This window comes from Helianthus annuus, chromosome 9 (genome assembly GCF_002127325.2).
Source record: "Helianthus annuus cultivar XRQ/B chromosome 9, HanXRQr2.0-SUNRISE, whole genome shotgun sequence".
Taxonomy (NCBI): Eukaryota; Viridiplantae; Streptophyta; class Magnoliopsida; order Asterales; family Asteraceae; genus Helianthus; species Helianthus annuus.
Window position 1 is genome coordinate 21,476,510 of NC_035441.2, and position 72,089 is coordinate 21,548,598.

Consider the following 72,089-nt stretch of genomic DNA (forward strand, 5'->3'; position numbering starts at 1 on the left):
CAAACCGATTTCATCAGGATCACCAAGAATGATCAACTCAGTCAACTGGTAGAAATAAAAATGTTGAAGTCCACTGTTGAACAACAACAAACTGTGATAGGACGCCAACAAGCCGAGATCGATCAACTTAAAGCTGAAAATGAAAAACTAAAAGCATCTTTGGATAATGATCTCGAAATCGTCAGAAATCGTGTTGCTGTTTTGTGGGATGAACGATGCAAGCAACAGGAAGTGTTGAAGAAGCATGATCATGATTCTGAAGATCAAGGGAATCCAGATCCCTCAGCTGCAGCTCAACATCCTCTAGCCTCTACATCTACACTGATTGTAGCTTACCAGCCTCCACAAGTCAAATCTGCTCAAGGAACATCGAGTAGTACACAAGCTGAAATGCAAATGTTCGAAAGCACTTCCTACGTGGAAAGTGATATGGCTGGTACTTCTAATGTTATTAGCTCTTCTGATATTGCCTCACAGGTTGTACAACCTGTATCTGGACAACTTTTAGAAGAAGGGGAGTTGGTGGAAGACTTATCATATGAACAGAAACTAGCTTTGGAATAAATGAAAACAGTTGATGATGCTATGATTGATCAAATGGCAATTGAACCAGAAACAGATGACACTGAGAATCTGGAAGAAAAAGTTTTTGAAGGCGAATCGAGTAAATCAACTTATGTTCGGGCTGACGGAACGGAGTTTGATCCGTTCGATGAAGAATGGCTTAAAAAGAATCTTGAAGACATCAACGAGCAATTTAATAAACGTGATTCTTCAGACGATCCGACAGACGCATTTCAAGAATGGAGAAAAAGCTTTTTGTCGAAGATCGAGAAACCAACTCCTCCGGAAGTGCAAGTTAATTACATGCATTATATAAAAGAAAAGCCGCATGGAAAGATACTCAGTTGGATGTTCATGCAGGATATTCACTGTATGGCCATCAAGCGCGAACACGACATCCGGTATTTTAATTTGTTGCTGAGTATTACATCTCTGCCATTCTATGACGTTACTGCCTTAACAAAGTTGAAACTGGTCAATCGCTCAAACTATGATGGAGCAACGTTGTTCGAAAAGAGATTGAGGTTTAATCATCAAAATGGGTGGAAGGATGAACTATACAAACCGCCGTTTCTGATCTATCAGCAGATCAAGTATACGTTAGATCCAGAGACAAACACGGGCCGATACAAGCTATTCTATTAGCCGCCGAAAGTCATGGATAAAATTCCGCTGATGCCGATGAAACAGAATTTCTTGGAGAATATGCGGCTATGGTGTTACGATTCGGATGCGCATGTAGCACTGATTGTCTTTAAAGATCAGGAAAACTTCCGCATGCTAGATCCGATGTGGATTTTCAACATGTCTGCGACCGACATCAACAAACTATTTCGGTATGATATCTTCTATGAAGACGAGTCCGCAAAACACTGAAGATTGAATACTCAAGAACGAAAACCAAGCAACAGACAAGGGGAAGTTTGTTAATGCAGCTTTGTGTCTGTAACTTGTCTTATTTTGTTGTATGTTAAACAGTCTTTTGTTATCGAGTCTGTACATTCCGTCGTGTCTACCTAGTCGGATATCCTCCTATCCTACTTGGTATGACGTCTTGTCTTTGTATTTGTATCTTAATCTAATGCTAGTGTGCATTAGGTTTAAAGGTTATGTAATCTTGCTTTACTGTCCATGTCTTAGTAGAATCTGTCCTTGTTTTGGTTTTGACGAAAAGACATGTGTTTTCATCAGAGATCATGTTGGCGAAATCACTTTGGTTTTCATGGATACATCTGTGGCGAAATCCCTGATTTCGTCACTCATGATTTCGTCCAAAGGGCTTTCGTTCAAGGGTCAATATATATACTAAGCATGTTTCACAGTTAGGTTCATGAGAGCATAGTGAAACCAGAGAGTTTATTGTCAAACATTGTGTGTATATGTTTGATATTGTTCTCGTCCTTTTAATCCAAGTGAATCTTTGATTATCTATTGTGTTACTCGCGTTACAGTGTTTGGTTTGCACCGTCTCGAGGATTCCACACCCACGATCGTGTTTGTGATAAAAAGGGAATAGGTTTTCGTATCGGATCCTCTGAGAAAAACGGACCTACAAAATCAATTTTCATAAATGTTTTCAAAAGAGTCAGTTAATTGTATTTATCAGTGTAAACTGACGTATTTTTCAAAAAGGCTAAGTGGCAGGTACTACGCGAAATTGGCTGGAAGCTTCTGAGCATTAGTTAATGAATCTTGCAAGTTCTTAGTGCTTAAAGTCTGTCGAACAATATTTTACATTATGTTTTAGATCCGCTTGTGGATCCTTATACAACCTTCAGTATAATATTTTTCTCATACTTTACATTTCGGTTTTTATTAATATTTTCCTCCAAGACTTCCGCTGTGCTACAAACAGTGTGTTTATGACTATGATGATATCAACTACGTCACGATACTCCCCGCCGGGCCCACCGGTAATATGTGAAAATATCGGGGTGTGACAACGTGCAAGTCTGTATATATATTCTACTTGTTATATATTATGTGATAATCTGTATATATATTATTCTACTCGTTAGGCATATTTAATCCAAACAATATATTCTTGTTGTGAACAATATGTTATTGCTATGAAACAAAAACGAATCGATAAAGGTCTTATCCGGGTCTTCGTTGAAACAATATATATCATTGCTATGAAACAAAAACGAAAGAATCAATCCTACCTGACGAATCGTGAATCCGATCATCAAAGGTTGAAGGTCGGTCGTTGTCTTTGCCGTTGTTCATGTCGTCTACGGTTTTGGGAGGAATGAACCAGTCGTAGGTTTTAATGTATTTTTATTTTATAAATTCCGCCTAATTTAAATAATATCCACATAAGCATTAAAAAGAATAAAAAAATAAAAGAAAAACATGGTAATCTGATGACCTGGTAATTACACAGTATTAGAACACAAAATTAAAGTTTAGTGACTTTAGAGAGGCAAAAAAAGCTTGGATGACTTAATTGAGACACTTGACAAACTTAGTTCCATTTTAGTGGCCTTTTCCCTTAGGTAAATTGGTCAAATAGATTGTTTGATGCGGCCTGATTAGGTTGTTTTTTTATTAGTTTATAAATTGATTAGGTGTTATATAAATTTAAAACCCAAAAAAAATCTTTAGAAGGCTCCAGATTCTTTCTTCACTTAGGGCCTCCAAAATGTTGGTGCACCTTTTTGTGTCTGTAACTAGTCTTGTTTCTCGTTGTATTTTGTACGGTCTTTTGATGTTTATCGTGTATGTATTTGTCGTCGACCAAGTCGGATATCCTCCTATCGGCTTGGGTCCGACTTATTTGTCTCTATTTTGGTATGTAATGATATACGAACAATGCATGTTGCATATAAGGGTAAATCTGTCTTTATGTTTGTGTTTGTATGAAGTTTGCTGCAACTGTCTGTTTGCAGCAAACAGTTCAGCTTTTGCAGCCTTCGACGAAACACCTTCTGTTTCGTCGAACACATAACGACGAAACGGATAATGACCAATTTATCTTGTTTCGTCGTGATCAGCGACGAAACAGACTTGTTTCATCAACTGTTGGGCTTCTTCAGGCCCAATGTCTGGCCCAATGTTGTTTCGTCGAGCCATCTTTTGGTTTCGTCGATGTCTAGGCCCAGGCTGCTATATAAACACATTCTGGTTTCACTTTGAAACTAGATGAGAGCATACCCTGAGAGTTATTCTGTAAAACTGTGTGTGTATCAGTTGATCTTGGTTCTCATCCCGTTTAATCAATAGATTGCGTTTCATTGGTTATACCGTGCGTGTTATTTACTGTGATTTATTTGGCATAGTTACGGGGATTCCGCACTCGTAACATTGTTTGTTATAAACAAGGGTTTGGTTTTCGTTATCGATCCTCAGCTTTCAGGACCTACAAGTGGTATCAGAGCACTGGCTCTTATCCGTATTTAAAATAAAACATAGTTTGGTTTTCATCAAGTATTTGTGGTTGTGTTTCTGAAAAGTGTTCTTGAAAAACTCATATTTTCTGGAAAAAGTGCTTATAATCTGCTTGAATATTGTTGTTTGCCAAAGTTTTATCAAAAACCCTTGTTATATTGCATGTTCACGTGATAAAACCGGGTTGTTTTTCATATCTTCAAAGAACCTTCAAAAAGTTCTTGAGTATTGTTAGAATTTACAATTAAAAGAGAAATTGAAAAAGGATTAAAATCAATTAAAATATACGTGACCATGCTTGGGTTGGTGAGTTAGACATGTTGTGAGTTGCACTGTGTTAGTAAAAGATAAGATTTGTGTTTGAAAAATCTCACCAACTATTTCACCAACTGTCTGAGATCTTATCCTCGACGAAATGAACAAGCGACGAAACACAGGTGTTTCGCCAAAAGCATCTTCGACGAAACACAAAGCGTTTCGTCATAACTCATTTTGACGAAACAGAGTGTGTTTCGTGGGAAGTGTTTCATCTAGATTGTTGTCAATTTTAAACAGAAGGTTTGTAAAAGTGTGATAACATTGTGTTTTCAAGTATTTGATCAGGTATTCTACTTCATACATCATGTATAAGCTGCACAAGTCCGTGGGATTGGAGTACGGACCCACGACCAGGTCAAAATCAGAATCCGACTTCGATGGCCACATATTTAGTGAACTCCATACCTCAACAACAACAATCAATAAGTGCAAGTCAATGGGCGTTGGTGTCGAATCCAAATCAAAGCATTGAGAATCATTTGCTTAGCGAGAGCGAAACGGGCAACAACAACCGACCACCCAAGTTGAATCACATGAATGACTTTCCATCATGGAAAGGTCGTTTCCACACATACGTTCAAGGGCAAAGCACCGAACTTTGGATGTGTTTCATTAATGCATGCAACACTGCCCTCGAAGTAGCAGCATCAACTTCAGCGGGTTTTGCTAATATGCTTGAAGATGACAAGAAAGCCTATGACTTAGAGAAAAAGGCGTTTGCTATTCTTACACAAGCACTTCACAAAGAAATCTATCATCAATTCGGATATTGTAAGACCACAAAAAATTTATGGGATGCATTGGTAGCGAGAGGAGAAGGAAATGCAGCTACTAGAAAGATACGCCATGATTTATTGAAGAAAGAGTTTAAATCATTTCAATTCTTGGAAAATGAAACCCTAAATGATATGACTTCTCATTTTTATCATTTGATTAGTGAAATGAGTTCTTATAATGTTAATGCAACTCATCAGGATATGATTGCACGGTTTGCTGATGCTCTACCTCCTAAGTGGAGTCCATTCATTGAGCTTCTAAAGCATACGGGCGCTCTGGATGCAGCCAATGTCAGTCTCTATGAATTCATTCAGAAGTTGGAGCATAAGAACGAAGAGGAAATTCGGAAAGCTAAAAGGATTGCAATTGCACCTCCTCAAAACACAGTAATGTATTTGCCTGGTTTTGGTCCTTCGGCTAGTTCTAGTTACGCTCAGCAACCAAAGCTTCAAACAGCGTTTGTATCCAATAAAAGCTCACCTCCATTTCAACACTTCGATCAAAGTGCTTATCTGTCACAATCCATACCTCCACCTCAAGTTACCACTACTTAACCACAGTTCGATCAAAGTGCGTATCTTTCACAATCCATTCCCCAACCTCAAGCCCAACCACAACAACAACAAGCATAATATACCAACAATTCCTCACCCCAAAACACCAACAATGTCAGAGTTGATACTTCGAACCTCTCAAATGTTAACATTAAAGTAGCAAAGGAGCATATGGAACTCATTAATACAATGATCAGGGCTTACTGCGGTTTGGTTGTAGGTCAAATTGGAAACATCAATATGACCAATGAAGATTATCAACAAATCGACCGTGATGAAATGGAGTTGATGGATATAAAGTGGGCATTTGCAAGTGCTGTTAGAAGGGCAAAGGATTTCATGACTCGAACGGGAAGAACTTCGTTGGAAATTAAGAAGGATACGAAGTACGGGTTTAATAAAGATGCGATTACATATTTCAATTGTGGTGAAAAGGGTCACTTTAAACGTGAGTGCACCCGACCAACCAAACAAGGCAATCAGAATCCGTTCAGAAATCAGACGAGTACTTCTAATGCAAATCAAGACAATCGTGAACGAAGGATAGTAGCGGTGAACAACAATCTGAATCAGAACCAGAACCAGTCTGGACCTTCAAACACCAACAGAGCATTAGTTGTTCAATGATCATGAAGGGTGTAATTGGTCTGTACAATTTGGGGAAGGTGATCAAGAAGGAGGAGGAACAGCGTGTTATGCAAAGATCATCAATCACATCACGCACGTTCACAAGGAAGAATTTTCTGAAAGTGACGACAGTTCGGGTTATACCGGGAGTTCTGATGAAGAAAGTTCTATTTCGGGCGATTATCATTCTGAATCTGATGTGAAGGAAGAAACAAGTTCTGATGTTGATGACTTATTAAATGAAGCAGAGGAGTTGAAATGTCAGAAATCAGTTCTGATCAAGAAGGCTGCTGTAGCATCTAAAGAAATGGAGAAGTTCTTCTCTGAAGACGGATCTTTTTCTTTTCAAACTGCTTTATGGCAAATGTCTCAGCCTCAACGAGTCAGGTAAATTCTGAAACTCCTGCTCCTATTGTTTGTAATTCTTGTGCAGATTTGAAGCTTGAATCTGAAACGCTTCATAGTCATAGTCAAAGTTTGGTTATTGAAATGTCTAAGTGCAAAGAGGCAAATATGGCTCTGGTTAGAAACGAAAAGGAATTTAAATCTGTAATTGAAACCTTATAGAAAAGTGTTTCCGAAGTGAACAAAGTTGTTTATCGTAAACAAGTTAGTATTAACAATTACATTAACATCGTTGAGGAAACCAAAAAGGAACTAGCCATTGCCAAATGCGAGCATGATGCACTCAAGCTCAAGTTGGAGAGTTATTCTAACTCCCGATTTATGCTCGATCACATCATTGACATTCAACAACTGAAAGGAAACAAGAAAGGCGTAGGGTATACGAAGTGTCCGGCCCCTTTGAGACACAATTATACTCGAATGCCTGATGAAGAGGATATGCCTCGGTATGAACCCAGTGTGCCTCTTGATTATGAGGAAGTTACTACTGGCCTAGGGTTCAAACCGGATAGTTCTTCAAGAACATCATCTAAGCAACCAGAAACTTCAAAATCTACAAAACAAAGTCCTCCAATCGTTGAGGACTATGAGTCATCTGATGATGAATCAGAATCAGATATAAGTGATCAGGATAAATCACTTGACAAGATGAAAGGAGTAGAAATTCCAATTGAGAATCATATTCTTTGTGATCCTCCTACTCCTGCTGTTCAACCAGTTGTTAAACAAGTGATAGATCCTGTCAAGAATGACAAGAAATATGTGTCTACTATTAAGAGTAATAATGTGTTGTACACTTTGGTTGGTGATTCTAAAATCTATTCAGATCATGATTTTCCAATTAAAAATGTCAATCCATCTTCGATTGATAAAGTTTTTGAAGATAATACAAACAAGTTTTTGGGAAAGACAATTCCAGGAGTTATTGTAACTCAATGTGACCCAATTCCAAAAGCTGAAATCAGGAAACAATTTGGAAATCAAAAATCACCAACAAAGCAACAACCTATTGCTTCTAAGGGTAAACAACCAGAAAAACGAGCTCAAAAGCCTAACGTTTCTCAATAAAAATTTGAAACAAAAGGAGCTCGTTATCAGAAGAAAACCAGTAATATCAGATTTGTAGCATCAAAGGGTACGAAAAAAATTGAGACTTTTGAAAACAAATCAAACACCGATTTTGTACAACAAGTCAAGATTTTAAAACGTAACAGTCAAAACAATTACACTCAACATACAAACGGGTGTGATGAGAAAGCAAGTACCTCAGGTTCTACGGGTTCGACATCTGTTGGTCGATCAGATTCTCCTAAGTTTGTGGAAAAGAGAACATGTTTTAAATGTGGGGAGTTTGGGCATATCATTAAGAACTGCTCAAACACTCCAAAAGATAAATTTGTTGAGAAAGCACCACCTGAAAAAGGTTCACCCTCAACGTCGTCCCGTTTCACCTAAACATGATAAAAGAACTGTTAAGGAACAAGAAATGAAACAACGACGTCAAAACATCAAAGCTGTTGAAAAGGCTTTAAAATCTGAAGTCAAAACGGTCAAAAAGGAACCAAGTTCTGCACAACCATTAAAACTAGAAGTTTTAAAATCTGTTTACAAAACTCAATTTGGTAAACAAAAACAAACTTGAAACCTAGGACGGGTGAAAGTTCAGGGAGAGCTGCAGTTTTCGAAAATCATCAAGAAATCGAGATCACTTTTCGTGATGCTCAGGGACGACCCAAGACCACTAAGGCTTGGGTCCCCATCCTCAACTGATCATTGGATGATGTGTGTAGGATGTTCCAGGAGGAACTATTAATAGTCATTGGATTGTTGATAGTGGAGCATCTAGGCACATGACCGGCGACTTACAGCTTATATATGATGTGAGAAATATTAGAGGAGGCTATGTCGCATTCGCTGGAGACAAAGGCGGATACATCACTGGAGAGGGAATGATCTCCAATGGTGTTGTATGTTTTGATAAGATCAATTATGTTCGTCAAATTGATCATAATCTTCTCAGTGTGTCGCAAATCTGCGATAAAAAGTTCACCGTGCATTTCGATGATGTCGGTTGTTATGTGCTTAAACCTGGTTTCAAAATTCCACAAGAATGGATTCTCTTATCGGCTCCAAGAGTTAATGATCTTTATATTCTTGATATAAGCCAAGCAATTACGACATCTGCGCGAGTCACATGTTTTGTCTCAAAAGCCACAGAGAAGGAGTCTATATCTTGGCACAGAAGAATGGGCACATTCACTTGAGGAAAATGAACCATTTGGTGAAAAACAATCTTGTGAATGGTGTGCCTGTGAGAAGTTTTTATCTACAATCTGTGTTCCGTGCCAGAAAGGGAAGCAAACGAAGAAGTCTCACCCTTTGAAGAAAATCAACACTGTTAGCATGCCCCTCGAACGTCTTCATATGGACCTTTTTGGACCTATGAAACACAAGACAACATTCGGGGATGCTTACTGTCTGGTGGTTACTGATGATTATTCTAGATTTTCTTGGGTATCTTTTATGGCACACAAGAGTGATACTCCTGGCATCCTCAAGGATCTTCTTACAATGTTGGAAAATCTCTACTCGTTGAAAGTTAAGAGGATCAGAAGCGACAATGGAACTGATTTCAAGAATCGTGTGATGGATGAGTTGTGTACTTCTAAAGGCATTCTTCATGAATACAATTCTCGCTACAATCCACAACAAAACGGTGTCGTGGAAAAGAAGAATCGGACGATAATTGAAACTGCAAGAACGATGTTGGTAGAGTCGGAGCTTCCTGTTCAATTCTGGGGAGGCCGTGTCGACTGCTTGCTATACGTTAAACCGAGTTCTTACAGTTAAGAGGCATGGCAAAACTTGTTTCGAACATCTACAGAAAAGGAAACCGGATCTTCCTTATTTAGAACCTTTTAGCAGTCCATGTACTATGATTGAGCCGGATGGAAAGTTTGGCACGAAAGCTATAGATGGTTTCTTCCTTGGATATGCAACTCCAAATTTTCGCGTATGGAATCTGGCAACCAAAAAGATTGAACTATGGGGTGAAGTAAGGGTTCAAAGGGACACAAATCCTGTTAGAGCTCTAGATGATCCTTGGATGTTCGATTACGATGGGCTATTTGACTCCTTTAATCTGCCAATCTTTGACGAAGAAACTGCAGCTGCTAGAATGTTATTCGATAGTGACAACGCTGCTGGCTCGCCATTGGTTAGACCTATTATCGTTAACCCCCAAGGTTCTAATTCGGTTAAAAATACGGTACAAAATGAGGTATTTGAAGATGCTACAGATTACAATGAGTCATTGGAAGATGATGAATATCATGATACGGCAGAAGGATCTTCAGCTCCAGTTGCTCCTGTTCAAGGTGCTTCTTTAGAAACTCCTCATGTGCAGAATGTAGGTACTGCTGAAGGGAATGCATCCACTTCTACATATATACCCGGTGTGGAGTTGGTTGTTGATCTTAATATTAAAAATTTGGGTATCAATGCTTGTGTTCCTAAAAATCCTAAAATGAGGATTCACGATACCCATCCACAGCAGAATATTATCGGAGATGTCCAACGCGGTGGGCAGACGCGTAATCAGCTGAGAAATAACCAGAATGCTGGTTTATATTCAGCTATTAGAGAATCTGGTCTTCAAAATGATTGGTCCTTTGCGTGTTACGTTTCACAAGAAGAACCGAAATCTTGGAAGGAAGCATTAAAAGATAATTCTTGGGTTGAAGCCATGCAGGACGAACTGCAGCAATTTCAAAAGCTATGTGTTTGGAAGCTTGTTGAAAAGCCGTAGAATTACAAGAAAATTGGCACACGCTGGGTCTATAAATGCAAGAAGGATGAGCGTAGAGTAGTTATTCGTAACAAGGCGAGATTGGTTGTTCAAGGATTTTGCCAGATTGAAGGCATTGACAACAATGAAGTTTATGCACATGTTGCACGTCTGGAAGCTATTCGGATCTTTCTAGCTTATGCTTCTTTCAAAGGATTCAAAGTCTACCAGATGGACGTCAAAAGTGCTTTACTTCACGGTATAGTTCAAGAAGAGGTGTACGTCGAACAACCTCCAGGTTTTGAAGATCCTATTCACCCCGATCGGGTCTGGTTGCTCAACAAAGCTCTTTATGGTTTACATCAAGCACCTAGGGCTTGGTATGCAACTTTATCCAGTTATCTTCTTGAAACTGGATTTCGACGTGGTCTTATTGATTGCACACTCTTTATCAAGAAACAAGATGGAGATCTTCTGCTGGTGTAGGTATACGTTGACGATATAATTTTTGGTTCAACTAATGATTCTATGTGCAGGCAATTCTATGGGCCTACAAGTTCAACAAATAGAGTCTAGGATATTCATCCATCAGACTATATATGTTGGTGACATTTTGAGCCGATTCCAGATGTCAGATGCAACGCCCATTGGTACCCCATTTCCGCAGAATCACTGGATTACTCCGGATATGAAGGGTGAAAGCATCAACTCATCATACTATCGCGCTATGATCGGATCTCTCATTTATCTCACTGCTTCGAGGCCTGACATCATGTATCCAGCGTGCCTGCTTGCAAGATATCATGCCAACCCGAAGGCCTCTCATCTGTCAGCTGTTAAAAGGATTTTTCGCTATTTGAAGGGTTTCCCTGACACCGGGCTTTGGTACCCTAGGGATGATAGTTTTGACTTGATTGCATACAGTGATAGTGATTCTGATTTTGGTGGTTGCAAAATAGATGGCAAATCAAAAACAGCAGGATGCCAATTCTTAGGAAATCGCCTGGTTACGTGGCAGTGCAAGAAGCAAACGTGTGTTGCTACATCAACTTGTGAAGTAGAATACATTGCTGCCTACAGTTGTTGCTCCCAAGTCTTGTGGATACAACAACAAATGCGCGACTACGGTTTTGAATTCCTATCTACTCCTATTTTTGCTGATAACAATGTTGTCTTATAGATCACTAGAAATCCTTTGCAGCATTCTAAGACCAAACACATCGAAGTTAAATATCACTTCATACGTGATTGTTTTGACAAAAGATTAATCGATGTCGTTTATGTCCCCACCGATCACCAATGTGCCGACCTGTTTACAAGAGCTTTTGACAAATCACGTTTTGATTATCTACTTTTGGTAAATGGCATTAAGGTGATACCCGAGTAAACTTCTTTGGCTAATCGTTTTTGTAAATATTTTCTTTAAAAACTCTAAAAATTCAAAAGGATTTTCGTTTTCGTAACCTTTTAGCATTTTAGGGGGAGTAAATTCAAGAAAATACAAAAACATTTGAAAAACCAAAAATCCAAAAAGAAGTCTTTACTTTCTATCTTTTCATTTCAAAATTAAAAAAATAGAAAATCAAAAATAAGTTTCTTGGATAAAGGAAGATGATGATACTCACTGGTGTGGTCGGTCAACGTGTTCAAAAATGTAAAACAAAAAAAATGATGGGAAATGACAAGTATCTCTACTAACAATGTATCGGTAGGCTCACAATCAAACTAAAATGTGCAGGATGATACAAACCTAACAGACTTCAAGTCAGGTGGGAACCACTCATTGGCATATGGTCTTAGTACCGAAATTTCGTTTGAGAGATTGCTGAGGTTCTGAGATATTCGGTCTTTATGCTGCTTATCATCTGGGTATCATGGTTGTATCTTTTACTGAAAATTAACGGAGACAAAGTCTAGATCTTTCATGATACCATACATACGTGTACATATTGCATTCGACCTCAATAAGTGATCAACAATCACATGTCCCTCAAATAAGTGATAATATATCACATTTAGCCGGGAGTCAAGTTCGTCTCTCTGCTGTACGAAAGTACTGACCTGTTCACGGACTTGCTCTTGTGCCCTCATGCTTCGAAAATCAAGTTCCTCATCAATAAGTGTTTTCAATCCAAAATAAGTGAGTTTCTCACATTTTTATACGGTCAAACAGATGATAATCGGTATACTCACCGGTAAGATGAACTCTTGTGCATACCTTGATACGGGAATGTGTCGTGAGTGGATTCACATCGACTTGTAAGTATAATCCTTACCATAAATCGTATCTCCTAATTGTGATTACGTTTGATCAGTTTGAGTTTATGTGGACAACAATACCGATAATCGAGGTACTATACTTATCCAGAGCTTTAAACAGAAATCAAAATCATGTTGACTAAGACCGTAAGCTGGTATGATTCCTTATCCTTGAAACTCGCAAAAAGTTTGCACTTGTACCGTTTGTTTATTGCTTTAATTAGCTTTTTGTTTAGTTTACCGCGCTTTAATTCATTTTTAGTGTAATTTGTAAAGTTCGTTTTTGATTAAGCCGAAGTTGTTGCTTGGTGTTTTCTGTCGGAAGCCTGAAACCTACTTCATAAAACGTCCTTGCATTTGAAAACTCAAACAAAATGGAAAAGTTTTCAATTAATAAAAATCTGTTCAGTGTGCAAAATTTTCATGCCTTAGTGTTTTTGAAAAATGATGTCGATGAAACACAAGGTATGGTCGACGAAAGAAATTAGTATCGACGAAACCAAAGCTGGTCAAAGTCAAAGGTTTCAACTTGGTCAAAACTATTTTGGTAGTCGACGAAACACCTCGTTTCGTCAAGGTTACAACGAAACGCAATGGCCCAGTTTTGTTTCGTCGTGGGCAAAATTTTAAGGCCTAAGTCCAGCCCAACTTATCCGTTTCGTCGAGCCCACAAGTCGTTTCGTCGAGATGTTTGTTTCGCCGAAGTAAGGCGGTGTTTAAAAGGGGTCCCAGGTCAATTATTATTCACTTTTTCAAACTTTAACCTGTTCATCATCTCCAAACACTCCACCACCATACCCCTTCACCATACCCATTCTTGAACGCTCAAAACCCACATTTTACCTTCAAGACACACAAAAATCAGGTACAAAATGTTCCTGATCATGTTTCTAACAAAATGAACCGTTTGTTTTTGTTTGAAATCCTCAAAGACCCTTGTTTACCTAATGATTTCATGATTTAAGATCACATCTTGTTTGGTATCTTATGAAATCAGATAGATTTAGGGTTTATGTTTGTTTATGTGCTTTGATTTGGGTTTGGGTTCATGTAACAAAACCAGGGGATGTGGGTTTCTTTGTTGTTTGAATTATTTTGGTGGGTTCGGTTTAATCTGATGTCGTTTTTGAAATCTAAGATTGTTTTCTGTTTGTTTTAGGTAATATAAGTGTTAAATTGATGGCTTGTGTGTTTATTGATCATCGGTTAACATTATGCGGCGAAACACCCAAACTTCTGAAACCCTAACTGTTCAAAAAACCTGTTCACGATGAAACAAACAAGCGACGAATCGCCTAAATGACGAAATGGATCCGTTTTTTGGAGGTACTATCGACGAAACGAATTGGTCAATGGTCAACTCTGTTCCGTCGCACATCATTCTGTTTCGTCGAAGACTCTCTGTTTCGTCGTCCATGCCTTAGCAAATTTTCCATTTTGGTGCTTGTATACAGAACATGTGTAATTATTGGTTTTATGTCCATTTGATGTTCAAACATGTTTGTATATAAGTTTAATACACTTATTGTGACATTGTGACTCATTGTGGACATTTTCATATACAGATGGCACCGAAAGTAGGAAAACGCAAGAAACCGACTAAGAAGGAAAACAAGTCGGAAGAGGAGAATATGTATGAAAAGCGTCATAACCAAATCGCTTTTCTGGATCCGGAAGAAAAGCTCGCTGAACTGAAAGATATCACTAAATGGATAAGGGAGTTGCGGATAAATTATGCTGTTACTTTCTCGACGCCTGTTTACAAATCTCTTATCAAAGCTTTCCAGGATTCATAGTCTCTCCGGAACGATTTGGATGTCATAGTCTCTCCGGATATCTTGAACGAGGTTTTACAGCTACAAGACCATCCGGATGCTCCAGATTCTATACCTATCATGTGTACACGAGGCTGCTTGTTACGAATGAAGTGTACATGAGACATCTTCAGCACTCAAATCAACAAGGGTGATCGGCCGTTACGCTAGAAGTTTCTACTATATGCTCTCATTCAGTGTCTTAGCAATAGACGTGCCGGATACGATATGGCTGGCAATGATCTAGTTGGTTTCATGGTGGCGTTGGCGCTAAACAAACCGTTTAGCATCTCAAAGTACATCTTCGCCAATATGAAGGAAAATATGACGAGGACTGGAAGTAGAATAACCAGGAACAAGTTCTGGATGTATCCGCAGTTTCTTCAAATGATCATGAATCTTCAACATCCTAGTTTTCCTAAAGCCGACAACGACATTCTGAAGATAGAAGCAATGAACTTCAATTCATTGAGGATAATCAAGAACCTTGCAACCAAAAGATACAAAGAAAGCGATCCTCCAAGGAAGTTGATCGGTGCGCTAGGAAATCCTGATTACGTTGCTCCTGAAGATGATAAATGGCGTCACAATGACAACCAATCTGATAACAAAGAGCCGGAGTTGAAGAGAAAAATGGTTGAAAAGTTTGGTTCAGATCCAGTTGATTCTGATTTGTCGGAGAGTGATAGTGAAGGTGATAGTGATGATGGTGGTGATACATGTGCCGTTAGTGCATCTAGTGCTGGTGCAGCTGGTGACACATCAGCAGGTGGCGATGACGTGTCTGATTCTGATTCGGATGATCATCTAATCAAGCCTGGATATGAAATGTATCTTGATGAATGTGGTGTTAAAAGATACAGGAAGATTAGACAGGAGGATGACCCAGAATACGTTCCTTCAGATACTGAAGCGGAACGTGTAAAGAAAAGGAAAGCTGAGAAAGCTGCTGAACATCAGAAGAAGAAGAAAGCTAGAAAATACTTGAGTAAATCTGCTCGGCAATCTGTTCCTCAAGAGCCAGTTCAAGAAACTCCTGTGGTAGCTTCAGCTCCTGAAACTCCTGTGGTATCTTCAGCTCCTAAAACTCCTGTGGTATCTTCAGCTAATACTGAAACTCCAACAGTTACTCCTTAAGCTGCTCCTCAAAGATCAATGGCTGCTGCAATTAGAGCAACTACTTCTCAGCCTAGTGCTGACCGTCAAAGGATATTCTCTGAAATGTCTCAAGACGAGAAGAACAACTTCTTATTCTCTTAACTTGAAGCGGTGGCAGATCGTATTCAGAGGCAAACTGATTTCATTAGGATCACAAAAACTGATCAGGTCAGTCAACAGGCGGAAATAAATCAGTTGAAGTCCACTGTTGGTCAACAACAAACTGTGATAGAGCGCCAACAAGCTGAGATTGATCTACTCAAAGCTGAAAATGTACGCTTAAAAGTCGCAGACGCCGAAAGAGAGAGAAGTAGTTCTATACTTCAAATGTTGGCTGAAGATTTTATAGGAAGATGTGACTACATGAAAGAGTGGTACGAGTCACGAAATACAGCGATACTTGAGGGAGCTAAGAAGATAAATGCTGGCTATGAGTTTCTTCGAAAGCGGGTTGCTACGCTGTGGGATGATTGATGTAAGCAACAAGAAGTTATGCAGAAAAGGGATGATGATCCTCAAGATCAAGGGAATCCTGATCCTTCTACTACATCACAGCAGCCGCCAGCCGCTACATCTTCTGAAATCGTTGTTGTTCAGCCGTCAGCGTTCGAATCTTCTCAAGGAACCTCTTCTAGAATAGTTCAACAGATTGAAGGTACATCTTCTGTTCCTAACAGTGCTGATCTTGCATTGCAGGTTGTTCATCCAATCACTGGGGAATTCATTGAAGAAGGAGAAATTATGGAGGAATTCACATGAGCAATTTCTTGCTCTACATGCTATGAGAGAGATTGATGACGCTGAGATTGACAAGATGCCGAGTGAGCTTGAAACAACAAATGTTGAAAATATCGAAGAAATCGTATTTGAAGGGAATGAGAAGAAGTCTTCATATGTTCGACAATACAGGACTGAATTCGCTCCTTTCGATGAAGAATGGCTAAAAGAGAATGTGGATGTCATAGATGAGCATTTAAAGAACCGTGATACTTCTGAAAATGCCACTGATGCGTTCTCTGAATGGCGAAAACAATTTTTATCCAAGGTTTCCAAACCTGTGCCAGACATCACTCAAGTCGATTACGTACAGTTTGAAAAATTGAAGCCAAGTGGAAGAATTCTCTATTGGATGTTCGTCAAGGAAATACATTGCATCGCCATAAAAAGGGAATTCGGTATCCAGTACTTCAGTTCGATGCTAAGCATATTATCTCTGCCGTTTTACGATGTTGCAGATTTGACAAAGCTAAAGCTCCACAATCGCTCAAACTTCGAGGGAGCTACATTGTTCGAGAAAAGGATAAAGTTCAACAAGAAGTATGGCTGGAAAGACGAGTCGTACAAGCCTCAGTTCCCTATTTATCAGCAAATCAAGTTTACTCTTGATCCATCAACGAACACCGGGCGATACAAGCCTGTGTATCAGCCCACGAAATTCGTAGATAAGATACCCTTAATGCCGATGAAGCAAAACTTTCTTGGAGAAATGAGGTTATGGTGTTATGACTCCGATACGCACGAGGCAGTGATTGTTTTTGATGGCGATCATGAAAATTTTAGAATGTTGGATTTGATGTGGATCGTTAACATGTCCGCGTCCGAAATTAACAAGTTATATCGGCACAACATTTTCTACGAAGACAAGGACGCGAATCAAGAGTTGCGATTTCAGTGCGTCGCTAGTTTCTGCTACTACCGGGGAATTCATGCAGGCAGTTCGTGGTCCGAACAACACTGAAGTTAGAATATTTGAAGATCGAAGACGCGTAACAGACAAGGGGGAGTTTGTTGGTGCACCTTTTTGTGTCTGTAACTAGTCTTGTTTCTCGTTGTATTTTGTACGGTCTTTTGATGTTTATCGAGTCTGTATTTGCCGTCGACCAAGTCGGATATCCTCCTATCCGCTTGGGTCCGACTTATTTGTCTTTATTTTGGTATGTAATGATATACGAACAATGCATGTTGCATATAAGGGTAAATCTGTCTTTATGTTTGTGTTTGTAATGATATACGAAAGCAGCTATGAAACAAAAACGAATCGATAAAGGTCGTATCCGGGTCTTCATTGAAACAATATATATCATTGCTATGAAACAAAAACGAAAGAATCAATCCTACCTGACGAATCGTGAATCCGATCATCAAAGGTTGAAGGTCGGTCGTTGTCTTTGCCGTTGTTCATGTCGTCTACGGTTTTGGGAGGAATGAACCAGTCGTAGGTTTTAATGTATTTTTATTTTATAAATTCCGCCTAATTTAAATAATATCCACATAAGCATTAAAAAGAATAAAAAATAAAAGAAAAACATGGTAATCTGATGACCTGGTAATTACACAGTATTAGAACACAAAATTAAAGTTTAGTGACTTTAGAGAGACAAAAAAAGCTTGGATGACTTAATTGAGACACTTGACAAACTTAGTTCCATTTTAGTGGGCTTTTCCCTTAGGTAAATTGGTCAAATAGATTGTTTGATGCGGCCTGATTAGGTTGTTTTTTATTAGTTTATAAATTGATTAAGTGTTATATAAATTTAAAACCCAAAAAAATCTTTAGAAGGCTCCAGATTCTTTCTTCACTTAGGGCCTCCAAAATGTTGGTGCACCTTTTTGTGTCTGTAACTAGTCTTGTTTCTCGTTGTATTTTGTACGGTCTTTTGATGTTTATCGAGTCTGTATTTGTCGTCGACCAAGTCGGATATCCTCCTATCTGCTTGGGTCCGACTTATTTGTCTCTATTTTGGTATGTAATGATATACGAACAATGCATGTTGCATATAAGGATAAATCTGTCTTTATGTTTGTGTTTGTATGAAGTTTGCTGCAACTGTCTGTTTGCAGCAAACAGTTCAGCTTTTACAGCCTTCGACGAAACACCTTCTGTTTCTCGAACACATAACGACGAAACGGATAATGACCAATTTATCTTGTTTTGTCGTGATCAGCGACGAAACAGACTTGTTTCGTCGACTGTTGGGCTTCTTCAGGCCCAATGTTGTTTCGTCGAGCCAACTTTTGGTTTCGTCGATGTCTAGGCCCAGGGTGCTATATAAACACATTCTGGTTTCACTTTGAAACTAGATGAGAGCATACCCTGAGAGTTATTCTGTAAAACTGTGTGTGTATCAGTTGATCTTGGTTCTCATGCTGTTTAGTCAATAGATTGCGTTTCATTGGTTATACCGCGTGTGTTATTTACTGTGTTTGATTTGGTTTTCGTTATCGATCCTCTGATTTCGGGACCTACACAAAATAGTTGGACAGGCCCTGATTGTCAGGATTAATAAAATATGCTTCTCATCGTCTATTATAATCAGGTTTGGAGAATTCGTTTCATGACATGTGTCAAAAATAATAGCAAAATAGTATCCAAAACTTATTTACCATCGTACCCTTCTTTTAATCTATTTTGACCGTGTTTATTAAAGAGGTCACTTACAAATAATCTAAAATGTAGAGCAACTGTTATTTGATATTTGAGTGACTATAGTTTTTTTTTTGTTTTAACGAATTGAATTTAATCCGTAAATTTTTAACCCTTGTATCTTAAGTTTTAATTTTATCTTTATTGAATCCATTTTAGTTTTGATGACGTGGGTAGCTCAAGCTTAAAAAATTGGCTAGAATGCAACACAGGTTAAAAGGTTGAAAGCTAAAAGGGTTCAGAATTGACCAACTATTGTGAACAACAAAAAGCACAAGACAGTGATCGGTCATATCACACTTTACGTGTGAACTCTCCCACTCAACCACAAAAGGAGTATGTGAAAGAATACATCTTTTTACCCGCAGGTCCAGAGCCTTTAACCTGTCAAAAGGGCGAACCCTCCACTGCAATCATGGATCACTAGTCAAAGGTTTCTTCTTATGGCCAGCTCTTCCTCTATAAATGACAACTCCTTGTCATTCAGCTGGACATTTCTAATCTCACTTCTTATCTCCAGAACTTGCTTCTTGCATGTTCTATTCTTCAATCACTTCAATACAATCTCATTACACACAAACATTCTAATCAGAGTCACAACTTTGGTCAGCGTACCACAAACAGAGTTGAGAGCCAACACACCAATTTAAAGAGATACGTCGAAGAATGGAGCTCGTTGGGCCGTATAGTTGGCTGTGTCTAGGATATAGTTTAAGTCTGCCCTTCCGACGGTGTTTCACCCTCACATCGCATGCATACAAAATGTGATGTTAGACGATCATTGTGGGTTATTATGGGTTTTGGTCTGTGGTTGTGGGCTTAGGAATGGGAGAACGTTTATGAGGGCACATTCGATAAGACCTTGTACAAGAGATGGATCAGAACGCATCGACCTGGTTGCCAATATTTGAAGCATGGGACGAAGGATATTTTAACACGCGTTGTGAGGGCCTGATTTGGGATTCAGTGGAAGGTTGTCCCCCGAGTCACTGGATGGAATTCCCCCACGCAAGGCTTCTTATTGCACAAAGGTACAGTATCGTGATGCACCTGTTAAGCATCGATGGGAGTTCCACTTTCTTCCCGACATTGAGCCCTTCGACTGATCGACACCCACGATTGATAACGCTTGCACATGTTAATGATAACCACTTCATATATGTTAAGTTGGAAGGGGACTATCCAATGCCACCAATAATCGGGTTATGGTTGACGCACCAATAACCGTTATGGGGGATGAAGCTCATTAAGAGGTTCGATGTCAACGGCGAGCGGTTTAAAACCCGTGGGGTCATGTATGGGTTCTGAAGGACCTACCAGAGCACTTCGATCTAGTCTATCCTCCGGCAGATGAAGCAGCGGCCGTGTAGGACCGTCCAGTGGATTTAGACGAAGCAACGATGCCACAGCCACAACACCTCCCAAGCGCCCTAGTTTCCATGGCATGTTATTCCAGGTCATGCCCCGGGAGCTTCCGCAGATCCGCCTTTACGAGCCGACGTTGACATGCTTATGGATTTGGTTGGTTCTGGAGGTGCATGATAGACGAGAGAGAGAGAGAGAGAGAGAGAGACATAGACATAGACATAGACAGAGACAGAGACAGAGAAAGAGACAGAGAGGGGGTTGCCTGTCATACCGCTCCCACCACCCCGAGCACCACATCATCATCATCAGCAGCAGCCCCCAGATCCAGATTCAGACCCGAAGGCATAGACCTCGTGCATGTTCATATTTGGTATTTAGTATTTGAAAAAGTAAAATATTAAAAAAATGTAATATTTAAACGATCAAATATTTTTAAAGAGCCGATCTTGAAAACCGTAAAATATTTCTATACAAAAAATAAAACTTTTTTTCAAAAACAACTCAAATTACCCCAATAAAACACCCATTTTTTTCACTAAAAAAGCATCACCCTCCAAAAGCAATCAAATTACTCCACCAAAACACACATTTTTCAACTAAAAAAAACACCAACCTGCTTGACGCCACATCTAGACCTATAAGGGGCGTCTACACCCCTAAATTTAGTGCCCGACATCCCACTCTGAGCCCATTGATTTCAGTGCCTAAACGAGGTGTCTAGGGCACCAAAAGTGTGCAAATAGACAGGGCCACTACTACAAAATGGAGTATTAGACGGTGTTGAATATATATTTTAGACGGGGTTAAAGCAATAACACCGTCTAAAAATCAATACCTATATGATCATTGTGTTGTTTTGATTAAAATATTCAACAAAATTCAAAAGAACCCGTCTAATGCTTAAACACCGTCTTATACTAATTTATGCAACCTTTAGACGGTGTTGTTTTTGAACACCGTCTTATAAACATGATACACTTTAATTAAAATATTTAAGAAAATTCAAAAGAACCCCGTCTAATAGTTAAACATCGCGTTATACTATTAGATGAAGCAACAGAAACCGTTGATGAAAGGTGGATCAAATGGCTAGGGTTTTAAAGGCATCTGGACTATAAGCGGGAGAATTTCCCACCTTCACGCAATTACTTTTCTCCCTCCAAATCTAATCGTCTCTCTTTCCAGCCCTAAATTCCCACTCGTCGCTCTCTTTCTAGCCCTAAATCTCCCCCTCCAGATTTCCGGCGTGATGCTTTTTCCGGCGTGTAGGTGGTTTGCGGCTTCTTTACAACAGGTAGATAAGTGAATCCTTGTGCTTGCATCCTTTCTTTTTGGTGATTTGTTTAAACCCTAATTTAAACTGATGTTTGGAACTCTGCACATATTAGATTCAATTGAATTTTGTTTTGTTTTCCTCTTTGACTGGAATCTATATCTAAACACACATAATGAAGATTTAAAGTACTTCAGAAATTAGGATTTGGGTATTTCCCGGATTAGGTAGTTTGATTTGTAAAATAAATTGTGGGGGGGTACAAGAGTGGGTAGTTTTAAAATTGTTGGGACACGAACTTGGTGTGTATTTTACAGTCTAGTTATTTACTAGATGGTGTTGTGTATTTAGTTTGGGTGTGAAATAAATTCCACAGCCATTCTAAAAAATGGTAACAAATGTATGCTACATTGGTCTGATATTCCAAAATTTGGGATTTTGGTTATTATTTTAAGATAGGATCAAGGAATGCTAAATTAAATTAAGAAAATGTAGTTTTAATAATATAAGTGGTGGCTAATATGTTTGTTAGGGGTTTTTATGAGTTGGTGGAATATTAGGCTTAAGGGTGGGGGAACATGGGTTTGGTCATCAATGTCACGTAGGACCATTAATGGATTGCTATACCAACCTCTTGTCTCATCCACCATGGTTCACATGGTTAAACCATGACAACCATGAGGCTCCTTTCCTTTTTCAATATCTCCTTTTTCTTTTCACAAAAATAAATTAAAATAAGAGATTAGCGGTTTTGGTCATGACCACACCCTTAGGATAGTGGTTTTGGATGATGGATTAAAAGTGGGTGACATGGCGCTGATGTAGAGGGTCATGATGACCATAAGGGTCATGACCACACCCTATAGACTTACAAAAATGAGAAAGGAAGTGAAAAGTCAAAAGGTATTAATGACCTTGCAATTCTTTGCATGTAACTGTGAGATCATGCTTTTAAAGGTCAAAATACCATTGAATGAATTGATGGTACGGTCAACTATAATTCTATGTATATATTATAATTTGTAATTAAGATTTGACAGTCATCCAGTAGTGATTAGTTTGTGACATTTGTAGGATCATGGTTCTAGCTTTGGAAGACTCAGCAATGGATGTTGATAAAGTGGACAACCTAAAGTTTTATCCAACAAAAGAGGAGACGGAGCTGCTTCACGTAAACTGTTAGTAAAAACAGTTTAAAGGATTAAAAGACAGAATAAACCCTGAACTGCTAGAAATATGTGAATTAAGTCCTTGGAATCTAATTCCAAAAGTATGGATATTTCTGCACACTTACCAATATTGCAGCAAGTTTAAGCATGGTCCCGATCATGATTAGTATGTATCTTTGATATTTTACTTCCATTAGGTGTTTTTGATATGTACTCGGAGCTTTTATTCATTTGTTCATGATTAGTAATGGCTTTTGTGCTCAGGGATACAAAGGAGAGAAGGATAAATTAGGAAAACATGAACAGGTTTGTAATACACATTTTGTCAACTTAAACAAGTTAATTTGAAATTTATCTACAAATCAAACCAAACATGATGGACGCATCTTTATATATTTTGAGCAGTCCTTCTTGGAGCTAATGAATGTTCCACGTACAGAATCTAAGCTTAGAGTTTTTTCTTCCAGGTTACAGTTCAATGCACAGGTCAGGTGATAGATTCACGACTTGCCTCCTTTGCTTGTTATAGGTTTGGATTTCGATCTAACTGTCAAGATTTGTTTCCATTTAGGTTTCTTGTCTTAGGAAGAGCTTAAACATAGTAAATTCGGCTGTAGAACAGGCGAGTTTCAAGTTTTCTTCATGGTACATTGATCTTGCAGGTGATCGATGATCATATTATCTGTTAAAACTTATATAATTCATGCGTTTCTTTCAGACCAGGATTCTGGTAAACTAAAGAGAGTCATGCAAATGATTCTTTAGTTGGGAAATGCTTTGAACCAGGGGACTGCAAGGGGTATATTATTTATATTATCATGCTATTAGAAGATGCGTTTGTTCTCTTTATGATGCAAATTGGTTTTGTTTTCACACTTTCATTAATAATAATAATTTGAATTTGTTTTAGGGTCTGCAATCGGGTTCAGGTTAGATAGCCTCCCAAAACTTGCAGATACACTAGCAAGGAACAATAGAATGACTCTCATGCATTACATCAGTAAGGTACTCATTTCTTTCCATTTATAAACTGAAAAGATCTTCATATTTAGCTTCATGTTTATTCTTCTCTAAGTCATCAATGTTTTACCAGTAATACCTAATCAGAAATCGGCAAGTAGTAGTGCACTACCTTTTGTGCTTACATTCACTTTGGTTCATGGTAGCTCTGTTTGATACTTGTAGGTGCTTGCTGACAAACTACCTGAAGTTCTTGATTTTTCAAAGGATCTTAGCAGTTTGGAACCTGCAGCAAAGGTAATAAATCTAGTCCGAAATTTTCACAAGTTTTATAATATAATTGAGAGTAAAATGCCATTTTCGTCCCTGAGGTTTGGCCAGTTTTGTGACTTTCGTGCGAAGGTTTGTTTTTTCGTATCTGGATCCAAAAGGTTTAAAATAATGCCATTTTCATCCTGCTCGTTAAGTCCATCCATTTTTCTCTGTTAAGTCAGGGGTATTTCCGTCTTTTTTTCAACTTAAAGGGCAATTCGGTCTTTTTCACTTTATGTAAAAAGACCGAATACCTCTCAAAAAGACTGAATTGGCCTTTAAGTTAACAAAAAGACGGAAATACCCCCGACTTAACGCAGAAAAATGGATGGAGTTAACGAACAGGATGAAAATTGTATATACCTTTGACAATTGTATTTAACATCTTTATCTACCTTTGACAATTGTATTTAACATTTTTTATCTGGTTGGAATAACTTATTTTCATAATATGTAGGCGTATAATGACCTTGCAGATTATTGTGGTGTGCCACAACTGGCAAAAAAATTAAACCAGGTAAGAGCACGTTAGATTCTTTTTCATGATGTGCAATTTCATTCAGATGTTTGTTTGCGTATTGGCATAAATGTGCAGAATTATACAATGATTGATCTCTAAAATGCTGCTAAACCTCATATTTACTCTTGTACTTTTTTTTTTGCAGATTTTGGTTCAACTTATCAACACAGTGCTACCACGGTTGAAGACGCGTATTAGCTCCCTCAATTAGTTTCAGTAGCAAAAGAGCATGCAAGTTATGGAGAGATTACAGATTCAAAGGTCCATTTTCTGCATCATAAACCTATATTTCTGATCGTCTGGAATAACTTATGTGCTTCTCAACCGAAGTTCTTTAGCGAGTTAGGTATTTCGTTAGTTTAGCTTTATATATAGATTATATGTAGTTTACTTATACAGTTTAACGTAGTTTGTTATGCATTCAACAAATGATTGTAATTTGAATTGGAAGTCTACGGGTTTATTTTGGAATTGAATGTGTATTGGTTTGTTTTGATTTGAAAATTGAACACCGTCTAATAAGACCGGTGTAGTTTAAGACGGTGTTGACACCGTCTTAAAACCCATATAATACTCTGTTTTTGTAGTAGTGGGTGGGTGTGTGAATAGATTGAGCCTTTTTTTTTTATATTTAAAGATGTTTAAAATTTATCTATAAATTTATGTTTTAGAAAGAGAAATACGATTTTTGTTGTATTATTTAAGACAAAATAAAATAATAACTACTTTATAACAATGTTATTGTGTTGGCATAACAAAGAAATTGGAACCGTCAACAATGTTTTTGTTTTGGCATAAGAAAGAAATTGGAACTGACACCAACATAATTTTCATGCATTGATATCCACGGCTTCCTCTTTTAAACTTTAGAGATATTTTCAAAAACCTCTAATCTACTAATTCCAATGGCGTCTTCTTCTTCTTCTTCTTCATCTTCTACTTCAGGCCCAAATGGTTCAATGGCTTCTACTTCATCATCCAATTCACGACCAAATCACAATCATACCATGGGGTTGGGGTATGACGTGTTTCTAAGCTTCAGAGGTGAAGATACTCGTCATAGTTTTACAGATCATCTCTATCATGCATTACTCCGAGCAGGCCTTCGCACTTTTAGAGACAGTGATGATATCCACAGAGGCCAAGAACTCAAGCCGGAAATCGAGACAGCAATCATCCAATCTAAGGCTTCTATCGTTGTATTATCTAAGAATTATGCGAATTCCAGGTGGTGCCTAAATGAGCTCTGGCTGATCCTTGAACAAAGGAAGAATTGCGGTCATTTCGTTTTACCTATATTTTATCAGGTTGATCCATCAGATGTCAGGAACCAAAGACGAAGCTTCACTATTGAATGGTCAAATTTGAAAGCACTAACAAAGGTTGCTAATTTGGCCTGCATGTCAAAATGTTTTGATGTACAAGGAGGAGAAGAGTCAAAATGGAAAGAGGTTAATGTTAAGCGGTGGAAGGCAGCACTAACAGAGGTTGCTAATTTGACTGGCTTGGATCTTTCATGGTATATGTGCTTTCTCTCCGTTTATTCATGTTTATACTTCAATCCTTAAGAAACTATATTTTATTAATTATTCCTTATAATCAATGGATATTTGTTGTTTTAAAACTTGTATTTTTGAAGTTTAAAACTTGAAAATATGGTTTTAAATGAAAAACTAAAAAAATAAAATAATAAATTTAGGGGTACATAGTAGAGCCGAAAATTAAGGGGCTTGCACTACCATATTTTAAAATTAGGGGGATAGTCATAGGGAAGTGGAAAGAGAGGGTGATGAAGGGTGAAAAAGAAGTTTTTGTAGCATTTGCTTTAAATTTTGAATATTGGGAGGGACATGGATGAATGCTCCTAAGACTTGTAAAGAAATGAAGTAGTGTTTTTAGGACACATACATTCATTGATATAAATTATTAATATAGAATCCATTTAGTTTTACTTTTGTTTTGATGGAGTGGGTTAAGGGGTCTTTTAAGCCCTTGTCAAAAATCATGGAGAGGCACTGTAGGTCCGTTTTCGGATCGCCGAACAACTACGAGATCTTGTTTCGAATACCGTAACGAGTGCGGAATCCACGTTACGATACAAACCGAGCGAGAGATGAACACGGCAAATATATAACGTTTAACGCACACTTGTATAGAATATCAACAGAGTTTATTACAGAAATATAGGATACGAAATAACAATAAACTCTCTGATCTAAGCTCTCAGTTCTCTCCCTCTCTCTACTTCTGTCTTCAGTCTTGTTTACGAAACCTTGGTCGACGAAACCTCATGATGTTTCGTCGACATGCATGCACAGATCACAGGTTTCGGCCCAAGTGAGTTAAGGCACAAGGAAGTTTCGGCCCAACATGCATTCTTTACGTACAAGAATTCCATAAAATTCTGTTTGTTAAGTTTAGTCAAACTTGTGACATGATCATGACATCATCATGATGATGTCATGGTGATGTGTCATCGGGAATTGCTCACGGCTCTTCATGCTTCGCGTGTCGAACTCTGCGGCGCACGATAGAGGAATGTCGCTACGTCGGGCTTGAGCCGAACCTAACCGAGCCGAACCGAACCGAATCGAACCGAGTCGAGTCGCGTCCACATAAAGTTTACCAACAAACTCCCCCTTGGACGCTACTCGTGATGGTTTGTTCTTCACGTTGTCGGATCTGCAGAGTCTTCACGTGACAATCAGGGAGTGTATCAACAAACTCCCCCTTGAATGATGCTGTGATGGTTCGTCTTCCATGTCTTTCATGTCGGGGGATCTTCAAAGGTTTTCACGCGTCGTAAGTAGAAAGTGTATCAACAAACTACCTATTTCATTTAGGAAGTGCGTTAATAAACTCTCCCTTAAAATAAACTCTCCATTGAGTTATGCTCGTGAATCTTTTGATCGTCAATTCTTCAGATCCTTGTGGTGTTGATGAAGGGTCATCGGCAACTCCATCATCTTTATCCTTTGAGTGCCTTCACGTCGTGTCTTCATTCCAGAGCTCGTCTTCTATCACGTTCTCTTCGCCTTTAGCTAGATTGAATGTAACATCTGCACATGCAAGAAAGCTAAACGCGTAATGAGAACAAACGCTTGGAATATAGTTAACATAAACAAACGACACATATGTGACCATCTTTCAATCAACTACCGACCGACAACCAGTTTGAAAGTTTAGAAAATGTTCAGTTTTAGTCCTTTAACTTTCAAAATCTGTTAACTTCGACCGTTTATGAAAATGCAATTGTTTTCCGGCTTACAATCAGGCTTTTGGGTAGGATAGACTCGAGTTCCAACATCGGTCAATCAAAAATAAACTAGAAGTAAAATATTTTTGGATTTTATAAAGTTTATATTAAAACACACCTAAACTCTTTTTGATATTTTTCGTTTTTCAAATATAAGGACGGAAAGCAATAAATAAATATATACAGAGATGCAGAAACTGAAAGCATTAAGTAAATATTTACAGACAATATTTTTGCGAGTATCGAGTGTAAGAGAATCATATCAGTGTATGGTCACGCCAAAACGCTCTTGTTGTTCAATTTGTTCACATTAAGATAAGCATCCTATAACAATTATCGGTATTGTTGTCCACTTAAGTTCAACTTATCAAATGTAATCATGGCGAGGGCATACGATTAGTGTATGATTTATACTTACCGACCAGTGTTCATCCACACATGACACATTCCCGTATCAAGGTATGCACGAGAGTTCATCTTACCGGTGAGTATACCGTTTATCATCTGTTTGACCGTATAAAAATGCGAGATACTCACTTATTTTTGATTGAAAACAAGCCCTATGTGATAGAATCACTTATTGATGAGGAACTTGATTTTCATATGCATGAGGGCATAGGAGCAAGTCCGTGAACAGGTCAGTACATCGTATAGCAGAGAGACGAACTTGACTCCCGGATAAATGTGATATTTTATCACTTATTTGATTTGGATATGTGATTGTTGATCACTTATTGAGGTCGTATGCAGTATGTACACGTATGTATGGTATCATGGAAGATCTAGACTTGCGTCCCCGTTATTTTTCGGTAAAAGATACATCCATGATACCCAGATGATAAGACAGCATAAAGACCGAATATCTTAGAACCTCGGCAATCTCTCAAACGAAATTTCGGTACTAAGACCATATGCTAATGAATGGTTCCCATCTGGTCTTCAGTCGATTAAGGTTTATATCGCCCTGCACACTTTAAAATGATTGTGAGCCTACCGATACATCTTATATAGAGCTGCATATCGTTTTTCATTTTAAGTTCATTTTAAAGATGTTTCAACAGACCACTGATGTACTATCATTTTCTCTTTTTTCTCGCCAGGAAACTCATTTTTATTTTTCTATTGTTTTTGTGTTTTTGAAAATTTTCGATGTTTTTGGATTTTAAAATTTGGATTTACTCCCCCTAAAATCAACAAACTATGATAAATTTGAAAAACACAAAGGTATTTACAAAAACAATTTCCCGATGTTGGTTAACTCATGTTTTACCTCAACGCCGTTTACCAAAATTAAATTTTTGTCATAAATGATTTATCGAATTTTGGAAAAAATCAGTTGGCATGTCACTAATCGGTGTGGACCATAACAACATTGACGAGTTTCATAGTGAAACAATCACGTGTGAGGTGATATTCGAGTTCAACGTGTCTGGCCAAAGAGAGCTGTACGAGATGATAATAATTCATAAAGAAGCTTAAATATCGACAAGTATAGGAGAGATTAGAAATTCAAAACCGTATCCTGCAACTGCTTCGTGCATTGTCAGGAATCGGAATCTGAGTACTCTCCCAAACTGGATATCCACCCGGTGTGGATTTCAAGGTTGATAATCGGAATCTCTTCACAGCAACAAGATCAGAAACCTCTGGGTCCGGCTGGTCTTCCACATTGCACCAGCGAAGGTCTTTTTCATTCTCTTTGAGAAGTAGTGTGCGGTTGTTCAATCCATGCCAAGGCATCCGCACACCCGGTTGGTTTGTTCAACAAACACATTTTCTTCAATCACACAGTTACCGTTTTTAGTTTCCAAATTTGTTTCTGTTTTTCATGTTTAACATCCGATTTAACAGATTTTGTTTGGAAAACCTCTGGTTTTAAAACCTTTTCAATTTCTTTTCTTTGTTGTTTTTTCTGTTTCTTTTCTCGTTGTCTAACAAGACGAGAGTCCTGTTTTGGTGAAACAGATCTTTTATGGTAACTGTTACCACGGGGGGCATCAACCTTTGCCTTTCCTTTTGTGAGATATGGACAGTTCTTGATAATGTGTCCATACTCACAGCATTCAAAGCATGATCTCCACTCAACAAACCTCAGAGTATCATAACTGTAAGAGCTTGATGATGAACTTCGTGATCTTGAGGTACTTGGTCCTACATCATAACCGTTTGTGTGTTGTATGTAATTGTTTTGACTGTTTCTTTTCAAGATTTTAACTTGTTTAACAAAATCCGTGTTGGATTTGTTTTCGAAAGTTTCAATTTTATCAGTCCCTCTGGATTTCACGAAGTTGATCTTCTGAACCTTTTTCTTGTAACGAGCTCCCTTTGTTTCAAATTTTGATTGAGAAACGTTAGGCTTTTGAGCTCGCCTTTCTGGTTGTTTACCCTTAGCAGCAATAGGTTGTTGCTTTGTCGGTGGTTTCTGATTTCCAAATTGTTTTCTGATTTTAGCTTTTGGAATTGGATCACATTGAGTTACAGAAACTCTCGGGATCCCTTTTTCCAAAAACTTACTTGTAGTATCTTCAAACACTTTGTCAATCAAAGATTGATTGACGTTTTTTACTGGAAAATCTTTGTCTGAATATATTTTACTATCACCGACTAAAGTGTACAACACGTTATCACTTCTATCGGCAGACACAGATTCCTTCACTTCCTTGACAGGATTAATCACTTGTTTTACAGCAGATTGCACAGCAGGAGTAGGAGGATCACAAAGAATGTAATTCTCAACAGGAATTTCTACTCCTTTCATCTGATCAAGTGATTCATCCTGGTCACTCACATCTGATTCATCGTCAGACGAATCATAGTCCTCAATGATTGGAGCACTTTGATTCGTCAACGTTGTAGTGTCTATTCCATCAGATGAGGTACTCGAGGAACTGTCCGATTTGAACCCTAAACCAGTAGTAACTTCCACATAATCAAGAGGCACACTGGGTTAAAAACGTGGCATTTCTTCTTCATCGGGCATTCGAGTATAGTTGTGTCTCAAAGGGGGCGGACACGCCTTATACCCAATGCCTTTTCTTTTCCCTTTTTGCTGTTGATCGTCAATAACGTCGATAATGTGATCAAGCACATATCGAGAGTTTGAATAACTCTCCAATTTGAGCTTGATTGCATCATGTTCGCATTTGGCAACGGCTAGCTCTTTCTTTGTTTCCTCAATGATATTAATGTAGTTATTAATACCAATTTATTTGTTGAAAACAATTTTTGTTAATTCGGAAACACTTTTCTTTAACGTTTCAATAACATCTTTAAAATCCTTTTCATTTCGAGCTAAAGCCATGCTTGCCTCTTTGCACTTTGACAGCTCAATCACTAAACTTTGATTATGACTGTGAACCTTTTCAGATTCCTCTTTCAATTCTGCACACATTTTACAAACACTAGGAGTAGGAGGATCAGAATTTACCTGACTTGTGGAGGCCGAGACATTCGTCATAAAGGCAGTCTGATAAGAAAAAGATCCATCTTCAGAATTATAATCTCCCGCATTCGAGCTTTCTTCATCTGAACTCCCGCTATAACCCGAGCTATCATCACTTTCAGAAAACTCTTCCTTGTGAACATGCTTGATGTGATTGATGATTTTTGCATAGCATGCAATTCCACCTCCTTGATCATTATCTCCGAATTGTACAGACCAATTACATCATTCATCAGCTTGAATGGTTAATGCTCGATTGGTGTTTGATGGTCCAGACTGGTCTCGGTTGGTGGTGTTGTTCACAGCTACTATCCCTCTTTCCCGGTTACCTAGATTTGCGTTGGATGTACTTGTCTAACTTCGGAAGGGACTTTGATTGCCTTGTCTGCTTGGTCGGGTGCACTCACGTTTGAAGTGATCCTTTTCGCCGCAATTAAAACAAGTTACCGCATCCTTATCAAAACCGTACTTTGTATCATTTTTACCTTCCAAGCTTGCTCTTCCAGTTCGAGTCATGAAATCCTTTGCCCTTCTAACAGCACTTGCAAACGCCCACTTGATATCCATTAACTCCATTTCATCACGGTCTATCTGCTAATAATCTTCATTGGTCATATTGATGTTTCCAATTTGACCTGCTACCAATCCACAGTAGGCACTGAACATTGTGTTGAGAAGTTCCATATGTTCCTTTGCAACTTCTACACTGACTTTTGAAAGATTGGAAGTATCAACTTGACGGTGTTGGGGTTTTGGGAATGAAAGGTGTCACTGTAATTTGCTTGCTGAGGTTGTGATTGAGCTTGCGGTTGGGTTGGAATATAGGCACTTAGATTATATTGAGGTTTTGAAAAAGCGTGAGCTTGAGCAACAACATGCGCTGGAGGAAGATATGCACTTGGATCGAAAACCGGTGGAGGAGCTGAATGTGGAAACGGAAACGAACTTGGGTTGGACATAAACGCCGTTTGTAGCTTTGGTTGCTGAGCTGAACTGGAACTGGAACTAGCTAAAGAGCTAAAACCCGGGAGGTATATTTCAGTATTTTGAGGAGCATGAGTTCGTTTAGCTTTCCGAATTTCTTCATCATTCTTGTGCTCCAACTTCTGAATGAATTCATAGATACTGACAGTATCTAAGCTACCCGTATGCTTTAGCAATTCAATGAAAGAACTCCATTTCGGGGGTAGAGCATCAGCAAACCTTGCAACCATTTCCTGTTGAGTTGCAAGAACACCATAAGAATACATTTCACTAATCAAATGATAAAAACGAGTTGTCATATCATTTAGCGTTTTGTTGTTCAACAATTGAAATGATTCAAATTCCTTTTTCAATAGACCATGCCGCGTCTTTCTTGTAGCCGCATTTCCTTCACCTCTTGCTACCAAGGCATCCCATAAGGCTTTCGTGCTGGTACAATAGCCGAATTGATGACAAATGTCTTTGTGGAGTGCTTGTGTGAGAATAGAAAACGCCTTCTTCTCAAGATCATATGCCTTTTATCGGCTTCTTGCATGTTCATAAAGGTCGTGGCATTTGATCCTGCTTCTTCAAGAGCTTGATTATATGGCGAAATGAAGCACGTCCATAACTCGGTGTTTTGCCCTAGAACGTACGTGTGAAAACGTCCTTTCCATGTCGGATATTCATTCGTGTGATTCAACTTTGGCGGGCGATTGTTGCTACCCGTTTCGCTTTCACTTATCAATAGATTTTGAATGCTTTGATTCTGGTTCGTCACCAATGCCCATTGATTTGCACTAATAGATTGTGGTGGCATGACATTTCTTAACCAAACGGCTGCGGATGTCTGATCTTCACCTAGTCTCGGTTCCGTACTCCAATCCCAAGGGCTAGTACAACTCATGATTGATATATGAAAGTGAAAACCTGGCTAAACCACTTAAAAATAAACTGTTATGATAGATATGAAAAGCTTCTGTGAAAAATGCACAAGTTTCTCGACGAAACTTTGGTTTGACGAAACCTATACTTAACAAAACTTTTATGTTCGACGAAAGTTCTGTGAAGACTCTTTTGTGACGAAACTTTGTAAAAATCTCTGATCGACGAAACCTTGTGTATGCCGAAACTTGTTTGTGACACACTCTAATCGACGAAACCTCTTTATAAACGACGAAACTTGTGTTAAACCACTGCCCGACGAAACCTTGACTTAAGTGATGAAACCTTTATTTAAAAGATGCTCGACGAAACTTGATTAAATAAAGTTTTGCGAAACTTGATTAAATAAAGTTTGGCGAAACCCTAAGATTGTGAAACCTCGGCGAAATTTAACTTTTGACGAAACTAAGATAGCGACGAAAACTGAATGATCTTTGGCGAAACTCCTTTACTCGACAAATCCTTTATTAAATAGAGCTTGACGAAACCTATAAGTTGATAAAGCTTGGACGAAACCTATGATTAAATTCTAAGTGACGAAACTTATGTTGATTACGAAACCAGAATGATCAAAATCAACTTTTTACGAAATCTTTGACAAAATCATTGACTAGCATGCTTTTCAAAGAAGCCTTATCCTATGTCTGACACAAGACATCATTTTCAACTCAAACCATGTCTATCTCACCAAACACAGCCCACCATGCTTTTGATAACACAATTTTCAAACAAGATATAATTTTAAATCACCAACAATTTGAACAGTAAGTTTACAAAGAATCAAAAAGTTGATATTATGAAGAACACTTATGAACTTTTTGAAGGTTTCATGAAGATATGAAGTTTCCGGTCACTGACGAAATTTCCGAACAATAAATTTTGACGTAGAAACTCGACACAACTTGTACCTTTAAAGATCTCCAATGTTTTTAACAAGTTTTAAACAAAACAACACCGATTTTCGAGTTTTAAAACATAATTTTCATGAAGAACGGAACTGGGTTTTGAAGATTTATGCAAGAAGAACTCAAAACCCACTCGAAAATCACACCGGTAACTCGGTTTTCAACAAGAAATCGAGCCTTACGCTCTGATACCACTTGTAGGTCCGTTTTCGGATCGCCGGACAACTATGAGATCTTGTTTCAAATACCGTAACGAGTGCGGAATCCACGTTACGACACAAACCGAGCGAGAGATGAACACGACAAATATATAACGTTTAAAGCACACTTGTATAGAATATCAACAGATTTTATTACAGAAATATACGATACGAAATAACAATAAACTCTCTGATCTAAGCTCTCTGTTCTCTCGCTCTCTCTACTTGTGTCTTCAGTCTTGTTTATATAAGGTACCAGTCGACGAAACCTCATGATGTTTCGTCGACATGCATGCACAGATCACAGGTTTCGGCCCAAGTGAGTTAAGGCCCAAGGAAGTTTCGGCCCAACATGCATTCTTTACATACAAGAATTCCATAAAATTCAGTTTGTTAAGCTTAGTCAAACTTGTGACATCACCATGACATCATCATGATGATGTCATGGTGATGTGTCATCGGGAATCGCTCACGGCTCTTCATGCTTCGCGTGTCGAACTCTGGGCGCACGACGGAGGAATGTCGCTATGTCGGGCTTGAGCCGAACCTAACCGAGTCGAACCGAACCGTATTGAACCGAGTCGAGTCGCGTCCACATAAAGTTTACCAACAGGCACAATAAGATTTGTATGAAAATTAAAACTTCAAATTGATTTTTGAGGGAGTGCCTTACCACACCCAGAACATGTGATAAATCCTCCCATGGCCACTACCTATAACCCCATACTTTTAGCATGTATATGTGTTACTCTACCTAATACTTCATACTTTGACTAACTAAACAAACAAACAACTTGTTTAACAATTTGAAACAAAATAAAACCTTGTCGACTCATTCTAATTATCTGACTCATTCTAGTTATCTGACCTATACCCGTTGATTCGTCAAGATTAACTCAACACATTTTTTGTTTTTCTTTAGTTACAGATATGAGACAGACCTTATCACAGAAGTGATTGAGACAATTAAGTGTAACCTAGATATGAAACAACTGAGTACTCCACCCCATTTAATTGGAATGGAGGCTCGAGTTGAAGTCATCAATTCCTGGTTTAAAAAAGAGGAATATAGTGCAATAGCAGTTTGTGGCATGGGAGGCAGTGGCAAGACCACACTTGCCCGACACATTTATAACTTAAACAAACAAGATTTTGAAACCAGCAGTTTTGTTCAAGATATTGGAAAACAACATGATGGGTTGTTTGGGTTACAGAAACAACATCTTAAAGATGTTATGGGCGGAAAGAAAATAAGTATATCCAATGTTTCTGAGGGCAAAATAAGATTGAGGAGGTCTTACAAAAGAAAAAAGTGCTTGTTGTTCTTGATGACATTGATAATCACGAACAATTAGGTGTTTTACTTGGAACAAAGGCGTTCCCTACACAAAGCAAGATTATAATAACAACAAGGCTTCTAGATATACAAGCATGGTTTGGGTCCATATCTTGGAGGTGTTGGGTGCACAACCTCAGTTTGTTGAATGATCTTGAATCATTAGAGCTTTTAAGTTGGCATGCATTTGGATCAAAATTTCCCATGGAAGGATTCAAGGAACTTGCAATACAACTAGCACAGTATTGTGGAGGAAATCCCTTGGCTCTTAAAGTACTCGGTTCTTCTCTGTTTATTAGTGATGATGACCCATGGAGGATAAATAACATGAGAAAAGTTTGGGAAAGTAGAATGAATTCACTAAAATCATTGAAAGGAGATCTTGATTGTGGCATCCAATGTGTACTACAAAAGAGCTTTGACTCCTTGCCACTTCGCACTCACAAAGAGTTGTTTCTACATATTGCTTGTTTTTTTTTGTGGTGAAGATGCTCACTTTGTTGAAACGATACTAGAGGAGGAATTGTATGCGAAATCTGGGATTTTGACCCTCGTTAACAGATGCCTTCTTACCATTTCACCTATTGGAAAACTCATGATGCATCAGCTGGTTCAAGAAATGGGAAGAAATATTGTTTGTGAAGAGTCCAACGATCCTGCAAAGCGTAGTAGAGTATGGCATGATGATGAATCTTATCATGTGTTGAGGAAAAAACATGTAAGAGGATTCTTATGTCCATCTTGATGCTTATTTTTATTTCACAACCTCTTGTTTTAACTACAATTCTCTAATTCCATGTCTTTCTCCATTAGGGTTCAGATACGATTGAAGGTTTAGCACTTGACATGCGAAAGGTCAAGCTTGGGATGAGATCAGAGGTAAGAAAACAAGTAAATTATTATTGGTACTTCCAATATTTACTATGATTTTCTTAATAGATAATAAATTTCATACATCAATCTGGGAAGAAAATGTTCTGGGACCTAACAAAAGAATCAAATGCATACTCACAAATATAGACTAGAACTAGAATGTCACCCGCCAAACATGTTCAAAATAGGACCCACAGTTACCATGATGGTTGAGTGGGTCTATTTTAGTCCTAATGGTTGCGATTTCTTTTGGAATATTAAACTTAATTTCGTTATTTTATTATGTATTAAGTGTAATTAGGATAATTAAGTTATTATTATGTATGTATGTAAAGATATGAACGAACGGAAGTGTTGGTTGGTTGACACCGTTTCAAATGACGGTTACTCCTGCCAAATTAACCGCCAAACATTCCCGTATATATATGTACTTACCGGTAGTTTGTTCGGTACCAAGATATTCAATTCTATAATATCCATTTTACCAAGAGTTTGTTACTCTCTGTACAAACACGTACAGAGTCACAAACACACACACACACACACACACACGAACACGTATACGATGACTGTGATGATAACGGCTTCCTCTAACATAGTGGTATCAGAGCCACGGTGGGAAATCGATGAAGATCGATCGATATTATACGATTCCGGGTACATCCGGATGAAGAACAAAAACAGAGGATACGGAGACGGAGACGAATTCAACCCCGATCGCACAACTCCGCGATCACGAATGTTCGCAAGAATGAAGCGAGATATTCTAATGAAAATAGAAATCGAAATCGAGTTACTGGAACGAGAGACAAAAGAAAGACGAGAAGATACAACGGAAATAGAAATGGGAGATTTCAATTCTCACGGTGATGTAAACATGGAAGATCACGGTAATGAAGGTATGAAAGAACAGGAGATGTTTAATGTTCATAAGAACAGAGAAAAGGAATTAGAACGGGAATGGTTGGAAATCGGAGAATTACGATCAGAATTACACGTTCCCAGGAAGAGACGGTACGAACAAGGAAACGGGCGAGAAATAAACAACGATCCTGATTATATAAGTCCCCGATTACATGTGAGGAGAGACAACAATTTGCAATCATCGTCAACGACGATAGCATGTGAACACTGTTCCGACGAGAGGAATGAACAACGAAGGAAGGATCTTATGAAGAAGCGATGTTACTATTGTCATGATATGGGACACTTAATTGCCTTCTGCAAATTAAAAGAACATGACAAGGCAACCCAATTACTCAGGGATGTCATCAACACCGGAATTCAACGAACGAGGGCAGAGTACGACGTTGCCGGCACAGAACATGGATTATGGGCAGATATATGTCATGAATGTTATCACCGGATTAACAAGAGGAGAGGAGTTAGGAGAAAGCGAAAGAAGAATAAGAAGAATAGTGATAGATGAAGGTTCTGTACATGAAGAACAAACTGTGGATGAGGCCAACAAACGTGTTCTCAAGCACTCTCTAAAACTGAATTAAGTTTAGGGGAGTGTATTGGAATATTAAACTTAATTTCGTTATTTTATTATGTATTAAGTGTAATTAGGATAATTAAGTTATTATTATGCATGTATGTAAAGATATGAACGAACGGAACTGTTGGTTGGTTGACACCGTTTCAAATGACGGTTACTCCTGCCAAATTAACCGCCAAACATTCCCGTATATATATGTACTTACCGGCAGTTTGTTCGGTACCAAGATATTCAATTCTATAATATCCATTTTACCAAGAGTTCGTTACTCTCTGTACAAACACGTACAGAGTCACAAACACACACACACACACACGAACACGTATACGATGACGGTGATGATAACGGCTTTCGCTAACAATTTATTCCTCACTTATTTGTTGTTAAAAGAGATTTTTTAATTATTTGATTTGTGGTTAAACTTATGGATTTGACAAACAATGTTTGTTTTAGGCTTTCACATGGGTTGTGACAAGGATCCTGGGAGGAATTGTTGTTTCAGGGGGACATTGGCTGCCTTTATGGTAAACCTTGACCAACCTAATGGCAACATTAAGACCATGGGTAATGGTTAATGCCCCTTAAGGGACATTTTTTGACACATCACCATCATAAACGTTCATGTAATGGTTAAGGCTTCATAATGCCCTTTCATTTATTAGTTTCCTTGTTTTTCCTCCTTATTGGGCATTATTCTAGAAATGCCCTTCTCTTTTCATGCCCACATAATGCCCATGAGGAATGGTGTACGGGCATTATCAAAATCTTTTATACCCTTATAAAGCCCCATTATATATGGTCTAATGGAACGACCAAAAACACCAGTCAAATGTTTTTTATTTGCTGATCATTTGACTGTTGTTTTTATGGAAAAACATTACCAAAATTAATTAGTTGTTCCTCTTATGATTTCCATTAAGCTGTTGTGGCTATAATCTATTTATGAGATATAATGTTCTTCAAATCACAGTTCAAAGAATGTAAGTGATTGTTGGGATTGCCACTGTAACCTTACTGATAGGGAATTTAACTTATTTTCTTCATTTCAATTTCTAAATCTGCAGACTTTAACCCTTAAAGCAAGTTCTCTTGCAAATATGGACAATCTAAAATTGTTGCAGCTCAAACATGTGAAACTCACTGGGTCCTATGAGAATTTTCCAAGGTTAATATGGTTGTACTGGGATGGATGTCCTTTGAAAAGAATGCCCTCTGGGTTACTGATGAGTAGCTTGGTGGCTTTAGATATGAGTAATGGAAACATGGAAAGGTTTGAAGTTCCAACGGTATAAGGAAACCTTTTTGCTTTCTTTGTTTCCGACAATCTTCATTTGAACGTACAATCATAACTTAAACTTGTTATTCTTGGAATAGGTTCTTAATTCACTCAAGTACCTGTATCTTAAAGGTTATGACAAGCTTATTGGCATCTACAATCTTTACCGACTGCCTAAAATAAACGTTTTGGTACTCTGGAACTGTAGCAGTCTGACTCATCTTTGTAAATCCATAGGAGACCTTGAGAGTCCTTTTCTATTGGATTTGACAGGGTGCACTAAACTGTGGAAGTATGTAAATCAACCAGAAACAATGATACTTAAAGAACAGTCGTTAATTTCCTTACCCAAGTCGTTGGTGTGTCTGAATCTCATAGACTGTATTATTAAGTTTATCAATGATGTTTGTGTGGGGTTCCCTGCTCAATCATCCATTGACCTGTTGTTGGGAGTTAATCCATTTGAAAAACTGCCCAATAACATTGACCTTAAAATGCTTCGGATATTCCACTTGTATGCTTGTCCAAATCTGAAGGCTCTACCACCTATCCCAAGCACGCTAGAGGAGCTATATATAGATTGGTGTACATCATTGGAGAGAGTAACATTCCAATCGGGTCGCTTCACTCTGCGGGGCTTTACTTATGAATGTTGTTTTAAACTGTTTGAAATTCAAGGCCTTTTAAAATTAGTACCTATAAAAAAAATTAATGAAGCCGATCTGGGTGACATGCAATGGATAAAAGCATATGAAAATCATACGGTGGACCTGGTCGGTGATGATATTACTAAAGGCAGAATTTGGCATACCCAGGTTATCTCTCTTGGTTTCTTCTTTTGCATGTATAAAGACATATATGCAAATTTTTTAATATATTACTAACTTAACTTTTTGTGGCGTAGATGTTATACGAATATGGTATAATGAGCACCTATCTTCAACACATAAGGGTTCAAAGCATGCCGCGATATGAGCATACGTCATCATCCTATTTCTTTATCCTTTTGTGTGCCTTTGCATCATGAGAAAAACAGGATCCAAGGATTATATGTAAGTTTGTTATACAGATCATCAGGATCCAATGATGTTGAAGGAGATATCTGGGCGAAAATCAGCAACAGAAGCAAGGGTGTTACATGGGTATACAACCCTGTGGTGTATTGCAAACCCTTAGTCAATGAAGATGTTGTGTGGTTAAGCTACTGGCCAATTGGAAACATATTAGATGCTGGTGATGAAGTTAGTGTGCAAATATATGCGGAGAAAGGAACGGTATAGTAAGCGAGTGTGGTGCCAACCTTGTCTATATGGATGTTGGTGAAATAGAGGAAGAAGTAAACTATGAGAATAATATCATGAAAGAGGAAGAAGTTATTGGAGGAGACCTGTCTGGATTCGAGGTGACCACAGGAGGCTACTATCTTTGTCGCCGTGATGTATTTGGTCTACAGACCTCTTGTTGGTTAAAAAAATTCTTTGGTGATAATGTACATTATCCAGGTATGTTCTTAATAGAGTTGTTTATGGATGGTTTTAGTTGCTATTTATTAATCTGAAAATAATTATCAAGACATTATCACAAATTCTCACAGATTTACAAGGATGGAGAAAAACTCATGGGTCAGAGATGTCTTGGAAGCTGAGAGATTCAAAAACACATGTATCAGAGTTGTCTTCGAAGCTTAGGGATTTAAAAATTCGCCAGTCAGAGATGTCTTGGAAGCTGAGAGATTTGGCAAACGCCTTCATGAAAGTACATATATACCTTAATCTTTCGTTTTGGCATGAATGCCAGTTATTTCTATGTGATGCAACAAAAATTTAAGGGAAATTTACGAAAATGTCATTTGACCAACGTTCTTTACGAAAATGTCACGTTCATGCGTCCGTGGACGGACTCCTCCACATGGGATGTGTCCGGATGCGTCGGGGAGGCATGGGATGTGTCGGGGAGGGCATGGGATGTGTCGGGGGAGGCATGGGATGCGTTGGGGATGGACTCTTCAACATTTAAAAGGACACGTATCAGCTCCTCGTTTATGGACTCTTCAAGGTGACACACAGACTCCTCCCATGTGGAGGAGTACGTCCACGAATGCATGAACGTGACATTTTCGTAAAAAAACGTTGGTCAAATGACATTTTCGTAAATTTCCCTATAAAATTTAACATATTAAAACCCTTGACCAACTCTTTTATGCATCAATGAAATATATAGAAATTTCTTCAAATAAGTTGTAATATCTGAAAATTTGAAAACCTTAAAATATATATATATATATATATATATATATATATATATATATATATATATATATATATATATATATATATATATATATATATATATATATATATATACATATATATATATATTAATTATGTCGGTTCTAAACGAATTTAACACATTTTATTTTCGACTAAAACGAGTATCGTTCCAACCGTATGTTTTATTTAGCTGAGATTACTTGATTAGTGTATATCAGTTATTTATTTATTTTTTTTCATAACTAAATAATTAATAAAAAGAAAGTCTAATTAGATTATGATATGTAGTGGATGTATTTGATTCTTTTGATATCTTAATCATACGAATACATATAGAATTAATTTGACTTCCAACATCTGTATAAACTTTCTTTATTTGATTTTATATATAGTTAATCAACAAAAGATAATTCTGTTCGATTAACCGGCCGTGACTTTTGGGATTTTCATATATCTTCCATTTTTATAAATGCATCAAACCCTAAAACTTGAATCAGTTTACAACCTCAAAACCGCCCTCCAACCTTATCTCAACGTAACCCCCGTCTTCTTCGTACAACACATCGCAAAACCACGTTCAAAACCAAAAGACCTTGCTGTAGTTTGTGGGATGTGATAATTGAATCACAATTCATTATATACCGGTTAAACATCGTAATCAAAATTGCATTTTGAATCCACTCACTTATATCTCTGGAGTTCCAGTCGTGTTGGCACCAACCCACCCGCATATCACAACCACCGGTCACCGCTTACTGCCGCCGTGAACCAGCCGGATTTGGAACCGTCGTACCGCCGCCACAACTCCGCCGTAACCACCCCTCCGCTTGTTTCCGTTCAAGTCAGTTTTGCCAGCCACCTCTGCATAAGTTTAATCAGCACCGTCCCATTTAGATTTGCGCCGCTCCGTCTGATTAGTTGAGGTAATGGTTCGAGCCTCCATCATTGAATATCTTTTGTAACGATTGATTTGGTTCCGGCGACTAAGTAATAAACTGTAAATATGCATGAGATAATGATGTATCTTCTTGCTCTAGTTAATCTTGGCTCTAAGGTCAACACATAAGCTAGTTGGGAATTTCCTTCATTTGTAGTTTAACCACGGGTGTTGATTGATGTTAAGATTAGAAGTATGCATCACCAGGCACCATAAACTTGTTAAGAGTACATATCTTTACATATCCAATATCCGATTTTCTCTTAATAAAAGTAGTTATAGATATGGACCGCCATATACATGTTACTAAATAATCAACAAGTCTCAAAAGAGATCTGGGTTAGTCACCGCGTTACGAGTTCATGTTAATCAAATTAAATATAGGTTTTATTTGAATCCGTTAATAAGCAAATTAAATCCGTTTATGTCAAGATCCATATTCATCATATAGTTAAAAACACTTTCTTATTTCCTAGAATAAAATAAGATATTACGTTAATGTATGTTTCAGTTTGTATAAATTTTATTTAGTTAAAGTTGTTCCTTTGGAATGTTTTCTTTAGAAACCGAACAAAATATTTTGGTGAATCCTTGTTCTCAAAAAAAATCTCTAATATTTGAGACGGTGTCAAGAAAGAAAGGAGATGTAAGCTTAAATCCACTTCCACTAATTGTTAAAATAATAGGTTGTTATGGTTTCTCATTCACACTGACTAAAAATAATTATGTAAATAATAAAATGGGGGTAGTATATAAATGAATTTTTACGTGTTAATATAATTTATGGGTCTTAAACTTCTTTTGGGATGGATATGATTTTATACATCTAAGCATGTTCTAACCCATTTAAAATAATTAGTCAAGAGTCGTAACAATCGCCGGGAAAATTGATCGTCAATGAATCAGATAAATAACTTTGTGTCATGTAATTTAAATGAAAAAAATAATAATTGAATGTAGGCTCTCGTACGTTTTGAGGAGGACTTGAATTGTATTACTTTGCTTTGCTTGCTAATAAGGTACGGATTCTGTTTTTCTTTCATCATAGTATACTGTTATTTTTCGGTACTCGTTGATACGGATTCTTTGGTCTTGCTATCATAATATTTTCTATGTCCGTTACTTCGTAGTACGGATTTTTGTCTCTGTCTTGAAGTGTTATTTTCATGATTTGATACCTATATTCGTTTGATATGTGATACCTTATAGGAGTCGGTTTGTGTTTCTTTGTTTCTTTGTTTGTTTGTTTACTAGTGTGTTGTAGCATGCCATACCTCAGACTTGTATCATGGTCGCATGTTCCTGTTAGTATTATTTTCAGTTGCCTGTGAACTATTTATAAGGCCTTAGTATTTGTACTCTGTCACCCAAGCATGTCTGGCTTGTCGTTTGGGCGTCAACGGCATGGCACTTATCGTGACAGTGCGTAATCAAAGTTCACGGCGTCTCTAGCTTGTGCTTGTATAGCACCTTAGGCACTAGAGGCGTATAGATCGATCTTAGCTCTGAGTCTGAGTTTGTTTGTCTGGAGATGGAATAATGGGTGAACGCCACACTCACCATCTCATAGGTGCATGGACTAGCTAGCTGTGCACCAGTCTGTTCTGTTTATGGCTTTGGGTGCTTCCATGTTACACGACTTAGTTTGTTGATATATCTGTCGTGTAAGTTAGTATATGTTTCTGTATGTGAATATGTTCAGTATCTGTTCTGATATGTTTGATATGTTTTGTACGCGTCTGATTATGTTTCCGATCAGTATTGGGTTAAGTATGCTTCTGACTATGTTCAGTGTCCGATTCTGTTATGTATTAGTTATGTCTCTTTTGACTCAGTATCTGTACTGGTTTGTATCAGTTTCGTCTCAGTATCAGCCTTGATTAAGATTTAGATCCGGTGTTATACGTTTAGTTTGTATCCGTCGGTACATGTGTTCAGTATTTGATTCAATGTCTGTTCTATTCTTGTCGTTTGATCTGTCTTTATTTCGTGTCGATTCTCTCAATCGGTTTAAGTAATTTCATTATAAAGATAGTTACAAAAATAGTTATTTTGATTAAATAATAAACTTATGAATATTGATTAATTAGAGATATGAAGTTGAATCTAAACGTGTATTTAAAGATAACAGTTAGACAATTCTTTTCTTTTAGAGATCATGGGATTTTAAATGGTATTAATGGCTTAGCTATTTGTTTTGTTTATGTTTCCCATGTCATTTTACGGAATGGTCGAAAGTGTTTCATTCGGAAATCCAGATTATTTAAATTTATTCTATTTTTTTTATAATGTAACTTTTCCAAGTTAGAAAATTAGTTATTTTGTCCAATGATGATTTGCTATGAATACGATAACCTATTTTATTTTGAGGAAGTTCAAACGTTCAATATAAGAAAATAGCTTTTCCAAGTATCTTGTTTTAAAAATAATAGCATTATTAAACGTTGTTTAAACTATTCTATAGTTATTAGTTTTTTTTTATTTGTTCCAATGTTTCATTTACAAACGATAGGTTAGAAATTTTTATTGTTGTATGAATACTAGATTATTTAAACGATGTTTTAAGATAAGTCCGTTTATACAAGATAAAATGCTTTTGACATCATGGTCAACGATGTATCAGTTTCTAGTTTACATCGGTTTGTGTTGGGTTCGGTAACAGTTATGTACGCGTCTACCTTTTGTTTCCATATCGGTTTCCGTTACAATTTCAGATCGGTTAGTGTATCAGTTTTTGCATCAGTCATGTGTCTCCATTTTTTTCGGTAATCGTGTCAATGACCGTTTCAGTTCAATCCCGTTCTGTTCTGTTATGTTTTGCTTCCGCTGATATGACTTTACTTGTACTGTTTATTTCTCCGTTACTGAGCAACTTTTGGCTCAGCCGTATTTTTTCTTTTTGTGGTTGTCTTATTTGTTTTACAGGTAATCTGGGATATTATGGGATTTCAGTGAGGAGCGTTAGGGAGTTGCTGACCAAGATTCTTTATTTCAGTAACGTAATAAAATGTAATTAAGATCTTTTATTTAATGTTATGGATTGGTTTTTAGTTTTGATATCTGTAATAGTGACACGTCAGCTCTATTTGGGTCGGGGTGTTACATAAGTGCTGACTATTATGTAGGTTCTCATTACAAAATTCTTTAGTTTTATAAGATCGATCAGTTGGCTTTTTTGCAACAATGAAAAAAATTTAAACTACACATAATCCTTCAAAGCCTTTGCAGTTCTTGTTTTTGCTGCTCTTAGTTTTGCTGTTTGATCCTATGTTTTTGTTTACTTTTCAGATAATTGACCTCCGACTTAGATTTATTGGTGAAAGTGAAATTGAAATTGACGAAATAAAGAAGGCTGTATCTAGTATTGTGGGTGTTGCATCTGTTTCGGCTCATAAAGGAATGGGAAAACTAACCGTCACTGGATATGTTGATCCTGTAGAAGTGGCAACCTGTCTGATGGAATTTGACCACATGATGGTGGAGATCGTATCTGTTAAAGTAGTATTTAATGAAAAAAAAGAGAGTAATCTTATAAGTTACAAATAGTATTCGAAAAAAATTAAGACCTGCCTGCATAACTTTTAATCCGTTCATAGTTACGAATGGTAACATTTGAAGATTTTTAAGTAATTTCCTACTTTTATTTGATGGTCATTATGTGAATTTTTAATTTCATGATTTGTGGTTACCTACCAAATTCAGATCCGCCACATTAGTGACTTCATATAATATTTCATTGTTAGTGACTTCATATAACATTTCATCAACACAATAAATTACGACTGTGATGGAAAAGTTTTCATTAATCATCCGAGAACCGTTTAACCCTAAGAACATGCGTTATGAATTCACTTCTTTTACTCGTTACGTTATAAAGTACATGTCACATTACTAATTTCTTTCGCTTTTTCTAACGGCACCATGTTAGAGCATTCTCATCTCATCCCATCCCATCCATTATGAACTCCCCCGTCTTTAAATAAAAAAAAAAAAACTAAAAACTCAGACCATTTACATCCTTTTACAATTTATCCTCAATCAAATTATTGTGCGGGTATACGAATGAGTAATATAGTAAAATAAGTGTTTGTTAGTAAGATAAAGATAAAAATGATGGATGAGATGTGAGAGTTTTTTAAAATGTGAGATAAATTTTGAAAAAATATGATTTTTAGTTAAATTATAGGGTAGAAAAATGATGGAGGAAATGTGAATGCTCTTAGGCCAGGGGGTGTGGTATACCGCCCCTGGCCACACCAGACTCGTTAGCGCCCTATGACGCCCCATCCCATCCCCAGTGTGCCAAAGAGGGACGCCATTGATATCAAGCCAGCCTAGTAACCAGTGTTTTAGCGCTTCGTTCGAGATTTTGGTCAAATGTGATAGTTGGCAACGTTCATGTATAGAAAAACTACTAAATATCTAATATATATACATATATTTACACAAACCAATCACAAACTCAAACACACACTCATCTCAAAAACACTCACATTCTCTCTAATCATTTTAATATCAAAAATGCCATCCCACTCTTCATCCGATTCGTCCAGCTCTTCATCTAACGGTATTGTCGACGATATGCTTATCCCAGTGACGCAGGAGTCGATTAATTATTTGCGAGAAGAAGCCCAATCATGTACAACGCGTAACAGACAAGTGCCTCTTTAACGAGATCGCTTCGGTGCTCATGAACGTTTAATGCGCGATTATTTTGGTGAAAATCCGTTGTACAACGATGCATAGTTTAGGCGTCGGTTTCATATGAGCCGTCGTCTTTTCTTAGAATTTCTAATTATCTTGCGGCCGAATATCCATTTTTCACACAAAGAGAAAGTGCTAGTCGCAAAATTGGTTTCTCTAGAATACAAAAGTATATTGCCACTATTTGGCAACTTGCGTACGACACAGCAGGTGATGTGTGGGACAAATATTTAAGGATGTCCGTCAGAAGTTGTCGTAACAATGTTGAAAATTTTTGTGAAGGTATTATTGTTATTATTATTGTTGTTGTTGTTGCTATTTTTATTATTTATAGTTTATTAAAACTATTATGTTAGGTGTTAACTTTCTTTACGGGATACGATATTTGAGGAAGCCAACCGCTACTGATGTTCCACTTTTATACGAGGCCGATCAGCGGATACACGGGTTTCCTAGGATGTTGGGTAGTCTTGATTTCACGCACTGGGAGTGGGCGACATGTCCAACCACTTGGAAAGGGCAACATCATCGTGGTGACCATGAGGGTCCTACCCTAATATTACAAGCGGCCGTGTCTCAAGATGTATGGATTTGGCATGCGTACTTTGGCCTGGTCGGTGCGAGCAATACATCACTATTTTACAATCTTCGGGTGTTTTCGACGATGTCATAGATGGTGTTGCACCAAATACTTCATTCTATGCAAACGACGTGGAGTATAAGTATTCATACTATCTTGTCGACGGTAGTTATCCGAAGTGGGCGACGTTGGTGAAAACTCTTTCGTGTTCAGATGACGAGAAAAGATTGTATTACAAGAAGAAACAAGAGTCGGCAAGAAAAGATGTTGAGCGAGCTTTCGGTGTATTAAAAAGAGATGGTCTATCTTTGCCCAGCCGTCGAGGATACTTGAAAAGAGTAAAATGAGAAACGTCATGTATACGTGCATCATCTTGCATAGCATGATATTAGAGGACTCGGGCAGAGCGTTTTGTGGAGAAAGTTATGATGAAGATAACAAACCGATGAACCCACTACTCACATGCGCTCAAAAAGAAGTTATCTGAGCGAGGATACGTGACAGGGACACACACCTTAACACTTAACATTCAAGCAGATCTGACCGAACACCTATGGTTTTATCATGAACAAGGAGGAAACGACATGTGATGATGTGTATTTTTAGATTAACCTAGTTTAACTTTTTAAGCATTGTATTTTTTAGTGACATCCTATTTTTTTATTTAAATTATGAGTTTTATATTTTTCTTGTTATTTAAACTTAAATTAGTATATCAAAATTAAATAATGTTTCAGTTTAAATAAAAAGTAATTAGGTAATGATGATGGGGTTTTTAAACCATTACATGCAAGTTAAAGCCAGAGGTATTAAAGCCCCTATGTGATATGGTGCTGATGTGGATCTGACATGACACTATAAAGCCCCTAGGGACTTTAAACAACACCCCCAATCTTATGATTTCACTAGTTTTAATGGTACCGCAATCATCTTTCAATTAAATTAGACATAAAATTAAAAGGTTTAGTAATTTTTAACAAGTTACAAAAAAGTTTAAAATCCCCCCAAAAAAACAAATAGAAAATTTAAAATCCTAAAAAACCTAAAATCCTACTCTTTGTCTTTGTCACAACCCCCCCCCCCCCCCCCGGTCTCTTGCAGGATGCGTTGCCGAATCTTGTTTTTTTTTTTTTCCAAATGTAAGGTTGTCAACATCTGACCATCGGTGTTCAACCCAAGAACCGTGAGATTGTAGGAGTTGGTTTTTTGTTCCTCAAGGGCCAACATTTTTTAATGTTCCCCGTTAAGACGCTCGATGTCGATGTTAGATGAAGATGACCCGCCAGCGACACCTTTGCTTCTCTTTAGTATTTGCCTAGGTTTATCCAGTGTGAACGTGTGAAGCTTATCTTGTTTGTAGCGAATATGAGCCTCCATAAGCATGTCCATATTGCTAGCCCTCGCTTCTTTTAGTATGATTGTAGGATAGATTGTTGTGGTTGATGTTAAAGGTGGTGACTTTTTGACGCATTTCTCTCATTTATCATAAATGGAATCTTGATTCTGGTATTTGGTGAAACGATGCATGAACATGTTTCCAAAAGTCGGTGCCTTTTCTGTGAGTTTCCTATTTAAAATAGAGTAAATTGTCAAACTCATCCGTGAGGTTTAGGCCTGTTTGACACTTTCATCCAAAATGAGTTTTTTTGTGCCAAACAACCCTTCACCTTTGACATTTTTTTGTCATTTTCATCCAAACCACAAACTTAGTTTACTCTTTCTGTTAAATTGAAGGATATTTGTTGAAACTGGCAAATATAAAACCACAGGAACTATTAATTTATTTTGAGTAAAATGCCGGTATACTCCTTGTCGTTTGGTGAAATTTCACCTTTAGTCCCCAACTTTTAGAAATTACATCTGTGCTCCCCGTGGTTTATCGAGTTGTTACTCGGATAGTCCCTAGAGTGAATGGCCGTTAGTTTTCACCGTTAAGTCCATATAAAATTACTAAAATGCCCTTAGTCAAGAAAAACAATATTTTATTTATTTATTTGTAAGACCCCGCCGCCTACTTATCTTCAACCTCCTACTTCATCTTCCACCTCCACACCCACCCCCTCTTCTCTCTCTCCCTCTCTGCTTCTTCCCTTCCGTCTCTCTCTTGCCGATAAATACGCACCACCAAATAACCACCACCAAATGAAAAATGATAATTTCAAACAAAATTGCAGTTTGTTTTAAGTCTTCTGATAAAAAACAACAACATTAAAAGTTGATTTCAAAAAAAAAAAAAGTCTTAAAACTTTCTGAGATCAGTGGATCCAGAATTCACGGAAACGAAATTAGTTTTTCGGTTAAATTCATATTCAATCAAGGGATATTTTCCTAATTGTTAAATGGAAAAGAATTTGCCGTGAAAAATGGATGCTCGAAGGTTTCCATAAAATTTGCTGGTAACCTGCAAGTGAGAGGTTAACTGGGCATTTTCACTTCTAAATGTAGACTTCCAGGTGCTGGTAACCTGCAAGTGAGAAGTGGTTCCAGTGATTGAGATTAGGGTGATTGAAATTGGGGGTTTGTGGTGGTTCAGCTACTGTTGAGGTGGGGTGTAATAGATGGTGGTCGAAAACTAACGGCTATCCACTCTAGGGACTATCTGAGTAACAACTTGACAAACCACAGGGAGTACAGGTGTAATTTCCAAAAGTTGGGGACTAAAGATGAAATTTCAGCAAACCACAAGGACTATACGGGCATTTTACTCCTTTTTTATAAAAACTGGATGTAAATTCTATTATATATATATATATATATATATATATATATATATATATATATATATATATATATATATATATATATATATATATATATATATGGGATCGCTAAAATGAAAACCATCTCTAGTTGTAAGAACCATGGGAACCACTTTATGGCCCTTAGATCAACTAGATGGATGGATGTGATTAAAAGTAGTTAATATTAATATTAAAAGCTTTTTGTCTTATTATGTCTTTAATATTATAATCTAAAAGGATATTTAAGTAAATGACTCTATTTTGTCTTTTTATATATATTAATTTTAAATTACCTTTTTTGTCCTATTTATTAAATACTTTTTATTACTTTTATTTTTTAAACATAATTTCTTTATTAAAAACATTTTTAAATTCAGATTTTTTTTAAAGATTTTTATAATTTTTACAATTTAAGTTTTACGTTAAACTTTTTACGTTTTTTTGACGCGCCGTTTATTAACGCGCCTTTTTTTAACGCCGTTTTATTAAGGCATCGTTTTTCTGAATCGGAGTTTTTTAACGCGCCGTTTTTCGAAGTTTTTTAACGCGCCGTTTTTTAACGCGCCGTTTTTTACGCGCCGTTTTTTACGCGCCGTTTTTACGCGCCGTTTTTAACGCCGTTTTTACGCGCCGTTTTTTACGCGCCGTTTTTTACACGCCGTTTTTAACGCGTCGTTTTTTACGCGCCGTTTTTACGCGCCGTTTTTTAACGTGCCGTTTTTTTTCAGTTTTTTTAACGCGCCCTTTTTGTACACTTTTTACGTTTTACGTTAAAAATTTTAAACTTTTTACGTTTTACGTTTTACGATTTACGTAAAAGTTTTTACGTTTTACGTTAAAATTTTTACGTTTTACGTAAAACTTTTTACGAATTACGTTTTACGTAAATTGTTTTACGTTTTTTTAACGCACCGTTTTTTTGCCCGGGTTTTCCACGCGCCGTTTTTACGTTTTTTTTTACGCCCCATTTTTTTACGTGTCGTTTTACCGTCATGTTTTTACGCACCGTTTTCTACGCCCCGTTTTTCACGCTTTTTACGTCCCGTTTTAACGCGGTGTTTTTTTAAGGCGCCGTTTTCTCAATCGACGTTTTTTTAACGCGTCGTTTTTTTAAGGCGCCGTTTTTTCTCAATCGACGTTTTTTTAATGCGCCGTTTTTTACACGTTTTTAACACGCCGTTTTTTCGACGTTTTTTAACGCGCCGTTTTTTACAAGTTTTTTACGCGCCGTTTTTTCACGCGCCGTTTTTTACAATTTTTTTACGCGCCGTTTTTTGAACGTTTTTTAACACGTTTTTTATGTTTTACGTTTTATGTTAAACTTTTTACGCTTTACGTTTTACGTTAAACATTTACGTTTTAAGTTATAAAGTTTACGTTTTTCGAAGTTTTTTAACGCACCATTTTTTTACGTGCCGTTTTTTCAAGCGTCGTTTTTTTAAACGCGCCGTTTTTTCCGCGTTTTTAACGCGCCAATTTTTTATACGTTATTTACACGCCGTTTTACCGCGCCGTTTTTTTCACTTTTTTAACGCGCCCATTTTGTACACTTTTTTCGTTTTACGTAAAAAATTTTAAACTTTTTACGTTTTAAGTTTTACGTTTTACGTTAAAATTTTTTCGTTTTACGTAAAACTTTTTACGTTTTACGTAAAACTTTTTACGTTTTACGTTTTACGTAAAACTTTTTACGTTTTACGTTTTACGACCGCCAAAAAACTTTTTACGTGTTGCGTAAACCTTTTAACGTTTTACGTAAAACTTTTTACATTTTACGTTTTATGTTAAAAAGTTTACATTTTACGTTTAAAACTTTACGTTAAAATTTTTACGTTTTACATTTTACGTAAAACTTTTTATGTTTTACGCTTCATGTTTTTACGTTTTAGGTTAAAAAAGTTAACGGTTTACGTTAAAAAAGTTTACGGTTTAATTTTTTTTTACAAAAAACTTTTTACGCAAAAATGAACGCACCCAGAAATCGCAAACTCGGGAGGTGTCTCAGATATATTGTTATCATCATCGACGCCTCAAAAAAATATAAAAACCCAACAAAACAAAAATAAAAAAAAAAACGAGTGGAATCTTAAAAAAAAACAATGTTTTGGCTCAGATTTTCCGATAATCAGAGGCTGCAAAAGCAGGGTTGCAGGTTCAAAAACCTACCCTCCGCCGACCTTGCCACGCCATCGTAATTAAAATCTAGGTTTTTTTTTTCATCATCACCACCCAGATCCAACCGATCAAATAACCAGCATCATCAAAAAATCAGTGGTAAAACAACATTCACCCAACAAAAACATATTGAACCTTTGGGCTCATGAAAGGTTGACCGGCCGGGGGTCGCCATCAGGTTGCTTCAGGGGTGTGGGTGACCGGCCGGAGGTTGACCGGCCAGATTCAAACCAAGATTCACCCAAAAATTAAAAACCCACATTCACCCATCATTCGCCTCCAATTTAAACTAGTAACGATCAAAAGAAACCCACCTTCACCCATCTCATCACAGAAGGTTGACCGGCCGGAGGTTGACCGGTCAGATTCAAACCAAGATTCACCCAAAAATTAAAAACCCACCTTCACCCATCTCATCACAGAAGGTATATCTACATCTTTAACACAAATCAAAAGAAACCCCATCAAATCAGAGAAATCATGAAAACCCCCATCTAAATGTGGAATCATAAAAAATGAAGAAAAAAACCCATCAAAATGTGCTTACCCTCATCACAGTAGGTGTTCCACACCATCTTTAACATAAAACAAGAAAACCCATCTCACACAGAAGGTGTTCACACCATCTTCCTCCTCAGTGAGAGAGAGATGAGAGAGAGCACATCTTACTAGAGCGAGAAACAACCTTCAAAGTCATCCCACCGCTGACATCCCACCACCGCCGTCCTCTTTCTCAGCCGGAGCTGCAACGCCACCGCCGCCGCTGCAACGCCACCGCCACCGCCGCCGCTACAACGCCACCGCCATATTTGTGTCTCACAAAGATATTTGTGTCTTACCGACAACGACTAACAAGTAGGAGAGAGGGTATTCTATCAAAGGTTTCACACCGGCGAATATTTGCAGACGTGTTTTTGAGGGGGTGAAACACCGACGAATATGCAGATCTTTGTAACGGATGCGGCGGCGGAGGGGTAGCTGTGGGGTGGCGGAGATGGCGGAGAGGAAGGGAGACCGGAGATGTGTCCGACGAATATGCAGATCTTGGTGACAAAGAGATAAGAGAGATGTTTTGATTTTTAGAGAGAGAATGATATGATTTTGAATATTATAGAGAGAAGTGTCTGGTGGTATTTAATGAAGAGAGATAGTGAGGGATTAGACATTTGGGGAAAAAGACCAAAACACCCTTTTTGTTGGCAACACCTGATTGGTGGAGACTGGTTCTCATGGTTCTTACAACTGGAGGTGGTTTTCATTTTAGCGGCTCCTTATATATATATATGTGTGTGTGTGTGTGTGTGACAAAATTAATTAAATAAATGAAATTAAAAAGAGTTTGAGTAAATTATCAGAATCATCCCTAAGGTTTTTAATTTGCCAGTTTCATCCAAATATCCTTAACATAACAAAAAAAGTAAACTAAGTTAGTGGTTTTGATGAAAATGACAAAAAATGCCAAAGGTGAAGGACTGTTTGACACAAAAAAAGTGATTGTGGATGAAACTGTCAAACAGACCTAAATCTCAGGGATGATTTTGGCAATTTACTCTATATAAGCAATTAAAAACACAAACATTTTTATATAAGTTGAAAATAACATTTATTTCTATAAACCGGTAAATATATATGAACATTTAGGAGATGTCAAACCACACACTATCCAAAGCTACTACATCAGACTACACGATTGACTTTTCTACAGGCTCAGCATCTGCATCTGGCACCTTCTTTTTATGTTTCCTCTTCGGTTTTAACGAGCCTGATGGTTGTCGATTTTCAGGTTGAGTTTTGGTTACGGATTGTTGGGTGTAACATTGTGATGTTCGAGTTTGAATAAACATATACGGTGTTTCGTATTCAAGACTAGGTCAATAATACCCCACTACAAGTTCTGGAAAGAAAGGGTTAGTCAAATTTTGAATTTGGTAGTTGTTTGGAGTGTTTAGTTCAAATGGGTTTAGACCAGAGGGATTGTTTGGATCAATTGGAAACCCAGTAACTTATTGTTTTTTCTTATGAGAATGTTTATAAAATATAGAAGAAGAAAGAAAGAAAATTCGAGAGTTTAAGAAGTAGAGGAATGTTATTGTAAAAGACAATCTTAGCGTATAAAAAGTAGAGGACAATTTGGGCCAAGATCAATGGTTGAGATTCATTTAACCAAAAACAAGGGAAACAAGTGGGAAAAATAGCAAAATAGGAAAATTCAATATTGTTGACTCATAAACCCACTTCCTCCATAATTTTCAAACGACTATAAATTTTTCATATGTTAATATTTAAAAAAAATACATTGTATTAACGGGTATTTCATTCTCTTTAATTTGAGTAGGCGATTTCGATAGTTTTCTAAATTTTTAAAAATTTTTATTTTACAAGCTATAACGTTACTGTCACACCCCAACAAATGGCGGAACATCGGAGTGAGACGAAAACGAGATTGGAAGAGACTTCATAACACTATTTGTGGCAATATTTAATAAAATCAAAATTTCATTTCATTGCTAAATTCAAGTACATCATTTGGAAGCAAACACAACAAGAAAATCAAGAAACAAAATACAACATAAGTACTAAAAGTAAAATGGGTTTCTAGTTCATCCTACTAGATTTCGTTCATCATCATCGTCATCAAATTCCTGCAACATGTCTTAAATTATAGTTCAACACAAAAGTATTGGCGAGTATACACGTTTGATTACTAGCATAAGTATAAAAGTTTAAACTAATCCACATGGCATAATGGTAAACTTAAAACTATCCTATAGCCAGGGATCCGTACTGTTGGCACCCACTAAGGTGCAGGAGCAGAAGATACAACTTGAAGAACTTTTGGTTGACGGGCATGAAAGGTCCATAGCCACCTAAGAAGCAGATACCTAATATATTCGCAAGATAAAGTTAAATATCATAGACCGTCTGATCTGCAACAATAACTAGAAATTCCCATATAGAAATGGGAAATGGTAATAATAGATCTGATTTCCAAGTTACTTAAGACCAATCGTGGCAATGACACCATATGGGTCATAGTCGACAGACTGACTAAGTCGTCGCATTTCTTTCCAAAAAGGAAAATTTATAATCTGACAAGCTAGCTAAGTTGTATGTTGACAACATTGTGACTCTTCGTAGAGTACCATTGTCTATAGTATCGAATTGAGATACTAAATATACTTCTTAATTCTGGAAAAGTTTCCAACAAGCGTTAGATACGCTCTTAAATTTTAGTACAGCTTACCACCCCATACTGGTGGGCAGAGTGCGCGTACAATCCAAACTCTGGAAGACATGCTACATGCATGCATAATAAACTTAGGTGGTAGTTGGGATGAACATCTACCCCTGATTGAATTCTCTTATGATAATAGCTATTACACTAGTACAAGAGCCGCACCTTTTGAGGCTTTATACACGAGAAAGTGTAGAACACCCGTCTGTTGGGCTAAAGTTGGCAGAAACCAACTCTCTAGACCTAAGATTGTTCTTGAAACAATTAAAAGAATCTTACAAACTTGATATAGACTCAAGGTTGCTCATGATAGACAGAAGAGTCATGATAATAAAAGGCAGAAGCCTCTGTTGGTGCACTTGTGTCTGTACTTTGTCTGTATTTCGGTCACAATGTAAACGATGTCCTTGTAAGTCATGTAAGTTGACCAAGTCAACCGTCCTCCTGGTTTGACTCAGTCAACAGTAAGTAAACTTGTAGAAAGTTGTCTGGCTCGAAGGATGAGTGATCGAAGGATAATGTAGATCCTTCGATCACCTCGAAAGATATGCTTCGACTGATGGTCCTCGAAGGATGATCCTTCGAGGTCCCTGCTTATCCTTCGAAAGCATTGTATCCGAAAGATGATCCTTCGGACCATCTATCGGATCCTTCGAGCAGACCTGCTGTATATGGGTATATATACCCATGCAGTGTTGAGGACAGAAGACAGATGCACACAGATAGTCACACCGAGAGATAGAGAGTTGAGAGCATCCTGTCCGAAACACTCACACACTTAGAGAGTTTATAGAACATTTCTGTAAACACTGAGCTTGTAACCGAACCCTCATTGCATTAATACAAGTTGTGTTAATCGGTGAACTTGTGTGTTTGTTTCTCTACTTGCTACTAACTTGGTTTGCTTGCTAGCTTGGATTCCGCACTCGCTAGTAGGTTTGTATAACAAGGTTTAGGTTCGTAATCCTCCGCGAAAAGGGACCTACAAGTGGTATCAGAGCTTGGCTCTTTACCTTGTTTAAAACCGGGTTTTTACAAGTTTTGGTGTGTTGAAACACTTGGTTTTGCACCTGTTTTTACTTGGTTTCTTGCATTTTCTTTGAGTAAAAACGTGTCTAAACTAACCGGGAGTGTTTAAAGTGGGGTTGGGTAACTTAGAAACTTGTTTTTGAGTGTTTTGGTGATTTCCGGCATACTCCGGTAACTATTCCGGTCACCGGACTGTGTGGATAAGGTTATCCATTTTTGGCATAGTTTATTTCAAATCTTGGTTGGTAAGATAGTTGTCAGCCTGCCATACCCTTTTGCCGAAAGTTGACTTACCAACCAATCACCTTTTCACCAACCTATCACATCGGTGTCAGTGTGTCAGTGCACATTCGAAAGATATCCTTCGACATCGAAAGATATCCTTCGTCATCGAAAGACCATCCTTCGATCAGTGACAGCTCGATAGATAAACATCTTTCGAGTAGTCCTACGAAGTTCGAAACATATCTTTCGATCAGGGAATCTTTTCGAAAGATAGTTGTTTTATCTCGAAAGATAAGGATCTTTCAAGTGTGAATCTTTCGAGATTTTGAGTCTTTCGAAGCCAGTGCTCGAAAGTCAACAGTGATCCTTCGAACACTGTTGATCATTCGAACAAGTGTGATCCTTCGGAAGTTAGCTATTCGAAAGATAAGTGTCCGAAAGATAGGGATTTGACTCGAAAGATAAGGATCTTTCAAAAGGGAATCCTTCGAGTTCTTGAATCTTTCGAAATTATTGTTTAAGACTCAACAGTAATCTTTCGAGTACTGTTGATCCTTCGAACAATAGTTGATCTTTCGATTGTGGTCTGTTTGTTGTTAACAAGTTTTCTGTGATTTCAGATCCTTCGACCAGGATCCTTCGGCTGTGTATCTTTCGGATCATTCTTACTTAGCATTTATTTTGCTCATCTATCATGAATCCGAGTTGGTGGGGAAATCCGGCTCCAGACAGTGGAAAATACATGAATACCAGTCAATCTCCATCATGGGCCGAATCTCCGGTATCTACATCCTCACAAACAAATGCCACTCCAGCTGGTCAATGGGCGTTTGTTTCAAATCAAACTCCGAGTATTCAAAGTCTTCTACTAAGCGAAAGTGAAACCGGAAGTTTGAACAGGCCTCCAAAGTTGATGCATCTTAATGAATATCCGGGATGGGTTGATCGTTTCCATACATACATTCTTGGTCAAAATACAGAGTTGTGGTTGCGGTTCACTACGGAATTCGATCAAACTATCGAGGTTGCTGCTTCTTCGACAGCTACATTTGCCGATCTTCCTGATGATCAAAAGAAGACGTATGACTTAGAAAAGAAAGCATACGCTATTCTCACTCAAGCACTGAGCAAGGATATTTATCATCAGTTCGTCAGTTTCAAGACTACAAAGAAGCTGTGGGATGCATTGAAGACAAGAGGAGTAGGTAATGAAGCCACACGTCAACTACGACGAGATCTACTGAAGAAAGAATTCGATGGCTTCACATGTATGGATAAGGAGTCCTTGGGAGATATGACAAGCCGTTTCTATCACCTACTTACTGAGCTGACCAACTTTGAAGTCACAACGACTCCAACAGAGGTGGTAAAGAAGTTTGCCGATGCATTGCCTCCTCAATGGAATAACTTCCTGGAAATCTTGAAGTACAACGGAACGTTGAAAACTACAAATATCAACGATTTCGTGCAGCTTCTGGAGAACAAGGATCAGGAAGAAACGTTGAAGGCAAAGAGAGTTGCAGTGCCACAGAATCCAGAGATGTATTATGGCACCTCCACTACTTCATCTGCAAAAGCCGGTTCACATGCTCCACTTCAAACGGCGTTTGTCACAAGCACGGATATGTATGGCAATCCAGTGCAAGTTCCTGTAAAGCCGCCTCCAACCACAGATCTGTATGGAAATCCAATACAACCACCTCCTCCTCCTCCTGCTCAACAACCACAATATGCATGTTATGGAGGAACATCATCTGCTGCAGGTCAACAATCAAAGCCAAATACAGTACAGCTCGACACGTCAAGCTTCTCTAAAATCAGTGTAGAAGTAGCGAAGGAACACATGGAGCTGCTTAACACTGTAGTGAGCGCGTACTGTGGGTTGATAGAAGGTCAGATTGGAAACATTAATCTAACACAAGAAGATTACAGGCAGATTGATAAGGAAGAGATGGACTTGATGGACATCAAGTGGGCCTTTGCGAGTGCAGTGAGAAGAGCAAAGGATTGGATGGAAAGTACTGGCAGAACCAGCTTGGAAAGCAAGCGAGACACCAAGTATGGGTTCGATAAGCAAGCTGTTAAGTGCTTCAACTGTGGTGAACGGGGCCACTTTAAAAGGGAATGTACAAAGCCAGCACAGCACGGGAATCAAAATCCCTTCAGAAACCGAGGCAACCAGCAGAATCAGAACAGAAACACTGAGCGTTCATTGGTGCCTGCAAATAACCAAACCAACCGAGCACTTGCAGTTCAGGTGGATGAAGGTTGTGACTGGTCAATCCAGTTGGGTGGTGATGCTCCTGATGAAACAGCATGTTTTGCTCAAATTGTGAAAGAGTTGGTTCACACCAGTGGTAGAGAATCTTCTGCCAGTGGTGGTGAATCGTCTGAAGATGAAGACTCTTCTGGTTATAGCAGGAGTGCTGATGAAGAATCATCCAATTCTGGTGATGATTATGTGGGTGAGACATCGAATGCAGCAATCGATGCAGATATTGATGAACTTTTGGAGGAAGCTGCAGCAGAAACTCAAAGAAGATCTATTTTGGTGGATCAAGCTGCTTATACTTCGTCTTCTCTCCATTCAGCCTTTATGGCTAATGTCGACGGTTCATCAAGTCAGGTATGTGTCGATGAACCCACTGCTATTAACTGTGATGAATGTGATAGATTGCATGCTAGGTGTGCTGATTTGGAAGGAAACATGTCTGAGTTGCAAGCCAAACATGATGCTTTACAAGCTAGTTTGTTTGACTTGCAAGACAAACATAGTTCCTTGAGTGCTGATTGGTGTGACTTGCAAAGCAAGCATGAGGCTTTGCAAGAGAAATATGATGTGACATTCATCCACAATCAGAAGTTGACTGTGGACCTCTCTAAATGCACAGAAGCCAACATGTTTTATGAAAACCATGAAAAAGAATTTAAGTCAGTAATTGAAACATTAAAGAAGGATAAAACTGAACTGACTAAAATGGTTTCAAGAAAACAAACTGATATTAATTTGTATATATCTCGACTTGAGAGTATGCAAAAAGAGATGGCTTGTGTGAAAACCGAAAGTGATGCGATCCAACTCAAGCTAGACAGTTATTTGAGTTCTAGCTATGTGTTAGATCACATCATTGACGTTCAGAAGGAAAAGAGAGATGTCACATGTATAGGCTACAAGAAGTGTCCACCACCAGTGAGACATAATTATGACGCCATGCCTGATGAAGAGGACAGGGTTTTCTTTGAACCTTCTGTGCCTCTAGATGTTAAGGAGTTTGCTGCAGGACTCGGATACCAAAAGGAAGTATCCTCAGATTCAGATGTGTCAGCAGATACATTTGTGAGTGCTGAACAGAATCAAGATCCTCCAATTGTGATTGAGGATGTTGATTCGTCTGATGATGAATCTGACGATACTGTCCCAGCAAAGTCTGATGCGGTAGCCAAAAATGAGGACATACCTCTTGAGAATCACATTCTATGTGATCCCCCTGTTCAACCCGCTAAGACTGTTGCAACTGAGTCCTCATCTGCAGAAAAGCCGGAGAGTGTGAATTTGCTGTACACTATAGTTGGTGATGATAAAATCTACTCAGACAAAGATTTTCCCATTAAGAATGTCAATCAATCCTTAATCTGTAAAGTCTTTGAGAATTCGACGAGTAAGTTCTTGGGAAAGGCAGGACCTAAAGTTACAGTTACACAGTGTCCTCCTATTCCAAAAGCTGAAATCCGAAAGCAATTTGGCAACAAGAAACTACCAACAGTGCCAACACAGCAAAATCACACCAAACCCAAAGGTAAAACACCGGCTCAAGCTAACAAGAAGCCGAATCAAAAGAAGAAGAAAAATGTTAACTTTGTGAAATCGACGGGAACAGACAAAATTGTAAAGTTTGAAAATCAATCTAACTTAGATTTTGTCAAGAAAGCTATTGTCGAGAAAAGAAATGAACCAAGTAGTTCAAAACCTAGTACCTCGGGTTCACAAAGTTCAACATCATCGGCTAGACGATCACATGATTCTTCGGGGTTTGTAGAACGAAGATCATGTTTTGAGTGTGGAACCATTGGGCATATTATTAGAAACTGCCCATATCTTCATAAACAAAAAGGAAAGGTTGATGATCCCCGTGGCAAAACTGACCGTAAGCCAACTGTTTCCACAAAACAAGATCCCCGCCTTGTAAAAGAAAGGGAAAAGAAACAGAAACGCCAACAGGTCAAAAAGATTGAAAAAGCGATTAAAACCGATGTGGTTCATAAACAATCTGTTGTTGTAAAACCAGAAATTTCTAAAACTTCAAATCATCAAGAAGTTAAAATTTTAAAGAAAAACACTGGTGAAACCAAACAGACTTGGAAACCTAAATCGGTTACTGAATCAGGGGGGCCATCACAATTCACCAACCATCAAAGACAAGAAGTTATTGTCATTGATGAAAATGGAAGACCCAAGACCACAATGGCTTGGGTCCCCATCTCCAACTAATTCATTTGAGTTCATGTGCAGGGTGCTTCAGGAGGAACTATCAGTAGTCATTGGATTGTTGATAGTGGGGCATCCAGGCACATGACAGGCGACATGAAGCTTCTCTACGATGTTAAATCTATTAGAGGGGGTTATGTTGCTTTTGCTGGAGATAAAGGTGGATACATTACAGGTGAAGGAATGATATCTAACGGGATTGTCAGCTTTGACAAGATCAATTTTGTGCAACAACTTGATCACAATCTTCTTAGTGTTTCTCAAATTTGTGACAAGAAATTTTCAGTACACTTTGATGCTAATGGATGTTATGTGCTGAAACCCGGCTTCAAAATTCCAAAAGAATGGATTCTCTTGTCGGCTCCAAGGATAAATGATTTGTACGTCCTTGACATGAGCCAGGCTATTACTACGTCTGCACAAGCAACTTGTTTCGTTTCCAAAGCCACAGAAAAAGACACTATCTCTTGGCACAGACGAATGGGTCACATTCACTTACGAAAAATGAATCATTTGGTTTCAAATGAATTGGTGAATGGTGTTCCCCTCAAAAATTTCCATCTTCAAGACGTCTGTGTTTCGTGCCAGAAAGGAAAACAAACAAAGAAGAAGCACCCTACAAAGAAGATCAACACAGTGGCAGTTCCTCTTGAACGATTGCACATGGATTTGTTCGGTCCTGTCAAGCACAAGAGTATTCGGGGTGACCAATACTGCCTCGTGGTTACTGATGATTATTCAAGATTTTCTTGGGTTGCGTTCATGGCACACAAGAGTGAAACCTTTGGCATTATCAAAAACTTGATCATTCAGATTGAGAATTTGTATAAGTTGAAGGTTAGGCGGATACGTAGCGACAATGGTACTGAATTTAGGAATCATTCCATGGCGGAGTTCTGCACTTCAAAGGGTATTCTTCATGAGTTTAGTGCAGCTTATACTCCTCAACAGAATGGTGTCGCTGAACGTAAGAACCGCACATTGATCGAGACTGCTAGGACAATGTTAGTAGAGTCGCAGCTACCCATTCCATTCTGGACTGAAGCTGTGGCCTCTGCATGTTATACATTGAACCGAGTCCTTACAGTCAAAAGGCACAACAAGACCTGCTTTGAGCTTCTTCAAAAACGGAAACCAGATTTGTCTTATCTAGAACCGTTTGGAGCTCCATGCACGATCATCGATCCTAATGGAAAGTTTGGGGCAAGAGCAATTGATGGATACTTTCTTGGGTATGCCACCCCTAACTTACGAGTCTGGAATCTAGAGACTAAAAGGGTCGAGGAATGGTCTGAGGTCAGAGTACAAAGGCACACCTTGCCAGTCAAAAATCCGGGTCAACCTTGGATGTTTGAGTACGATGACTTTTTCAATTCGATCAATGTTGAAGCCGTTGAAGAAAATGCTGCGGCTAGGATGTTTTTCGAGAGTGACAATGCAACAGTTTCACCAGTGGTTCGTCCGATTCTTGTGAATCAAGAACCATCTTCTTCGGTGAACAACAATACTCTCAACAATGAGGATTTTCATGATGCAAACGAATTGAACGAATCTTCAGAGGATGATGAATTTCTAGATGCAGATCAAGAAGCTCCTACAACAGCAGTTCATGGTACTTCAGAGGGTACTCCTCCAGTGGATACACATCGAACAGCTGAGACTACTGCATCATCTTCTTCGTCAATTCCGGGTCTTGAATTGGTTGTTGATCTTAACCTCAACAACCTGGGTATAAATGTTCTAGTTCCAGATAATCCAGAAACAAGGATTCATAATACCCATCCTCAGCAAAACATCATTGGAAATGTGCAAAGTGGCGTTCAAAAAAGAAACATGTTGCGAAACAACAACAATGCAGGCTTGTATGCAGCTATTCGGGAATCCGGGCAACAAAACGACTGGTCCTTCGCGTGTTATGTCTCACAAGAAGAACCAAGAACGTGGAAAGATGCCTTGAAAGATAACGCTTGGGTTGAAGCAATGCAGGAAGAACTGCAACAATTCCAGAAGCTGGGTGTCTGGAAACTAGTAGAGAAACCTGCTGGATACAAGAAGATTGGTACCCGTTGGGTTTTCAAATGCAAAAAGGATGACCGCGGAGTTGTTATACGAAACAAAGCTCGTTTAGTCGTTCAAGGTTTTCGTCAGATTGAAGGGATCGACTACAACGAAGTCTATGCACCAGTGGCACGTCTCGAAGCAATTCGAATCTTTCTAGCCTATGCGTCCTTCAAAGGATTCAAGGTCTATCAGATGGACGTGAAAAGTGCATTTTTACACGGTGTGGTTGAAGAAGAGGTGTACGTCGAACAGCCTCCAGGTTTTGAAGATCCTATCCATCCCGATCGGGTTTGGTTGCTCAACAAAGCTCTTTATGGTCTTCATCAAGCACCACGAGCTTGGTATGCAACCTTATCTCACTATCTGCTGGAGAACGGTTTTCGTAGAGGTCTTATCGACTGTACTCTTTTCATCAAAGAACAAGATGGAGATCTTCTTCTGGTACAGGTATACGTTGATGATATTATTTTTGGTTCTACTAATGATGTCTTGTGTAGGGAATTCGAGCGCATCATGCAGGATAAATTCGAGATGAGTGCTATGGGGGAAATGACTTTCTTCTTGGGCCTACAAGTACAACAAACGGAGTCTGGGATATTCATCCATCAGACTAAATATGTTGGTGACATCTTGAGCCGGTTCCAGATGTCTGATGCAACGCCCATTGGTACCCCATTGCCAACTAATCACGGAATTACTCCAGACTTGAAGGGAGAAGCTGTTAGCCCTTCTATCTATCGCGCCATGATCGGATCTCTCATGTACCTCACAGCATCAAGGCCAGACATAATGTACCCAACGTGCCTGCTTGCTAGATATCAAGTTAACCCGAAGGCCTCACATCTTGCTGCTGTTAAAAGGATTTTTCGTTATTTGAAGGCGTACCCTGACACCGGTCTGTGGTACCCTAGGGATAATAACTTTGAATTGGTAGCTTTCAGTGATTCTGATTTTGGCGGATGCAAAATCGACGGTAAATCCACAACGGCTGGATGTCAGTTTTTAGGAAATCGCCTAGTCACATGGCAGTGCAAGAAGCAGACGTGTGTAGCTACATCAACATGCGAAGCTGAATACATTGCTGCCTCAAGTTGTTGCTCCCAAGTTCTTTGGATCCAACAACAGATGCGGGACTACGGTTTTGAATTCCTAACTACTCCTATTTACGTTGATAATTCTGCTGCTTTAGATATCACTAGAAATCCTGTGCAGCATTCAAAGACCAAACACATCGAAATCAAATATCACTTCATACGTGATTGCTTTGAGAAAAGGCTAATCGATGTTGTTAAGGTCCACACCGATGACCAACGTGCCGACTTATTTACCAAAGCTTTTGACAAATCAAGATTTGACTTTTTATTTTTGGTAAACGGCATTAAGGTCAAGCAAGAGTAAAACCAACCTCGGAAAGTCATTTTTGTAAATACCTTTGTGTCTTTTAAATTTATCTTAGTTTATTGATTTTAGGGGGAGTAAATCCAAAATCTGAAAATCCAAAAACATCGAAAAATTCAAAAACACAAAAACAATAGAAAAACAAAAATGAGTTTCCTGGCGAGCAAAAGAGAAAGTGATAGTACATCAGTGGTCTATCCAACCTCTTTAAACCTTAAATGCAAAACGATAAGCAGCTCTATATAAGATGTATCGGTAGGCTCACAATCATTTTAAAGTGTGCAGGGTGATATAAATCTTAATCGACTGAAGACCAGGTGGGAACCACTCATTGGCATATGGTCTTAGTACAGAAATTTCGTTTGATAGATTGCCGAGGTTCTGAGATATTCGGTCTTTATGCTGCTTATCATCTGGGTATCATGGTTGTATCTTTTACCGAAAAATAACGGGGACGCAAGTCTAGATCTTCCATGATACTATACATACGTGTACATATTACATACTGCATTCGACCTCAATAAGTGATAAACAATCACATGTCCAAATCAAATAAGTGATAAAATATCACATTTATCCGGGTGTCAAGTTCGTCTCTCTGCTGTACGGAAGTACTGACCTGTTCACGGACTTGCTCCTGTGCCCTCATGCATACGAAAATCAAGTTCCTCATCAATAAGTGATTATATCACATAGGGCTTGTTTTCAATTCAAAATAAGTGAGTATCTCACAATTTATACGGTCAAACAGATGATAATCGGTATACTCACCGGTAAGATGAACTCTCGTGCATACCTTGATACGGGAATGTGTCGTGATGTGGATGAACACCGGTCGGTAAGTATAAATCATACCTTAACGTATCCCCTCGCCATGATTACATCTGATGAGTTGAGCTTAAGTGGACAACAATACCGATAATTGTTATAGGATGCTTATCTTAATATTAACTAACTGAACAACAAGAGTGCTTTGGCATGACCGTACACTGATATGATTCTCTTACCCTCGAAACTCGCAAAAAGAATGTTTGTATATATTTATTTATTTACTGCTTAACTTTTATTATTTCTTTTAAACAGTTTCGTCGTTTGGTGCATATCAGCACGACATTAGCGGTGATGTCGTTTGATAACACTCAAAGGATTTTAAATTGTTGTCTTTTACTTTCAAAATACCAAAAAGATTTTAAGAGTGTTTTAATATAAACTTTATAAAAGCCAAAAAGATTTTATTTCTGCTTTATTTTCAATCGTACGATGTTGGAGCTCAAGTCTTCGTTACCTGAAACCTGACTGAAAACCGAATTGACTAAATCTTCATAAACGGTCAAAAATTTGCATGTTTGAAAGTTAAAAAACTAAAATTGACAAATTTAAACTTTCAAACTGTCGGACGGTGTTTGATTATGACATGGTCATTCGTGTGTCATGTGTGTATGTTAACTATATTCCAAGCAGTTGTTCTCATTATGCGTTTAGATTTCTTGCATGTGCAGATTCTAAAGGCTGGGAGAACATAGTCGATGACAAGCTCTGGAATGAAGACACAACGAGAAGGCGCTCAAGTGATGAAAATGATCGAGTTGCCGTTGGCCATCATCAACACCACAGGGATCTCACTTCATAAAGATAAAGTCTTTCCACGAGCATAACTCAAGGGGGAGCTTATGTTAAGGGGGAGTTTGTCAACACACTTCTTACATGATACGGGTAGTTTGTTGATACACTCTCTGCTTTCAAGACGTGAAGACTTTGAAGATCCTCTGACATTGAAGACTTGAAAGGACATCAGAGTTTTGAGAACTCGAAGACCCAAGACCGTCGAAGTTCGAGACGAGTCTACAACCATAGCAGATAAAGACAAAGCTACAGCCAAGGGGGAGTTTGTTGGTGCACTTGTGTCTGTACTTTGTCTGTATTTCGGTCACAATGTAAACGATGTCCTTGTAAGTCATGTAAGTTGACCAAGTCAACCGTCCTCCTGGTTTGACTCAGTCAACAGTAAGTAAACTTGTAGAAAGTTGTCTGGCTCGAAGGATGAGTGATCGAAGGATAATGTAGATCCTTCGATCACCTCGAAAGATATGCTTCGACTGATGGTCCTCGAAGGATGATCCTTCGAGGTCCCTGCTTATCCTTCGAAAGCATTGTATCCGAAAGATGATCCTTCGGACCATCTATCGGATCCTTCGAGCAGACCTGCTGTATATGGGTATATATACCCATGCAGTGTTGAGGACAGAAGACAGATGCACACAGATAGTCACACCGAGAGATAGAGAGTTGAGAGCATCCTGTCCGAAACACTCACACACTTAGAGAGTTTATAGAACATTTCTGTAAACACTGAGCTTGTAACCGAACCCTCATTGCATTAATACAAGTTGTGTTAATCGGTGAACTTGTGTGTTTGTTTCTCTACTTGCTACTAACTTGGTTTGCTTGCTAGCTTGGATTCCGCACTCGCTAGTAGGTTTGTATAACAAGGTTTAGGTTCGTAATCCTCCGCGAAAAGGGACCTACAGCCTCTCATTCCAAATCGGAGATAGTATAATCCTGAAAGTCTTGCTTTGGAAAGACGTATTAAGGGCAAGCTGAGCACTAAGTATATTAGACCATTCGAGATAACAGAATGTGTCGGTTTATTAGCTAATAGACTTAAGCTAATAGTAGAGTTGAGTGGAATCCATGATGTATTCGATATCTCTAATCTGAAAAGTGCTTAGCTAATGAAGCACTTGTCATGTCTCATCATGACGTTCAAATTAACGAGAGCTTAAGGTTTATTGAAAAACCTTTGTCCATTAAGAACCATGAATTAAAAAGCTCCGTAAGAAATAAGTTTCCCGTGTCAAAGTGAAATGGGATTCCCGTTGTGGCTCAGAATACACTTAAGAGGTTGAAATCTAAAATGAAGCTGGAATAACTATATTAGTTTAAACAAATCTCGAGGACATGATTTCCTTTAAGGGAGTGAGGATGTAACACCCGAAAATTTTCGTCCAATTATGTGACGACACGTGTCCAATCCTCCAACTAATCCCGACTATGTGGAGGGAGTAACCTCCAATTAATCCCGACTATGTGGAAGGAAGAAGGACCCACACTGTACGTTCAATGAAACGTGTCCCGTATCTCCGACTGATCCTGAATCTGGGAAGGAGAGGGACAATTATTATGCATTAGTTAAAACGTATCCTAAATTCTCCGAATAAACCAAACTATTTGGAAGGAGAAGGACAAAAACGTCCAAATGAGAATTTATCAAAGTCACAGGACTAAAATATAATAATCTTAAATTATTATTCCTGGAGGTCCCTTACGGTCCGCAAGGGTGTTTAAATTAATTTGTGCGACTAATGTTCTTATGGACCGTAAGGCATCACTCTTACGGTCCGTAAGAGGATGCAAGTGACAACAAAATGGCAGTTGGCTACCTTGGCTTCCAAGCATGCCACCTTGCGCTAAATTGCCAGCAATTCATCTCCATCTTCCGAGTGTTATGACACTAATCAGATCCTAATCAACCTAGGGGACACTTGGCATAATTTGGGTGTTCTTAGATTAGTATAAATAGGTGTGAAGTTTCCTCATTTTCACTCACACCTTCTTCATTCACTTACTTTTTTGGAGCAATCTCTGAGTTTGGAGCTGCTCTAAAGTGGTCTTGTGTGTTCCTTCTTTCTAGTAAGTCTTCCTTTTTAACTTATTTAATTATTCTAGGCTAGTAATCAACTAAAAGCCAAAGTTCGATTCGAACATGGCTATGTGATCGTTATAATGAAGGTAATAATCCACTGAGATCATACCGTCTAAATATCACGTTAAGTAGGTGAAATGACGAGTCGAAATTATATTAAATATCACGTTAACTTGGCAAATTACGCTAACTAAGTTTATAACTATCAAGACTTTAAATCTTGACATAATAATTGTTTATAAAACATATTAGGACATGTCTAAACATTTTCAACTCATCACTTCTTGATTAGAGCTCAATTCTATATGGAAAGTCAAATAGTTTGACTTTTGCTTTGACTTTCGATTCTGGCCCGTTTAGTTAACATTAAAACCTGTTTAAAACTGATATTATGACCATATTAATATGATTTATAACTCTCTAAAGTTATAACTCTTGGTCATGTTGTTTGTTAGGTCAAATAACAAACTAGTATATATATTTTAAAAAGGACGGTTATGCCCTTTTCATCTTAAAAGCTAAAGCAACGGTTTTCAAACCAAAGTAACTAACATTCTTACTTTTAATCAGAATGTACAATATTATAAAATGTGTTTTGACACCTTGGACTTGTCATAAGACTCATCTAACCTTCTGAACCCGCTTTTACGCGCATAACTAGTTACACGAACCTAGTTTGTATAATTTAGGTGTAGCGGGTCTAAATACTTCAAAATCACTTCAAAACAGAATGTTTGGTTAATTGACCTTTATCCAAAGAGTCATTGCACTCGGATAGGCAAAAACCATATTCATTCTGATCTACGCTTAATCTAGCGAATCTATTCTTAAGTAACGAGTCATATCTAAAGGAACTAACCTTTGACCCACATACATTCTAACAGATAACTAATTCTGTTCATTCCAGACTATAGAACCCCCCTCGATAATTGGACTTTGGTGAATAATACTTTTACTTGCGGCTTTTGCTAAATTATAGTCATATTTGATTCGAAGCTAGCAAAATGTAAATACTCTTAACTTATTTTAGTTTTTAAACTTGGGGTATGGCGAATACGCCACTTGGAGTGGGTATTATATAAATGAGTCGCCTATGATTGCTCATAAATATAATGACTATGTTTAATCTGTTTTTTTTGATAACCGAAAAAATTGAGGGTTATTGGTATCACACCCCAATTTTTGGTTTATGCGGAAGCGTATTGCGAGGTGTGGCCAGAACGGAAATTGTTACAATCAATCGAGTAAACAACATATGTAAACCATAAAAGGATGTTCATCCATACATTTGTTTTGAAACCATAATTTACATAACTTGTTCGGAAATTGTAAACAACTACAACTTTAACATCATTGTTCAAAGTTTAAAATAGTTTCACACAACATAACAACTGAAAACGGATGACATCTCAAAAGCTTGTGTTCTTGATAACAACATGAACATATTTTTCTCAAAGCCGCCCACTAATCTCCTGTAATACATGTTAGTTTTGAAAACGTCAACAGAAGTCGAGTGAATTCATGTCAACAAAAGTTGAGTGAATTCATGTGATTTCGTTTTTGCATCAAATGAGTCTCCAAAACATTTGAAGTAGTAAAATTTGTTTTTGTATAGTAAGATGAAAAATCGTATGATTATTAGTGTTTTGCAAGGACACTAATATGTATGCCGAATAGGAGGCAACCAAACCTTGACAATTTATCGTGTGTGTCAATGACACTAGTTTGGACACAAAGGCACTCTTAACGATCGTGGTTATCGTTGCCGATAAGAGTGGGGCTTGCCAAAACCCAAATAGATCTATCTGTTGGTTCCTCGGTACTTGTTTATTCATTAATGGTCCTTTTATTTTAAACACCTATCCGCATGTGATCAAATTTGTTTCATACATGTATACATCCCCGAAAGTTTAAAACCATAAATATTCGAAGTAAAAGGGGAAACATAAATTCACAAATTTGTGTTCCATGCAAATCTTGTTTCAATTTCAAATTCTCCATTTGTATCTCAACCTACAAGTGTTCTAACTTCATTAGACACTTAGGTTTACGTTTGCTTTTCGTACAAGTATCTCATCTTGAATTCCGTTTTTGGTTCTTGTATTCGTTTGCTTTCTTTGTTTATGTTTGAATGGGTCTAGCCCATGTGTTCTTATAAAAGTGGGTTTATCTTAATGGGTTGGATCCATGTTTAAAGTTTACTTTTATTTTGTCTGGGTGTGCCTGATAACCTAGATGTCCAAGTAACTTGTCTGGGTTATGGCTAATAACCTAGACTGATAACCTAGATGACCAAATAAGTTGTCTGGGTTATGACTAATGACCATATAACTTGTCTGGTTGTGACTGAACCTAGACTGATAACCTAAATGACCAAATAAGTTGTCCGGGTTATGACTAATGACCATATAACTTGTATGGGTTATGACTGAACCTAGACTGATAAGCTAGATGACCAAATAAGTTGTCTGGGTTATGACTGATGACCATATAATTTGTCTGGGTTATGACTGATAACATAGACTGATAACCTAGATGACCAAATAAGTCGTCTAGGTTATGACTGATGACCAGATAACTTGTGTAATCATGATTAAAGTTTCTAATCATTTTTATCAAAATAATCGTTAGTTAAACATATTTTAATCATGATTAAATTTCATAAAATTTTTGCCATAGTTTCCCTTAAACTATGGACTTTTCCCATGTATTATAAACATGATTTTATATACTTTTTCAAATCAATGATTTTCCGTTCTTCAAAAATAACAATATAAACTTATAACCTTATCATGAAGCATTATGAACTTATATGCAATCCTGTTTAGTTCAAAAATCATGTTTTAAAGTGTTCATCTTTATTTTCTTAACATGTTCATGTAACTTTTCGGTTGAACAAAGCCTATGTAAACTTTATTTATATATTTTTAAAAACTTCATTTTTGTAACATGATTTTTTTACCAATCTATGTATTTCATGTTTTATAAAAAAATTTTTAAACAAAATTACAAGTTCATAACATTCACGTTAATGGATCTTACTAGATCTAAACACGCATGTGTTTAGATCATACTTTTAAAAATGAAGATGCAAGATCAAGTTTACTACATGGTCATAACTTCAAAGATTATCAAGAATCATCATAATTAACACATAATCATATTGGTT

At 37.8% G+C, this 72,089-nt stretch overlaps 2 protein-coding genes, 1 long non-coding RNA gene and 1 pseudogene across 3 annotated transcripts; all 4 read left to right on the forward strand.

Moving 5' to 3' along the window:
* The first annotated feature begins 22,796 nt into the window (after positions 1-22,796).
* On the forward strand, positions 22,797-24,890 carry LOC110875342 (formin-like protein 13). Its single transcript, XM_035976842.1, has 8 exons — positions 22,797-22,889; positions 23,152-23,193; positions 23,293-23,373; positions 23,459-23,549; positions 23,798-23,892; positions 24,073-24,144; positions 24,617-24,676; positions 24,825-24,890. Exons 1-8 carry the CDS (start codon positions 22,797-22,799, stop codon positions 24,888-24,890), a joined length of 600 nt encoding a protein of 199 aa, XP_035832735.1.
* A 694-nt stretch (positions 24,891-25,584) lies between these two features.
* On the forward strand, positions 25,585-26,247 carry LOC110875343 (disease resistance protein RPV1-like). Its single transcript, XM_022123539.1, has one exon. It carries the CDS (start codon positions 25,585-25,587, stop codon positions 26,245-26,247), a length of 663 nt encoding a protein of 220 aa, XP_021979231.1.
* A 9,111-nt stretch (positions 26,248-35,358) lies between these two features.
* On the forward strand, positions 35,359-36,746 carry LOC110875344 (annotated as a pseudogene).
* A 5,371-nt stretch (positions 36,747-42,117) lies between these two features.
* On the forward strand, positions 42,118-46,241 carry LOC110877257. The gene is made up of 4 exons (XR_002556872.2): positions 42,118-42,569; positions 43,544-43,602; positions 45,509-45,592; positions 45,872-46,241. It is a non-coding gene; the product is annotated as an uncharacterized LOC110877257 (long non-coding RNA).
* The last annotated feature ends 25,848 nt before the right edge of the window (positions 46,242-72,089 follow it).

Coding starts and splice junctions, on each gene's coding strand:
- LOC110875342 (XM_035976842.1), top strand. CDS start 22,797: ATGGTTCTAGCTTTGGAAGACTCAGCAATGGATGTTGATAAAGTGGAC. Junction 23,374..23,458: donor GGTTACAGTTCAATGCACAG/GTCAGGTGATAG, acceptor GTTTCCATTTAG/GTTTCTTGTCTTAGGAAGAG. Junction 23,893..24,072: donor TCATGCATTACATCAGTAAG/GTACTCATTTCT, acceptor TGATACTTGTAG/GTGCTTGCTGACAAACTACC.
- LOC110875343 (XM_022123539.1), top strand. CDS start 25,585: ATGGCGTCTTCTTCTTCTTCTTCTTCATCTTCTACTTCAGGCCCAAAT.